Below are 71,100 nucleotides of genomic sequence, written 5' to 3' on the forward strand. Positions count from 1 at the left end.
AAATCCGGGCTAGTTAAAGCTCTAAGGGACTCCAGTCATTGGCCATTCGTTTGCTACCTGGTGAACGCGCTGCTAGTAAAGTGGTCCTGGGCCCAGAGGGAAGAACAGCGTTTCCCTCACTGAGCTGGGCTCGTTCGCTGGCTGCCTCTCTCTACCAAACATATGATGCTGATTGCGGTTCTGGGGGAGGCCGCTCCACGGGGAAAATGGACACTCCTGGGGGAATGGGGACAGCGGAAGAGGCACCCAGGTGCTCCAGGTCAGCTCTCCTTCAGGACCCTCGCCTTGGGCCCGTGCTCAGATTCAAATTGTCCTCTCTACTGGGTGAGTGGGTCTCTCTTAGCATGCCCTGGCCCATTCCCTCCAACTACATAACCAGTGGCCAAGCTGACAGGTTTCTTGTGGTCTCATACGTGTTCCCAGTCCAGCCAGACTGGGAAGGGGGCTTGGGCCATGCCAAGCAGAGTGTCACCATAAACAAGAAGTCAACAGACTTCCCTTGAGGCATGGGGAACAGTCCAGTGGGATCAGTGGACAGAATGTGGCTCCAGGTCACCAGGAGTGCACAAATCTTTTCATGCGTGTGTGCCCATCGGGCACTGCCTGGTGAAATCCAGCTGGAACCCTTCCCTAACCTGTGCTCTCTGGGGTTACTCACCCAGCAGAACGGCTGACCCACGAAACCCTCTGCAAGAGGGAGCTGGGGCTAGGGGTGTTCAGTGTGGAGCTGAGAAGGCTTCCTGGAGGAGGTGATGTTACAGTGGGGACCCGGAAGAAGCGGTGCAGGGATGTGGACACATGGATGGATAAAAGGAGCAGAGGAGCTTTCATACTTGGCCAGAGGTGTGAGTACAGGCAGGGTCGGGATGGGCAGGAGGTCTTGGTCAGCTGGTATCAAGTAAGTCGGTTGGCATGAACTAAATAACCTAAGGTGGAAAGAGGGAAAGGAATAAAAATCACTCATCGCTGGGTGCCCACTTTATGCCAGGCTCTGTGCTGGGCATTGCGGTCTCAAGTGGGGAGAGCAAGGTTAATCAATTACCCAAGATGATATAAAAGAGCTCCCATGACAAAAGCTCTTTGATTTGAGGTCTCTTCAAGCCAGCCACGAGGAGAATGCCTAGGGGCCTTACAAGAACCCGAAGCCCAGAGGTGAGGGCCAGGCGGACAGAGGCAGCTGGGAGACATCCACTCACACACTGGAGCAGGGCAGGGGTCAACCACTGGGAGGGAACAGAGAGCAGAGGAGAAGCCCTGAGATTGGACCTTGAGGAATTTTTGCCTCCAATGGCCAGTCACTTGCCTCACTTTAGCCCTGGCCCTGAGGGATGAGTCTCCAAAAGAAACAGAGAAGAGGCAGCTGGAGGGAGGGGACCAGTACTGAGTGTCCTCCCTGCCTTGTGAAGTCCCCTTACCAGGCACCTTCCCTATGGTATTTTATTTCATCTCCACTTTACAGATGATGAAACTGAGTCTTGGAGAGCTCAAAGAGCTCAGTTGAAGGTCACATAGCAAATGACAGAGTCATTTCACCAGAAATGAAGTGAGAGATGTGGGCAGGTCCAGCAGACAGTTTCTGAGTTATGTGCTATGTCCTGGGTGCCCTGAGAGGAAGTGACATGAGACGGGCCTCGTGCCATCCTTTAGAAGAGATGTTAGGACCACCCCACAGATGATTATCATAGCAGGATGTGACTGAGTGAGGCTGTGTCCTAGGGGACTCAGAGGAGGGAGCAGTCATACCCGGATAAAGGGATGAGGGAAGGCTTCAGGGAAGAGGTGGACTTGACAGGACCAGGAGGATAAGTAGGTTTAGAAACACATAGATGGCACAAGGGTGCTCTGGGTTGAGGGGAGAGCATAGCCAGGGCATGGAATAGGGGAAGGGAGAGCAAATATTCTGTTTTTTCAGGAGCATAGGGTGAGAGCGGAGGAGTGATATGGGACCAGGTTTCAGAGGTGGATTGCAGGTAACCATCAGGGAGGCTGGATTTGATATGCGGTTGGCCTTCAGTTAAGGCTGTGAACAGTGTGGAGCAGAGAGCACAGGAATCAGGTTTGAACCTCGGGGGGACAAATGGACAAACCCGAGGAGCTGAAATCTCACTGCCCGAATCCTCACCGGGATCCAGGGGCATCCCAGTCCCTAGTTTGAAAACCCTTTGCTGGATTCTTCTCCCTCTTCCTACAACCACACTAGGGATCTAACTGTTGGACCCAGGACACTGGTTAAGTGGTTCTTTCAGCGAGTGCCACTCTGGAGATAGTGAAAGACACAGGGTCAGCACGGGCAGCAGGGGGGCATGCTCCCAGCACGGCCGGAAAGGGGGCCGTGGGTGAGGACTCGGTCTACCTGCTTTGCTTGTACAGACCTCATGCTGGAATCTGAGTAATCACTATCTGAGACCCCACAAATGTGAGGCTGTAAGTTAAAAAAAAAGTCACCATGTTAGAAGAACCTTAATGAACTGACCACTTAAAAAGTAGTCCCGGGGCTTCCCTGGTGGCGCAGTGGTTGAGAGTCCGCCTGCCGATGCCGGGGACACAGGTTCGTGCCCCGGTCCGGGAAGATCCCACATGCCGCGGAGCGGCTGGGCCCGTGAGCCATGGCCGCTGAGCCTGTGCGTCTGGAGCCTGTGCTCCGCAGCGGGAGAGGCCACAACAGTGCGAGGCCCGCGTACAGTAAAAAAATAAAAATAAGAAAATAAAAAGTAGTCCCTACATGAACAGCTCTCCTTGCTCAATGCCAGCATCAATCCCCGCCCATCACGTAACATCCACGTCCATCAGGTTCTCTTTGGTAGTTGGGTGGGGTCAGCAGTTGACCATACGATGCCAATGGACTGCACGGTGAAATTGCAATCCTGTAGAAGTTGTGGATTTTAATGACACCAATCAAAGGGGGCAATGGAGGACTCTTCTAATCCCACACAAAGTCATAGACAAACAAGAACCTGGCAGAGGTAGGCCAGTTAATAACACAAGGAGAGAAAATTGGCCACAATGAGTTCATGATAGGAAACTTAGTCATTATGCCATGACAGTGAAATATGAAATGATAAAATGTCATGTTTTATCATGTTTTAGCATATAATGTTCAAAAATATTACCAACCCCAACCCAATCAATACTTGCTTTGTTCTTTGTTCATTGAAAATTTGAGCATGTGGTTGTACTTACAATCTTACTTTGATAGTGTTCGTTTTTATTTCTAGTTTCATTTCTTAAAATAAAATCCCAGCTGAAAACTTTTCTCCACTCACCATTTCCTATGAAATTTTCTACCCTGTCTTTGTTTTTTTTTTTGGCGATACGCGGGCCTCTCACTGCTGTGGCCTCTCCCGTTGCGGAGCACAGGCTCCGGACGCTTAGGCTCAGCGGCCATGGCTCACGGGCCCAGCCGCTCCGCGGCACGTGGGATCTTCCCGGACCGGGGCACAAACCCGTGTCCCCTGCATCGGCAGGCGGACTCCCAACCACGGCGCCACCAGGGAAACCCTCTACCCTGTGTTAAGTGGATTCACTTGGCCCCTTTCTGCTCCAATTGTTGTGGAAATATGGAGACCTTATGTGGTCAGTGTTTAATATTTGTAAAGTTTATGAATGAACGAACGAATGAATGAACGAGTGAGTGAATGCCATGCACTTAGCTTTTCAAGCCTCCTGCTTCTGCATTGCCCGCCTCGCCTTAGGTCATTCCTTCATTCACTCAGCGTTTAATTAGCTCCTGTGGATTGCCAGGCACTAGGCATACAACTGTCTACAAAATAGACAAAAATCTCTGCCTTCATGGAGCTTATGTTCTAGTGGACTCACTGGCAAATCTCCCCTTCCCCCACCTCTTACTCCCTTCCCAATAGTGCTGCTACTGTCCCTGGGACCATATTTGCTCAGAGACCCATGTATGGATCGACTCGGTAAGTTAGACGAGGTGATGCTATAGTAACAAGCAGCAGTGTTTTCGTTCTTGGTTGTGCCGCACATCCTGGGGCCAGGCACGTTGTCACAGAACTCAGTCACTTTTCAGTCCAGGATAACAGAGGCTCCTCGTGGACACGTGTCTCCATGATCACCCTGGCAGGGAACAAGACATGGCCAATTGCACACTGGCTTTTACATCTTCTACCTGGAAGTGACCCACTTCACTTCCACTCAGTTCACTGGCGGAAGCAAGACACACAGCCACACCTTCAGAAGGGCAGGGAAGTTCAGCCTGCTGTGTGCCCAGAGGAGGAGAACCAGAAAGATCTGCCCAACTGCGTGAAGATCACACTCTGGCTTCTCCAAGAGAGGGGCGGCGTGGTCTCTAGGAGGACGTTAACGGGAAACTGGGGGAAGAGGACAGGTTATCTTGGGTTGGATCCCTTTGAGCATCTTAGCTCCCGGTCCTGGCTGCCAGCTCTGAGCAGCAGATATGAATACCTTGTGGCCAGCAGAGCTTGCTTTTGCCACTCTCAAGCCCCAGTTTAGCAAAGCAGTAGGTTGGTTTTCACAGGGTCTTAGCTTGTGCTGCTGTAACAAAAATACCATAGACTGAGTGGCTTAAACAATTTACTTCTCATGGTTCTGGAGGCTGCTTGTCCGAGATCAGGATGCCAGCAAGGTCAAGTTCTTGGGGAAGGACTTCTTCCTGCTTTACAGACAGCTGGGCACTTTCTTGCTGTGTGCTAACAGGGTGGAGAAAGAGAGCTCTGGTTTATTCCTCTTCTTGTATCATCCCATCATGGGGGATCCACCCTCATGACCTCATCTAAATCTGATTATGGAAGGCCCCACCTCCAAACACCATCACACTGGGGATTAGGGCCTCAGGATATGAACTTAAAGGGGGCACATTCAGTCCATAGTATAGAGGAAGCTCTGCTACAGGAGCTCCAATTCTGTTTTGTTACTTCCCCTCTGGGCCTCAGTTGCCTAATCCTTAAAATGGGGATAATTATCTTTATTTTGTCCCGACTTAGAGAACTCCAATTAACTCATGGATGTGAACGTGCTTTGATTATAAATCGCTTCATACGAGGCAGGAATGCTCTTTCTTATTACTTTTAAGGCTTGGTGGTGGATTTGAGAGGGTAAGCTGGTCAGGGATCAGAGCTCCCTCACTACTTTTAATTCTGTCATTTCAATTCTTTGAACCTTGAAGCGTTTTCGAAGATATCCCCTTTCTAAGAGATTCCTCCGGCCTTGACCAACTTTGTCCCTCATCCCGTCTTCCCCAGCACAGGACAAAGCTGCCCACTTTAACAGTCAGCCCCGTTTCATTCACACAGCTTTAGCTTGGCCCCTGAGCCCCTAGCTGAGTCAGACACACTGTCCAGACTCGAGAAGCCCTTTTACTCCAGGCCAGGCACTGTGCTTGGCACGTCACACACATGGCTTCGTTTTGTCATAATGACGCTAGGATGTAGGCCTCTAATGTGTCCATTTTACAAATCAGAAAACTGAGGCTCCGAGAGGTGAAGTCACTTGTCCATGTTACTTAGAGATGCAAGTTAGAGGCTGGCTTCAAACCTAACTCTGCTGGGACTCCAGAGGCTGAGCTCTTGACCCTCAGGCTGGGGGACTCCTGCTTCCTTGCCTCTGGCTGGTTTCATCTGTGTTGCTGACGATCCCACTTTGTACCTTGGATGGGCTTTTCTCTGGTTTCTGTGGATTTGGCTAAGGCAGCACGGTAAATGCAGAGACACCAGAACAAGACTGCTGCGGTTCAAGTCCCAGACCTACCACTTACTAGCTTTGTGACTTTGGGCAAGTTTCTTAACCTCTCTTAGGTTCACCCAGATCATCTGTTAAAAAAAAAAAAAAAATACGTTTAGGAGGAATCAGTGTGATAATCGACATAAATTACTCAGCACAGTGCCTGACTCGGTGACAGCTTGTTACAAGTGTCAGGAGCCTCTAAATTCTCTCTCCTTAAATCTGGGTGGCAGTGGGGAGCTCTGTATCCCAGACCCATCTTCGTCAGCTGTCTCCCTGCTCCCTGTTAACTGTCAGCTGGCTCTTTACCACCAACAAAAAAAGAGACACTGCAGACCCCTTCCGAGGTTCTCCTGCAGTAAGTTGCCCCTTGAGTTCCATTTGGAGGCCTCTGTGTGCAGCCACTGTGGTCCATTTGCCTCTTGGTTCAGAGAGTTCCGGTGGGAGTCACCTCAATTGTGCTGACTCTGCAGGAGAAGAGCCATGGGGCGGATCCATCGTCTGTGCTCAAAGCACGGGGAAGGATGTGCTCCATCCCCACTCCCATCCCCGCCCTCCACTCCTGGAAGGAACATCAGAAGAGCAGGAGCCAGTGGGATGTGGAACCTGGGAGTTTTTCCCCAATCAATACAGAGGGAACACAGACCCTACGTAAGAGCAAGCAAGTTCCCAGCGGCACTGACTGGGCCTTGGCACATGGACCTGGCTAGTAGGCAGCAGGGGGACTCCGTTAACAACCCAGGTTTTGGAACCAGACTGCTTGGGTTCAAATCCTGACTGTACTATGACTTGCTGTGTGACCTTGAGATTTACTTAACCTCTCTGAGCTTTGGTTTCCTCTGCTGTAAAGTGAAGATGATCTGCTTCATAAGGTCTTTATGGGGATTAAATGAGATAATCCTCCCAGGCACTCCAGAAACACTGGAGTGCTGCCTCTGGGCATGGACTCAACAGTCAGACATGTGGCCTCCTTCAAATGAGGAACCAATGACCGGCTTCAGTCGCCTTAGAACAGCCGCGAGTACTTGATTCCTTCCGGAATGGACTCTGGACTGTCAATTTGGGAAAGGGGGACAGGATTAAATCTCTAGCCCCACTTCTTCATGCTGTTAGATGAAGACCCCAAGACCCAGGTGGAGTTGAGAGGTGACTTCTTATTTCATTCTGCAAAAAAATATTGAGGGGGTGATAAAGCCTTATGGTTAAGACATCAATCTCTGAAGCTAGAGTCCAAATCCCAGCTCTACCACTTAGGAGTATATCACCTTGGGCAAGGGATATAACCACTCTGGCCTCAGTTTCCTCATCTGAAAAATGGGGATGATAATCATGCCTACTTCACAGGGTTGTCCCGAGGGTTACTTGAGCGAATAATGAAAAGCATTTAGAATAACACCTGGTAGGTGTTCATTGTTCAATATATGTTAGTTGTTATTCTTTTTAAAGAACTGTTTCAGCCACTGCTCTGTGTGCTGGGAAATATAACAAGGAACCAGATGGCTTTGGTCCCTACCCCCAGGGCATCCACCCTCAGGGTGTTGGACAAAGACAGACACTAAGCCAGCAACCAGCAGTCTTTCCGTCCCACCGGCTGTGCTGTGTGCCAGGCCTGAGAGGTGGGCACAGGCTGTATGTGTGACAGCAGGGTCCAGTCTGGGGCCCATGTGGAGTGGGTGACAGAGCTGGCACTCAGGGCAGGGGGCCTTGACCTCCTGTCCAGTGGCCTCAGCCTACATAGCGTCTCTGTGCCGTCTGAGGGGACAGCGTGTGTGTGGGTGCAGGCTTGCAGCTCGGCATAAACCGACCTGGGACCTCAGAGGGAGGCTAAGGCAATGAGGCAATTCTTCAGCCCATGCCTAGGCTGGGCGCCCTGGGAAAGGGGGTCCCTGGGGTGGCTGGATGGCAGATCCCAAAGGGGGGTTATGGGTGGCCATGGCCACCATGGGGAAATGCCAAAAAACACAGGTGCCCAGACGCAGTCTAAGTTGGTGGGAAAGTAAGACTAGGAGGAAATTCCAAAGAGAAAAGGAGATACACTGGGACAAGCACTGTATGTGTAATATCTCACTGGTAATCCTCACAATAACCCTGGGGAATAAGCTACCATTTTACATGCCCATTATACAGAGGGTGAAACTGAGTTTCAAAGACGTTACCAGTGAGAAAGTGGTCGATCCAGAGGAGGAAAGGCAGGTTCCGGGAGCAGGAATTAGCTTCCCTGTCATTTCACCACTTAGAGGTGTTTGGGCAGGGCACACCACAAGGATGCCTAGGTACAGGTCCCTACGGCAAGGGAGCAGCTCCAGAAGGGAGAGGTTTACAGGGTGGGTTCTAAAATAGCCTTCCCTCCACGCCATCATCCCACGAGCTCCTCAGCAGACAGGGAACGACGGCCTGGAGATACATGGATGAGGCCGAAGCCACACGGAGAATCCATTTAGTGCCTTTCAAGGGGGCTGCAAGGATGCTGGCCGGTGAGCCAGGGGCGCTCATCTTGCAGATGTGCCCCTGGAAGGATGGGTATAAACTGAATTTATGGAAATGGAGTCTAGTTTTCCCAGCGGTGTGGAAGCTCATTTCTGAGTGACCCCCGCCTCAGCGGGTAGAGACTCCAATGCTGGAAGCTTGCTGGGCCCCCAGAGCACAGGCATCCGCCCACCTGCCGACCAGCACCACGCATGTGTATTTAAAGCATCCTCTCCCGAATGTCATACAAAAAGGCTCTTATCAGTGACTCTGCTGGCAGCCCTCATGGACCTGGAGTTTTTGAATCCCCATGTGCCTCTTTCTCTCTCCTTCAGCAGGTCCAGACGCAGCCTCTTAGCTGGAAGCCTCAGAAGGCGTGGGCGGCTTCCGCCTCAGCCACGCGCCGGACTGACTGTCCTGGACGCCGGACTGGCTGCGCTCCAGGTCCCCCGGGCATCACAGGCAGGCTGGGCGCTGAAAGGCCTGCTCCCGTTCTGTCCTGATTGTCCCCCCAGATCCCCACCCGAAAGGAGACTGCAGCTGTCTCTGGGATGGAATCCTCCAGGCTTTGGGTTGAAACAGGGGGATTTCCTCTACTATTCGATTCTTTAAATGAACCCATTGCCAGGGCCTCTTCCCATTCCTGCCGCATCCATCCTGGCCATTCATTCACCCACTCATTCATGTATTCCACAAACGGAGCGCATGCCGTCATTCACTGAGTTCATTGCTGAGCGCCCACTAGTTGCCAGACACTGGGGAGAGAGAGTTCTTGCTTTGAGTTCTAGGAGCTGACAGCCTCCCAGCTGGGGTGGGTGGAATCCCTTCCTCGGGGCAGAGTCCTTGTCTGCCTGTTCACCTGTGTGGCTCAGTGTCTGACATGCGTACATTTGTTGAAAGGACACACAACACGCGGGTGATGAGATGGCTAAGGTGACAGGTGCTGATTGTGCTGCAGGGTGGGTGTGGAGCAGTCCTATTCGGCATAGGACCCCCGAGAAGTCTTCATGGAGGTGGTGGCATTTGAGCTGCGCCTTAAAGAATGAGTCAGATCTCCTCTGGAGGAGGGGATGGCGTTCCCGCCAGCACCAGCAGCATCAGAAGAGATGTGGAAGCAGGAAAAATCAGGCCTGATTGGAGGAATTCAAGTGATCTTACCTGGTTGGAGCATGGGGTGAATGAGGGGAGGGAGGGGGTGTCACAAGCGTGGGTTTGTTTACCCACATTGGCTGGATAGGAGCCCAAAGTGGGGAGGTTTAGAGGAAGGACACCAGAATTTGAGAGCTCTGGAATTCTAGACGCTTAGAACAATCAGCTGGGATCCAGAGAGCCCATTGACTCGGCCCCCGCTTGATGGGAGCGTCAGTGTTGGTCTGCGGGTGGGGTGGTCCTTGGAGGACAGGCTCCCAGTGAGGGCATGAAAGCATGGACTTCCTAGAAGTGTCAGCGACAGGGAAGAGAATGAGAACCCCCCAGCCCGAGGTGAGTGGGAGGGGGGCAAGGCCGGAACTGCTTGGCCGGCTCACCGTCCGCATCTTGACCAGGCCTGGCTGAGCCCACTCGGCTGGGGGTCTCCAGCTCTGTGGATACAATCTGGGGGTGATCTGACCAGGGTGAGGGCGAGAGGCCTCCAGAATGGCTTCCCAGGCCTCGCTTGTCCCTGCCATGCTGCCTCTGGGACAAAAATGACCTGGGAATGAAAGGAGATGGGGAACTTCAGCTCCAAGGGCAGAATCCGAGGACTTACTGAGACGGACACTTGGGCAGAGACCCAAGCACCTTCCCAGCTGGGTGGTCTGCACAGGGGTCAGCACAACCCCGGAAGTGGCCCTCACAGGGACGGCCAGTGGAGGAGGGCAGAGAGGAGAAGAGCCCAGCCCCATCGGGACTCGTCCGCTTCCCGCCCAGTTTCCTAGGAGGCAAGTGCCATCACGGTCCCATTTTACAGATGTGGAAGCTAAGGCACAAAGAAGTTAATAACTTGCTCAGGGTTACGCAGTATGTACGTGGCAGAGCACAGCCGAGTAATTGGCCCAAGGCCACCAGGAAGTGGCTGTCCAGAGAATCTATCCTCAGGCAGTACTCTAGACCCTGGGACCTAGCTGCTACCCCACAAGCAAGTTTCTCCCTTTCTAAATCCCTTTCTGAAAAGCAAATATCCCCTGGCAAGGGAGGCGTGAGGTCCTTGACCCCAGGACCTCAGTGCAGGAGTTCTATGCTGCTGCCAGGAAGACCGAAGCCAGGCAGGGCCCGGCACCCTTTTCCTTGCTTTATCTCTGCACATCCTTCCCTCATTGCATCTAAATCAGGTCACACTGCGCCTGCTGCAGGCACCTGTCACCCAGCCTCTGTGCTCAGCCTGGAACACTGCACCCCAGGCTGTTCCAGGACAAACTGGGGCCTGAGCCACAGGCTTCCCCAGAGGCATCTCTGGAGCCTGGAGGATGGACGGGGGCTGGCAGGGTTCATGGTGCAATTGGGATCACAGCCCCACCTTGAGGGGCATCAGAGCAGGGGAAGCCCAGGGTCCCTGAGGCTCACAGCCCTAGTTCACCAGGGTTCTGGTCCTCCCTCCCCCTCCCCCTCCCCCTCCATCCCTCCCTCCCTTCTTTCCCTTTCTCCTGTGCTCAGCACGGACCAGGAAGCAGCTGGGGAAGGGAAAGTACAGGCTTTGGAGGAAGGCTGCTTCCTATCCCAGCCAGCCTGACCACTCACCAGTTATGTGATCCTGGCTTCCAGATGTCCCCCTCAGTTTCCCTACCTGTAACATGAGGGAGTGTGAGCATTAGCAATGACTGCAAAACACTAGACACTGGTAGGTGCCTCCACTTCGAATCCCTCCTCTGAACTGAGCCCTGGCAGGGAGCTGGGGCACAGGCAAAGGAGGAGGGGCACCCCCTGTCCTTACGTCACTCACAGCCCTGCGGAGGACACAAGCCATCACAGATGGGCAGTTACGGAGCTTTGTGATGTGTGATGTGGCAGACAAGAGGCTGTGGAGGTCCCGAGGAGGGCGTGTCTGATGGGCTGGGGTATCAGGGAAGGCTTCATGGAGGAGGTGACAGTGGAACTGGGTCTTAAGTGGTGAATAGGACTTTGAAAGGCAGAGAAGAAGTCCACAATCATTACAGGAAAAGGCTCCAGTGTGGGAAAGGCATAGTGAGGTCAATGTGTTTGGAGCAAAGTGAACATGTAGGACATGGCAGGAAGTGACACGGAACGGTGATAGGGAACGGATGGGGAAGAACCTTGAATGCCATGCCAGGAGTTTAACCTGCCCTGTTGGACAAAAACACTGGGAGCCATTAAGCTCAGGGGAAAGGGACGCTGCTGTGTGTGTCTGTGCACGCATGTGCCTACACACGGGGTGACAGAGGGGACGGGAAGGGAGACAGCCTGGAGGTCGGAGGACCAGGTGCGAGCTGGTAGAGGTGGCCCAGGAGAGAGCAAAGCAGCAGCCCCAACGGGGATGGAGAGCAGAGGCGGATTTCGGGAGAGCGTATGGGCAGAAATGTCAAGGCTTGGGGAGAAGCTTAATACGGGAAGCAACGTAGCCTCATGGTTAAGGACATGGGCTCTGTGGTCCTCCTGCTTGAGTTAACTCCCAGCCCCATCACCTACTGGCTGGGTGGCCTTGGATAAGTTACTTCACCTCTCTGAGCTTTGGTGTTTTCATCTGTAGTACGTGGATAGTAAGAGTACCTACATCTGAGGGGTGCTACCCAATTTTATACGTAAAGCACTTGGAATGATGTTTCATCTATTTGACAAGTATTTATTGAGCATCTACTATACCCCAGTATTATTCTATGGGTGGCAGATATAGCCGAGAAACAAACTAAAAATTCTTGCCTTCACAGGGGATTATACTCTATCTAGAGAGTTGGGGAGACACATCAAACAAGATACATAAGCAGAATATACAGTCTATCAGATGGTGGTAACTGGTAAGGAAAAAACAGGAAAAGAGAGCTAGGAAGCGTTGAGAGGTTGCAATTTTAAGAGCGACCTAAGTGCCTGAGTGACTCAGGTTTTGGAGATGGAGCAATCATAAATGGCATCTCAAGTTCAAGGAATGAGTGGAAATTGGAGGCTGAGCTGGAGGGTAGCAGAGGTTACTGAGATGCGGGGGTTTGGGGACAGCAGCTCAGTGAGTTGGGGGCACCCTTCCCACGGATGCTAAAGTCACCCCAGCTGATGGCAGGGCTTGGGGAGCAGGGAAGCCAGGAGTCAGGTGCCAAGTGTTTGCTAAAAGGAGGGTGTGGTTGGGACCTCGAAGATGGCAAGCAGCAAAGCGGGGGTGGGGTGTAGCTAAAAGACATCAGCCTCCCAACCTGAGGGGTGCAAGGAATAGCAGCCCCTCCTGGAAGAAGGGGAAGAAGGTCCTCAGGCAAGGACACAGAGAGCCTCTCAGGGAGCCTGCTGGCTGCCGAGCGGTGGTTGCAGAAGGCATAGTGGGAGGTTAGCAGAGCAGGAAGTGGGCCAGGGGCTGGCTCAGGGGCGCAGAACCACAGAGCATACCCTATGGATGGATGGTCTGTTCGAAGACGGGTGAGCCCTCCGTGCTGGCGGGGAGGGTGTATCTGGGCTGCTGACTGATAAATACTGGGATGAAAACCTAAATGATGGATTTAACTCCGACATCTTCCCTGGGGAGCTGTCCTCAGCTAGAAAAATGGGAAACCCAGAAATGGCCAGCTTTGCACTGTGATTATATGTATTGATCCATTCATTCATTCAGCAATATTTATTCACCACCTGCTAATAATGCAAGCGCTCCTCAAGGCACTTGGGATATATCTTGAGAAAAACAGGTCCCAAATCCTTGCCCTTGTGGAGGGGAGACAGGTGATAAGCAATAAACATAATAAATGCTTTATATAGAGTATGTTAGTAATATGTGCTCTGGGAAAAATAAAAGAGCAGGATGAGGGATTGGAAGTGAAGCTGGGGGAACAGGTTGCAAGTTGAAATGCGGTATTAAGGATAGGCCGCCCTGAGAAGGTGTCATTTGAGCAAAGACTTGAAGGAGTGAGGGTGAGAGCCACGTGGATAGTGAGGGGAAAACGTTCCAGGAAGTGGGAGCAGCCCGTGCAAAAGCTCTATGGCATGAGAGCCAGGGCAGAGTCACCAATGGGGAGATGAGAAAGGAAAGGGCGTGGGGCCCAGATCAGGGGGTCTTGAGGGGCGAGGGGAGCTGGCAAGGGTTTGAACTCTAGAACCACATGACTGGATCCATGTCTTCAAAGGATCACCCTGGCTACTCCATTGGGGATAAACTGTAGGGGGACAAGAGGGTGGCAGCAGTGGAGGTGACAGGAAGGGGTCAGGTTTTGAATCTGTTGACTTTTGCAGCTTCATGTGATATCTGTCACCTCCATTAGTTTTTATGTCACTTCTGCCTTGTTTGCCTGTCTCCCAGCGCCTAGGTGACCGCTAAAAGTTAGTGTCCCTGGGAGGCTGCCGGCATTCATTCATTCATTCATTCATTCATTTCACGTTACAAATATTTATTGAGCTCCTACTATGTGCCAGGCACTGTGCCGGGTACTTTGTACACATTATTCAATTTAATCTTCACAGTGCTGATGAGATGGGAGCTATTGGCCCCTCCACTCACCTGGTTTTATAAAGGAGGGGACGAATACCCAGGGATTACAGTGGCTCGCTCACTTCTTAGAAATCCTCTTTCCTGCCCGCCCCCTCACTCTCCCCTTGGCTGCTCTAAGGTCTAGTGGCCCCTTCCATCCCTTCTCCCAGCGCATTCACTCCCCTTTCTCTTGTCTCTCACTTCACCAGCCCAGATTCTGCATCCCAAAAGTCAAGGACCTGGGAAAAGACAGGTGGTCTGGCCGATCAGGAAGGAGGTGAGGCAGGTAAACGCCTAGTGAAATATTGACCCTGACACACTAAGATCAGCCCCTGTCACCACCTCAGCCCCGCTCACACCACACCGTTCCTGAGGCCGAGCCTGGCTTCTCACACTGTCTTGGGCTTCCACTGTCTGGTGGCTTCCTCCCTGTTAGGTCTCTCGTAGGAGTTTCTGTGGCCTGACGCCCACTGGAGGCCCAGCTTGGGATGGTTGGAGGGAGGGTGCTCAGCATTCCTTGCTCTGGTCCCCATCATCTCTTGCAGGGACGCCCCTGGGCTCCTCCAGGAGAAAGTCCCACACACGCACCCTGGGTACCAGTATGTCCTTGGGGCGGCCCAAACTCATGCACGAAACCAAATGTGTCTGAGGCCTCGATGTCATCACCTGCAAAACAATACATTTTATAAGGTTGTGAGAATTAAATGAGATAATATGTGTGCCTGGCACAGTTTCAGTTTTCAACAAATTCCACCTGCTGTTACCATTATCTTCCCCCACTCCCCAGCTCCTCTGCCTCTGGATTGTAAGTTCCTTAAGGATGGAGTTGTATCTTATCTTTGTGTGCCTAGTGGCCAATTCAGGGCCTGGAACGCAGTAGGTGCTTATCGGTGCTGGATGAATCGATGGAGACTGCATGAAGTAGGCCCTGCAGAATTTCAAGTTTACTCCCAAGAGGGCTGACATTGTTAAAGGGTCAGTGCGGAGTGAGTCTGCCTGTGTTATCAACATCGCTCACCCAAGCCCTACTCTCTGGGTGAGAGTCACCCCAGGAAGCTGGGGTGGGCACAGGGCCAGTGTAGGATGAGTGGGCCGGCTGAGACGCCCTGGGCAAAACTCTCCCTCGAGTTGAACTGAAGCTTAAGTTCAAGTCCACCACACGTCTGGGTGCTGGTTCCCAGTCAGCATTCTGGACAGGAGGGAACCAGGAGAAGGAGGGCGGGAGTGTGGATGGCAGGGAGTGAGGTTCTGTCAGGAAATGACCTCCGCCGTCTTGTTCTGGGTTTGGCCAGGCCCCTGAGACCGAGAACTCCTGAAAGAAGGCAGCTGAGGATACAGCCGCTCCCTCCCAGCCCCTTACCTTCCTCCTACTGTCAGTCAGCCCACTGCAGATACGCCAGGGCTGAGAGCTGTCTGGGCCGGAGCCGCAGAGAGAACATAATTAAAAAGACGCTGCTGGCCTACCTGAGGATCCTTGCTTGGGGACACAAGGAGGACATAGAAGCAAAGAGTTCCCTTCTCAGGGCAAAGGCAGAGTAAACAGCACTCACTGAACAGCCTTTTGCAAATAAATGGCAACAGGCTACCAGCCTGGCACGTACATCACCGAGAGAAAGATCCAGAAAGAATCTCAAATTCGTATTTCACACCCTCTGTTTGACTTTGCTTCCCACTCCCACCCTACCTCATGAAGGCAGGTGATTGCCTGGGAGGGTCTCAGGAACCTCATAGAGAATCGATACCCTGCCCTGAGAAGCGCTCCGAAGTCTTTGGTGTTGGAATAATGACAGTCATACATTCTTTTATGTGTTCAATCAGCACTGAGGATGCCATGAGCAGCAAAAATAGACCTGGCCTCCAGGGGCGTGCACTCCAAACGGGATGACGGGCGTGAATCAAATAATCTCACGGGAACAAGATGCATCCTTACAAACTAATGGAAGTGCTCAGAGGGAGAGAAGCTCGGCTCTGTAACAGGCAGAGAAAGGATGCTGGGCATGCGTGGACTGGCTTCCCGGCAAAGGGGGGCCCTGAGTTGACACTGAAGGACAATAGGAAGTTACTAGTTTACAGTGGGTGATGGGGTGAGCCTTCCAGGTAGAGTGCGGCAAGTGCAAAGGTGGAGAGAGCACAGGACACATCTGAGGGAAGGCATGGAAGCTGGGAGACACACAGTGTGGTTGGGAACATGATGACAGATCAGCTAGAGAGGCAGGCAGGGCCAGATCACACAGGGCTCTAGGCCAAAACTTTAAAAGAGTTTGGTCTCTATTCTAGGAGAAATAGGAAACCATTGGTGGGTGAGAGAGGGAGGCGGGGGTGATGGAAATCTGTCCAACTTGTGTGTTGGTCTGTTCATTCTGGCCACTGGGTAGAGAATGGATTCCGGGGTTCGGGGGGGAGGAGTATATTCAAGAGGCCAGGTAGGAGCTGCGGCCCAGGTGGAGATGGTGATGGCTGGGGCAGGGATGCTGGTGGCAGAGGAGCAAAGGCGTGGATGGATGCCAGGGTCTTCCCAGAGATAAATCATGATCTTTGGCAATAGCTTAGGTGTGGGGGTGGGAAAAAGAGGTGCCGAGAGCGGCCCCCAGGCTTTTGGTCTGCACACCTGGAGGGACGGTGGCTTTTTTCACTTTAGTGTCTTTGGAGGGGTGGGGGTGGGTGTTTCTCACTTCCCTTACACCCCAAGTGTTGACTGTAGTGGGTAGCTTCACTGAAGTCAGCGAACGAGGGGCTTGGTGAGCTATTCCAATTGTCTCATTCTGCAGAGGAAGCATCTGAGGCTCAGAGATCACAGGACTGACAAAGGGACGGGATCAGAGCCCCTGGACTCCCATCCGGAGCTAGGAGAGCACTGCCATGGAGGAGCTCAGGTTGGACACGAGGCTGCCTGGGCTCTAACCCTGCCTGCGCTCCCACCCACTGAGTGAATCCGGGCAGGTCACGTGTCTTTAGGCCTCAGTCTCTCTACTGTGAAATGGAATGACCACGCCTTCTCTTCTGAGGGGTGGTCAAGAGTCACTGTGGGTCCCTGAGTAGGAAGTAGTTGGGGGAAGTGACGAGAACAATGCTTTGACTTCCTGTGGGGGCTGAAGTGGGAGAACTGAGTTGGGGAGGGATGGGGGGGGTCTCTCCCCACTTCCTGCCTCCCTGTCTCTTGCAGGCCCTGAAGGCTGAGTAGCCATCAAGATGCCTGGTCTGCTGAACCAGATCACAGGGGCAGCCCTGCCCCTCACCGCATCCGACGTCACCTCCTTTGTCAGTGGTTACGCCCTGGGTCTCACCGCCTCCCTCACCTATGGCAACCTGGAAGCCCAGCCCTTCCAGGGTAAGGATCCCTGTTGGCGCTTCCCCAGGACCACCTGCTCCTCCAAGCAGAATCCCCATCCTGACATGTATTAGCTGATTGACACCGGACAAGTCACGTCACCTCTCTGAGTCTCAAGTTTCCGCATCTGTGAAACAGGAATACCACTTCTGCCCTGCAGGTCTTAAAGCTGGTAGCAAGTCAGCTCAGGATTCGAACGCAGGTTGGGGCTTGGCCCCAGCCCTATTTATGTTCACGAGACATGCCCACCTGTGTCAGATAGTCAGTCCTCCACTTTCCCCAGTGAGCCTCACAGTAGGAGAGGCGTCCAGACTCAGTGGAAGCCAGGAGCTCCCGGTCATAGGTGTGGCTCTCGTCCCCGTGACCTTGGGGAAGCCACTGTCCTTCTCGACATCAGGGTGCTCCTGCACCTGTTTGGACGCCAGGGTTTGCAGGAGGAACAGATGAGGTAATACATGAGGAAGGACAGCGTGGAATGGAAAACAGTCTGCAAATGAGTCATCAGTGCAAGGCAGTCAGGAGTGTGGACCGGCGTTCCCCTGCAAGAGATGTTTGTAAATTACACTCCTCTCCTTGCACTTAAGGAAGGGAGTTATGGGAAGGCTGGCCAGGAGGGTTCTGCGTAAAGGCTTGTTATGGTTAGCATTCCTTCTCATCCAGAGTGATGGGGGCCTCCTAACCCCCAAACTTCATGTCTTGGGGCACCACCCTCCAGCCTGACCTGAGCTTCTGAAAGTCTTTCAATTCCCAAAAGAAACCTGCAAGGGAAAGTCTCCTCCCTGCGGAAATCTCCTGGGCAGAGCAAATGACACTTTTCCTCCGTTTAAGGAAACCTATAGAGGGTGGCCTAAAGTGAGACCCGCGAGGAACCCAGGGACTAAATTACCGAACAGCTCTGGGACAGTCCTTTGGCTTTCCATGTGCAGAAAGGACAGTCCCCCCATTTTATAGATGCGGAAACTGAGGGATGGGAAGCTGGGATTTGTGGAGAGTTCACCATGGGCCCAGCACTGTGCTGCCCTCATGTTAGTGGGCAGATAAAATGAGATACGACCTTGATCCTCTGAGTGTGGTACCCCAGCCATCGGCATCACCCAGAGATGGTTAGAAATGCAGAATCTCAGGCCCTGTCCCAGGACCACTAAGTCAGAATCTGCATTTTAACCAGACCCCCAGGTGATTCACGTGCTCTTGAAGTTCGAGAAGCACTGAGATATAAAGATGTAGGGCGCGCACTATGGGGGATATGGTTTAATAAGTGGTGGCTGGCTTTTCCATTTTCATAACGACCCTGAGTTTGGCTCTATTATCCCCATTTTACAGATGGGGCTGTGAGGCGTAGAGATGCTAAATGTTTTTATCCAAGGTCACCAGACTGGGGAAGGGGGCAGGGCCCAGATTAGAACCCTAGCCCTATTCCTCCAAAGCCCCAGCTCCTAGGTGCCACGCACGGGACCACCACACAGAGGTGTCTTATTTGTCCCACACATCAGGTCACATAAAAATCCAGATCTCCACTCTCTCTTGAAAAATCAGAAGCCCCGGGCTTCCCTGGTGGCGCAGTGATTGAGAGTCTGCCTGCCGATGCAGGGGACACGGGTTCGTGCCCCAGTGTGGGAGGATCCCACATGCCGCGGAGGGGCTGGACCCGTGAGCCATGGCCGCTGAGCCTGCGCGTCTGGCGTCTGTGCTCCGCAACGGGAGGGGCCACAACAGTGAGAGGCCCGCGTACCACAAAAAAACAAAACAAAACAAAACAAAACAAAAAAATATCAGAAGCCCTGGTCACACCGGCCTCACAGGCCAGCAGAGTCAGAGTTGGCTGGGACAGGGGAGCAGCCGTCCCTTTCCAGCTGCCCTGCAGCTGACACAGAGCCTGCTGCTGTGCCTCTCCTGCCCAGCCCCCAGAACCAGGGGGCCCCAGCCCGAGTTCTCTCTGGAGTCCTCCAAGTGGCAGGGAGTACCATCCACTCGGATGGCAGGCCAAAGGCTCCAGTTCCTCCTCCGGGGTGGGGCATGCAGAGCGGGTCTGGGGCACCCCGCGATGCTGGGCCCTGCTCTGGCAGGTCTCTTTGTATACCCACTGGATGAGTACACCACGGTGATCGGCTTTGAGGCAGTCATTGCCGACCGAGTCGTGACAGTACAGATCAAGGACAAAGCCAAGATGGAGGGTGGCCGCTTAGATGCTACTGGCCTCCGAGCTGCAACTGTCACAGGTAAGAAGGCCAGAAAGGCTGTGGCAGGGCCTGGGCATGGCTGGAGTCTCAGACAGACTGAAAGGGCAGCAATGGGATAGGGTAAAGAGCGCACTACACTAAGAGTCAGGAATCCTGTGTGACCTCAGGCCAATAATGAACCTCTCTGAACCTCACCTTACTATTTGGAAAATAGAGGTAATTGTTTCTGTTCTCACCTGGAAAGAGCGGTAAGGCTCAAAGGAGGCAACAGAAGGATTGTTGAGATAGCTCTAAAAAACAGAAGAGCATGTCATTTAAGCTCAGAGGTTGTAGAATGAGTCACACCAGGATTTGACTGCCTATCCTGTTGCTTGCAAGCTCAGATAAGAAATTAAGCCTCATTTGTAAACTGTAACTAATAATCCCATGCATCCAAATCTCAACAAAGAGCATGCAGAACACTCATCACAGTCCCTGGTGCAGAGTAGGTACTCACAGCATGGCTACTGATGCCTGCTATTGAGGATACTGCGTCTCAGAGAGGGTGAGTGACTGGCCCAAGGTCACACAGCATGTTAGTGGCAGAGCCAAGGCTTGAGTCCAGACCAAGGATCATATGATATGAGATTCTTACCATTGGATTTATGATGGAGGTGAAGTTTGTTCACCTGATCATTGAGATGTTCAAGAATCTTTTAATGAACACTCACGATGTGAGATGCAAAGTTTCCCCCAAGATTTTAGGACTTCTCCCAGCCTGGAAGAATAGCTAGGACATGCCTGGTAGGGACCACGATAGGAAGTTGACAGTGGCTATGCCAAAAGCGGTCCAGATAATGTCAGAGGAGGGAAGGAGCGGTCCAGGTGGGACCAGGGAGGTTTTCGTGGAGGGGTTGGATGGATGGGTAGGATGGGCTAAGGAGGAATGAGGGCTGGGTCTTTCAGATGAAAGGAGAGAGCATGGATGCTGGGGGAGGGGGCAATGCTCCAACGTGATTCTCGGGGGGACATAGAGTCTGCGGATAGAGATGTGACCCTCTGTTGGGGATTTGTGGGTCCCAGTCTCCCAATCCCTGCAGGATACAGTGGAAAGTACACAGGTCTGGCATCAGACCCATGTAGGTTCCGATCCTGGTTCAATAAATTAGTTATTTGTTGAGTAATTTGAGCAAGTTGCGCCCACACGCTGAGCCTCAGTTTTCCCATCAGCAGAACAGGCTGCTCTACCCTAACACACAGCAAGCTTAGAGGGGATGGGAGAGAATGTGTGCACGGTACCTGACGCCAGGCCCGGCACTGAGGAAACATTCTGCATCATCCCTCCTCCTGCACACCAGGAAAGGTGGCTCTGGATGAGGATTTGGAGCGGATCCTCTTTGTGGTCAACCTGGGGACAATCGCCCCGATGGAGAACGTCACCATCTTTGTCAGCACCTCCTCGGAGCTCCTGACGCTGCCCAGCGGGGCTGTGAGAGTCCTGCTACCTGCTGTCTGCGCCCCAACCGTGCCTCAGTTCTGCACCGAGAGCACTGGCCCCTCCAACCAACAGACCCATGGGTGAGGAGCCCCTGCCCAAACAGGGCCAGAGTCCCGGGTGCAGCAGGGAGATGGGCCGGCGGGAAGGATAGGAGGTGAGGCTGAGCTCTGTAGCTGCCCCCGTCTCACATTTCGAGCACTTAAGAATCTCCCTGAAATGCTCTGTGTTGGTGCGGGTCAGAAGTGTTAGGATTTGGACAGCTTGGTATCAGAATTTCCAGGCTTTTTTCTTTAATGCACTCAAGAGGTATTTTCAGAGCACCTAGGTGCTAGACACTGGGGAGGGGGTGTTAGGGACCCAGAGGACATGAAACCCACATGGTCCCTTGCCTTTTTGGAACTTGGTGGGAGAGATCATTATCCAACAGATAACACAACAAATGTGAACTGTTTATGAACTTGCATGCATAATTAATTATGTGAAAAGTGCAGTAAAGGAGAGGTGCATTGGCTAAGAGTATAAAAGAGGGACCCAACCGGGGAGTGGGGGGTCTGGGGCCCTGGTCAGGCTTCTCTGAGGAGTGGTATTTCAGCTGAGGGCTGAGCCAGGAGGGGGGTGGATATAGGCACAGAGAGAAGCTCCTATAGGTGAGAACAGCAGAGGCAAAGGCCCTGAGGCAGCAAGGACAGGGCCACAGAGGGGGACTGAAGGACGGGTGACATGAGATGAGGCTGCAGAGATACAGGACACCCGGTGGCCCTGGCAGACTTTGGATTTCTCCCCGAAGCAACAAGAAGTCATTTTTTCTTTTTTTTTTAGTAATATAATGTAGCTTCTTGATTTTTTTTTTTACATCTTTATTGAAGTATAATTGCTTTACAATGGTGTGCTTTGCAGGGCCGGGAGGGTACACTCCGGGACAGTTTCTCTGTACTCCCCCGGTGGGGGAGGAGAGAAAAGGGGGTGGGTCACAGCCTGAGGCACCTGCAGCTGAGATCGGGGCTCCTCCCATTTTCCCACCTATAAGTCCAGGGGGACTAGTGGTTCCTCTGCAGGGAGAGAGGATGCCAGTTTGAAAGTAGCCTGATGCATACAGGAGATGTCTTTTGAAGTCCTGTATCTTATCATTCAATTCGCGTCATTAAAAAAAAAATCTGTTCCACAATATATTAGCACCACTGTGGTAGAAAAACAACACTTGAATTAATTACCAGTTAAACTGCTTAACTCCCCCTCCCCAGCTTTGAGCCTGAATCTTTGAGCCAAGTTGAAATCTGGGAAGATGTACCGTATGTATCTAGGAGTTTCATACATACCCTGGTTGGGCTATGGGGACAGCTGGGAGCACGTGCCCACTGGGACACAGAGGACAGTGACAGCAAACCCCTGGACACCACCAGTTAAAGTGCTGACCTCAAGGTGTCCTGACGGGGAGGGGTTATTTTAGCCTCCCACGTGGGGCCAGCCCAGAGGGCACTCCTCAACCACACCACAAATAGTAATTAAACACCTACCATGGGGCAGGTACTGTTTTGGGTGCTGGGAATACAGCAGTAAACTAGACAGACAAGGTCCCTGCCCTCGTGGGGCTAGCATTCTAAGGGGGGAGACAGACAATAAAGTAATAAGCCCACAAACATGTCATTTGTTGGGTGATGAGCTCTATGGAGATAGATGCTACAGAGGCTAGAGGGGGACAGGATGGGGTGGGCGCTAGTTTCGCTAGAATAGACAGGGCTTAGGCAACACTTGAGGCCTGATCTGAATGAAGGGGGCTGGCCGTGGAAGTATAGTGGAAGAAGAACATTCGGGACAGGGGGCAGAGCGGGCAGTAAGTGCAAAGGCCCTGAGGCAGCAACAGACTGGGTATGTTGGAAGAGCAGCTGCAAGGCTAGTAAGACTCTAGCAAAGTGGGAGAGTCAGCCTGTGTAGGGCCTCGAAATCTAGAGTGAGGACACTTGTTGGTACAACAGAGAAGCTGGTGGCACCAGCCAGTCTCAGGCTAGGGAACACCAGCTCGTGTGTCATCTATATAAACGCTGCCAGAGGCGCCAAGCCAGGTGCTTGGGAGAGGCAGGACCTAGCAGACCTGGGGACATTCAAGACCTCGGTGGATCAGGGAACAAGAGGCCAAGCAGTCCCCGGTGCCCCTGAGGTGGCCCTGATAAGCTAATTCCTGCCTGTTCCAGCAGGCAGAGTTAACAGAGATGCTCTTGGGAGACGCCTGCATCCAATTCTGATGAACCTCAAAGTTGCTTAGATAGAGGGACATGGGAAAAAATAAGAAAAATAGATAATACCAAGTGTTGGTGAGGATGAGAGAAGGAAAGTCTCGTTCATTGCTTGTGGAAGTGGAAACTGGCCCAGCCACTCTGGAAAGCAATCTGGGGCAATACTCGGTGTGTGCCCTTTGACCCAGGGATCCCAGAGAAATCCTTTTATACATCCAAACATAACACACGGATGAAGATGTTCATGGTGCTGGAGTCTGTGAACACAGGGAGGTGAAGGCAGGAAGGAATATGTACAATATAGCAGATGGCCCCAAGCCACAGCACATCAGCAGGAAAGACTTTGCTTTGCAGACGGCCACCTGGACAGAGCTTACAGACACAGTGTTGGGTGAAAGAAAGGGGAGCAATTGGATGAGATTCCTAATACAATGCTTTCTTTTCAACCAAAAGTCACGGTGTGTTTTACAAAAATATGTGCACATTCAGAACGTGTATCAAAGACCTCAGAAGGCAGGACCGTAGAGGGGAGGGAAATAGAGCAGAATCAGAGACAGGGTGAGGGATGACAAAGATAGAGACGTGAGCGTTCAGCAGTGACACTTTGCTAAGCGCTTGCTCAAGACAGCTGTGTCATTATTATCCCCATTCAATGATGAGAAAACCAAGACTCAGAGAAGTGGCTTTATGCAAGGGTTCCCAGCTTGCAGAGACAGAGCAGGTATTCCAGAAGTGATGTGACGTATGTAAAATGTTTCACGGCCGAGCCACAGAGACCCGGGTGAGGATGCACACTCTGCCGCATGCCAGTGGTGGCAACTTAGGCTAGTGACCTCATGTAGCTGAGCCTCGGTTTCCCCACGTGGGGGTGGGGGGGGATGAGGGCTCTGAGGCCTTCCTCTGGGGGCGTGGCGAGAACAGTGTTAGCTCCCATGCCTGGTGCCTGGCCCATCCATCGTAGGTAGTGGTACCTTAGGTCTGAATCCAGGCTCTCCCTGCAGGCAGGCTGAGTGAGACTGTCAGCATCTGGGGTGGAAGGAAGCCCCTCAGTCCCTTTTTGGGTGGGGCTGCAGGGGTGCCAGGGCTGCCTGGGACTTGCCATTTTCTCCATGTCTTCTCTTGCTGGCCCCCTGCCTCAGCCCTGACTGGCAGCCTCCTCCGCCTCTCGGCCCCCTTCCCAGAAAAGACAAGCATTGCTTCGGCCCCCGGGCCCTGGACTCCTGGAACAAATTGAGCTTGGCGACTCTCCTGGACACCGATGTGTCCAACCCCACGGAATATGACTTCAACTTCCAGTTGGAGATCCGTGGGCCCTGCCTGCTCGCAGGTGAGAGGGAGCTGCCTAGACCCGGATGGGGCTGGAAAGAAGATTCGAGGCCACGGCGGGGTGGGGAAAGGAAGGGGAGGGAGGGAAAGCTGGCCAGCCCAGATGGAAGACAGCCTGAAGCTCATGCCCCTCGCCCCCGTTTCCTGCTCCCCAGCATGCGGCCTAAGATGAGTCTTTCCCAAGGACAGGTTTCAAGGCTGTCCCCACCCTCACCTCAATGGCTTCCCCGGGGAAATGTCCACGAGGGCATGGCCGTCCGAAGTCCGCGGTCCTCGGTCTTCTTCTGGAGCCATAGCCACAAAGCTGCTTCCTGCTCTTCCCCTTGCATGGCAGAATCAGCTGGGGAACTTTCCAAATCCCACCCCCTAGACCCCACCCCAGAGCTTCTGATGACATTGGTCTGGGGTGAGTCCTGGGCATTGGAACATTTAAAAGTTCCCAGGCAGGGCTTCCCTGGTGGCGCAGTGGTTGAGAGTTCGCCTGCCGATGTAGGGGACATGGGTTCGTGCCCCGGTCCGGGAAGATCCCACATGCCGCGGAGCGGCTGGGCCCGTGAGCCATGGCCGCTGAGCCTGCGCGTCCAGAGCCTGTGCTCCGCAACGGGAGAGGCCACAGCAGTGAGAGGCCCGCATACCGCAAAAAAAAAAAAAAAAAAAAACAGTTCCCAGGCGATTCCCCCCCGCAGAGCTTCTGATGACATTGGTCTGGGGTGAGTCCTGGACATTGGAACATTTAAAAGTTCCCAGGTGATTCTAACAAGCAGCCAGGGGCGGGTACCATTGTTCTGATGGGTCCCCTCCCCCACCCAGTCAAGGTTTTAAAGAGACACTAGGATGTGGTTTCTTGTCAACAAGGGTTCTCCCAGAGCAACAGGACATCCCAACACAAGAGGCATTTATGCAGTGCCCACCGATGGAGCATGGAGCTCTTTCTGTCTTTCTGTGCCCTGTGAGGAAGCCATTCCTTTGACCGCCACTGGATCCTGAGGTCAGGGCAGGAAAGGCCATTAGACCCCATCTAGCTAAGCCCCCCTTTTGCAGACGGGGAAATTGAGGAGGCCTGTCCACGGTTTTACACAGCAGATCAGGAGCCCCTGAGGGGGCTGGAGTGCCAGTCATCTCTGGCCTGAGTCTCAGGGTCCCCCACCAAGCTCCTCTCCCTCCGGGGACTCCTGAGCCTATCCCACTTTTCTGTGCCACTCAGGGGTGGAGAGTCCCACCCACGAGATCCGAGCTGACGCCTCCCCGTCCGCACGCTCCGCCGAGAGTATCATTATCACCCTGGCCAACAGGCACACCTTCGACCGACCCGTGGAGATCCTCATCCACCCCAGCGGTACTGTGCACCAGGCGGGGCCCCCAGGATGCCTGTGGGAGGGAGGAGGTGCTGATCCCATGGGGCACAGACACATGGCCCTGCACCCAGTACCAGTGAGAGGGTAGGGGCGCGTGACAGAGGAGGAGACCAGCTACTTGCCTCCTGGAAAACTTAGTGCTAACTGGCAGAATTGAGTGTCTCCTGCCCCATTCTAGCTCCTGAGACCCCAGGGTCTCATCCACCCAGTGGTGCACTTTGCCCCCAGGCCAGCTGAGCAGAGATCTTTGAAGCCCTAAGCTCCATGAGACCCTGGCAGCTCAGAACTCTCAGGGAGCAACTCTTTTGTCTCTTTAAGAATTCATCGAATGTTTAGATGCAAAAAGATCAGAGCCCAGAATCACTCCCATTTTACAGATGGGTAAACTGAGGCCCAGGGAGGGGCAGTGAATCACCCACAGCCACTAGGCTCTCCTGCCTCCCAGCTAAGGAGTCTTCTCAGGGTCCCACACTGCCTCAAGCAGCCAGGAATCCCATCCCCCTCTTCCAACTGGGAATCCTCCGCACTGTGAAGATCTGCCACTCCACCAAGGCCCCCAGCATCACCCTCACCCTCGGGCAAGTGCCAAGAGTTGATCTCATCTCTGCAGAGCCCTACATGCCACATGTCCTGATGGAGAAAGGGGACATGACCCTGGGAGAGTTTGACCAGCACTTGAAGGGAAGAACAGATTTCATTAAAGGGATGAAGAAGGACAGCAGTGCAGAGCGAAAGGTGAGGGTGACTGAAGCAACATCAGTGGTGGCAGAACTGGGGTGGCACTGGGGACTTGGTCTTTGCTGGACCAATGAGGAGCCTGAACCTGAGGTTGGGGGTGGGTGTGACTTGCCCGAGGTCACACAGCAAGCTGGTGGCAGAGGGAAAGTGGACGTCCAGATGCAGCAGTCACCCTGGCACTGCCCTCCTGCTTCCTGTCAGGTCACCTGCTCCTAGTGCCACCAAGGTGCCTAAGCCAGGCAAAATTCTAGGCTGGTGGCAGAAACAACCTTGGTCTCCTCCAGGCTAATCCACCCCCAAGAGGCACCAAGGACCCTACAGCTGGGTGCCCTCCCGGCTCCACCTCTACTCCTGGGCCTCCCTTTTCCCACCTGCTGAATGGGTCTCTTGCTCCTCCTGCCTCTGGTATCCCTGCTTGCTATTAGGTAAAGAATAAAGGCAGAGCAGGGAAAGCCTGAGAAAGATCCTTTCCCTCTGCCCACCCCTCCCCCACAAAGTGAAAGGACAAGGGCTCCATCAGCAAGGGGTTGGGGGTGGGGAAGGGGGGGAGGAGGATGCTGAACCACAGCCACAAGCCACCACCGCAGTCTCCCTCCTGCTCGTGACCCTGCACATCGAGCCGGGTCCTGAGTGCCAAGGTAGGCTTAAGAATCGCGGGATACTTCTTTCTATTGTCTCCCCTTTTGAGATGAGAAAACTGAGGTTTAGCACCCGAAATAACTGGTGAGCTGGGAAGAGGGAGTTGGCTTTGGTGACAAAGAGGCTAAGGACTTTGCCTTGCTCATGTGGGGCAATTGTGCTGGATGTAAGGGCCCCCCGTTCCTGCTGGCCTGATTGGCAGAGGAACAGACAAGAACGCGGAGATAACTTACAGCTGATGACACCATTCCCTTTGGTAGAGATCCCACTGGAAGCCCCTGCTTGGTGGGGGGTAGGGGAGTTGGCGAAGGGAAGGTGTAGGTGGCTCAATGCCCATCCCCACGTTAGAGACCCCACTGGAAACACCTGTCCTCCCAGAGGTGCCCCCTCACCCAGATGAGTCAGTTGGGAGAAGAGGCTGGAGACAGGCTCCCGTAGTGGTGGTGGGAATGCCGGGGGTGCCCGCTCAGCTCTGAGAACTGCAGCACGTGGGCAAGGGGTGTTGGCAGTGAGCCTCCCAGGCGTGCCTGCCAAGCCTTAAATCAATTAGCTCTGGGACCACTGAGGCAAATGAGAATTAATTTGCCACCTTGGGTTGGTTATGCAAATACCCTGTATCCTCATGAGCTCCAGGGATGACAGCCCTCAACCCACAGCTGCTAAGAAGTGATGAGTTTATTGTAACTGGATAATGGGAGCTCAAGACATCAGAGGATCCTGAGCCCGGACCCCCACCCCATGCCTCGGAGAGGCAAAAATCGGGCTCCTGTCACTACCAGATGTGGCTGTTGCTGCCTTGGGCTCTGTCATCAAAAGGGCCAGGCTGGGCAGTGGCTTTTGGCAAAGGAGCTCCCGGTAGGAGGGAGGAGGGCATCCAGAGGCATCAATCAGGAAGAGTGAGTGGGACAAGCTGTCAAAAACTGCGACTTAGCAAAGAGGGGGCAAATGACACAGGGAGAGACATTATGTATGAGAGATGGAGATGCAGAGAGAAGCAGAGACAAATAGAGACAGAAAGACAAAAAAACTGATGCACATAGGTCAGTAGCAGACAAAAAGACCCACACAGATTCATCCTCTCATTTATTCATTCAACAAACACTAAGTGCCCAATAGGTTCTAGGCACTAGGACGAAAGCACTGAAAATGACACATCCTTTCCTGATGGCGCACAGGGAAAACACAGGGAAACAGCACAAGAAGCACAGGGAAACAGACAAGAAGGAAACGCATGAGAAAGATCTGTTTAGGTGAGGGCCGGGGACTGTGAAACACAAGGCAGGACGATATGCTAATGAGTGAAGAGTACCGGGTGCTGTTCAGCCAGGTGTGTAGAGAAAGCCTGTTTGAATGTGAGACCCGGTGGATTGTGAAGCATTGGAAGAGCACGCAAAGAGCTGGAAGCAGAATAATGGCGATGCGTCTGGAAAACAGAAAGATGCCCAGAATGGCTGAAATGTAGGGCAAACGTGAGGTGGACAGGTAGGCAGGGGTCAGTCCTTAGGGGGGCTTCATGAGCCCTGGTACAAGGTGTGAGGGGAAACTATTGCTTAAGCAAGAGAGTAACAAGAAAGATCACACTGCCTTCTCTCTATAGAAGGGACCACGGGGAAATAAAAGTAGAGGAATCAGGCCAGGAGGAAGCTATTGCAAAGATCCAGGCAAGAGATGGTACTGTCCTGCGCTTGGGTGATTGCAGCGGAGACAGAGAGAAGAGGACAAGTTCAGAATGTATCTTAGCTGCAGAACAGGCAGCCCTCTGCTGAAGGAGTGGATGCGTGGGGTGAGGAAAAGAGACAAATCGAGGGCAACTCTTAGGTCTTTGGTTTGAACACCTGAGCAGGTGATGATGTCATCTACTGAATCGAGAAAGGGACCCAAATAGACAGAAATTGAGAAATAGACAAAGAGAGATATGTACACACAGAGACAGTCAGATACAGAGACAGAGAAAGTAGAGGTGGAGAGAGAGGGCGGCAGAGTGAGGAGAGAGGAAGTGAGATTCGGTGCAAAGTGACCGGAGAGTCGAGGACAGTTCAGTAGTGGTGTGACAAGGCCAACTAAGAGGACACATGAAAAGATACAGAACTCTGGTGCTGTCCTTCCTTTAATGTTTACTGAGCCCAGCTCTGCACCAAGCTCTATGTTAAGTCCTGGCGATGCAAGAGACTCGAGCACGACCTGCCTTCAAGTAGCCCCCGAGCTAGAGGGGAGGCAGAGAGAGGAGCAAAAACTCACAGTGTGAGACATGCCTGGGTCCCCATGACAAATACCAACGGCGGCAGCAAGAGCGTAGATGGTTGCTGTGCAGACAATCTCTCTGCTGGGAAGCCGTCTCACAGGCATTGCATTTAGTCCATACAACTCAGTGAGGTATGTGCTCTTGTCCTCATTTCATGGATGAGGAAACTAAGTCCACCAGGAAGATGGGGGCAGGTTTTCCAAAGAGGTAAAATTTGAAGCGTGAGTAGGAAGTTATCAGTGGGAGAGAATCCAAGTTCACAGCCAAAACGAGCCAGAGAGTGGCTTATCCCCTGGGTGTGAGAGGGCAAGAAACCACTATTCAACTGAGGACCTGCATGTGTGCCAGGACCTTCCCATTTGCGTGCCAGCTCAGTTCATCCTCAGAACCACCCTGAGAAATGGACATTGTTTGCCCTGTTTTACAAAGAAGAGTCAGACCCAGAGGAGGGTCTTGCCCAATATCACACAGCTGGACGGTGACAGAGCTGGGATGCAAACCTAGGCCTTTCTGTTGTTGCAACCTGTGAATGTCTAGCAGAAGAGCCAGGTAGGGTCAACCTGGAAGTCTTTCACACAGAGGACGAGTGGGATCCTGACAAGACTTGGAGAGTAATGGGGGACCAGCACGACCCCCAGGAGTAGCTCTGGACCCCGTGAACGCCCAAGTGAGAGAGTTTCCCTTTCTCCTCCAGACAGAAATCATCCGGAAACGCCTCCACAAGGACATTCCCCACCATTCCGTCATCATGCTCAACTTCTGTCCTGACCTCCAGTCAGTCCAGCCGAACCTAAGAAAGACCCATGGCGAGTTTATCTTCCTCATCGACAGGAGTGGCAGCATGAATGGGACCAACATGCACCGAGTCAAGGTACCTCTAAGAGGATCCCTACCCCCAGGATCTAGGGTCCCAGGGTGCCCAGCTTCTCAGCACTTTCTGCCCCAAGCATCCCTCCTTCCACACCTGAACCCGTTCCTTAAATGACTATCCCTGGCTAAGAGAAATGACAAACAACTTTTTGGTATGTCAGTTTAAACAGAAACCCCACCCAAACTCAACTCGCTCCCAAAATAAACCCCTGAAGTGATCTGAGCAGAGGTTAACTGCTGTCCATTTACAAGGGATGAAGTGATCAGTAGTTTCCCTCGGCATTCTACACGCCTTTGTTGTGTCCCTGTTCTGGCTAAAACACCTCACTAGGTACTAGGTGGAGAGGGATACCCACGTGACATTGGAGATTCATTGGACATGGCCCCTGCCATCAAGGGATGTGTAGAATCCAGTAGAAATGACGTGGTTCATCCTTTTTTTTGTTTTTTTTTTCAAATGCCTCATATGTGCAAAGCCCTGTGCTTGGCCACCTGGAAAGACGGTAGTTTGGAAACATAGTTCCTGCCCCAAGGAGCTCACAGTCAAGTGGGGGGCATAGCCCTGTTAGCCAAGCCTGCCTGCGAGCATGGTCTTGATGCTTTGGAGGGTTCTGAAGGAGTTCAGGGGAAAGAGTGATAAAACCCTCCCCCCACATCCAGAAGCATTCCATCTCCATGAGGAGATTATTCACCACAATTACGGCATTACCCAACACTTCCTTGTATTTTTAGTTGTGCAGATGTCTGTCTCCTCCTCTGGAACTATGCACTCATTAAGGAAAAGGACCAGCTCTTTCTCATCTGTCTCTCCCCATGGGGTCTAGCTCTGTGTTTATGTGTAAAAAGGCCCTTGGTTGCTGTTTATTGAACTCAGTAAAGGATCGTAGTTCAAGAGAGCAAGGGATGAGAGAACAAGGAGAGGGCTCTGCTGTCACCTGAAATTTTGTCCTTCTCCCGACCTTGTCTCTCTTATTTCCAGAGCAACAGAATGAGCCAGGAGGAATGGGCTTAAGAGGGATCAGTGGCGACAGCTATCTCCTAAGCCTTGCTATGACTGGGTCTGGTCTTGAAGTATGACAGAGCAGTCATAGATGAGATCCAAGTTCTTGTTTGAGCCTCTTGACATTGGGATGCAGGACTGCTTGGTACCTTTCCCCCACCCCCGCCCACCATCAAAGGCAGGCATTGAAGTAAGGAGCTGTCCACTGTGCTGGAGTGCTGAAGCATGCTCCAGGACTGTGTGGCCATGTGTATTCCATTCCACAGCTGTACCAATTTGCACGACATCTCTTCAGTTACTCCAACGTATCATAGGATCACAGACCTAAAACATCTCTCAGAGAGCATTTAATCCATTTTCCCTGCCATTTTCCAGGTAAGGAAACTCAGTCCCCAGGACGCTAAATGTTCTTCCCAACATCACAGAGCTGGTGCGGGAACCTGAACCTTCTGTATTCAGTGCTCATTTTCCTTCCATTGCCAATAGGGAATTATACAGACTTTTCCACTGAGACAACCTCTCTTCTCTGATTGTCATTCCTGCTACATGGCTCTGAGAAAAACAATGCCTGGGTTCCAGAGTCAATTCTACCACTGACTTGCTATGTGGCTTTGGACAAGTTGATTCTCAACTCTGGCTTCATTTATTCTTTCTGTAAAATAAGAAAGAAGGATTCATTCAAGGAGGGCAAACATACGTCACACATCCCTCTGTTCCCCTCCTCCAAGCCCAGACAGACATCAGTAATTGACCATGACACTTTTTTTTCAGTGCTGAGCCTGGATTCAGTCTCTACCTCCTTCCCATCTTGGTGTTCCAGGCAGTTACCACCAGTGAAATGAAGCTGGTTTATGAGTAGAAATCCAGTTCCTGAACTAGAGACCTATTGTCAGGATTCTCTGACAATAACTTGGTTCACGTCTCGGTCCCTTTCCCCTTGGAGTCGCTCTTGCTTTCTCTTCCAGTTCAGCTCAGTGAGCTCGAGGTCATCCTTTCACAAATGGCTTTGCATTGGCACGATCCATTCTGCTAAACGCGTCCCTTTTAGAAAAAGTCGCAGAAATTACTCAGGCCACACATCCCTTTCCCCACTGACAATGAGGCCATTGAGGGGTTGCTTGAGTCATCACGTGGCTCATTGGGTTGAAGGTGGAGGAAAAACTAGGCTTAGGGAGGTAGGAGAGAATAGAAATCCAAACAGCCATGCCAAAGGGGAAAGTTCGGCCAATTTAATTTCCTGCAGCTGTTCTCACACTTCAGGTGCCAGTAGCTGCCAGAAACATGGCTTTAAAGTTCTAATAGGTGCGAGCAGAGACAATCTGTATGGACCAGCAGGGTCTCCTCCTAGCAGCAACACACGTCAGGAGCTAATGAAAAATAAACAGGTATTGACTTCTTTTGCAGAAAAACAAAACATATTGACACAAGCAAGAAAAGGAGATGGACAGAACATTAATGTCAATATTTACAGAGGGGAATGGAAGAGGGGCTGCAGGGCTGCAGAGCCTGGAAGGCCACACGGTGTAAAAGTTGCCAGGATCTACTTGCTGCTGTTTCCTGCAAGATTTTGGAGTGTAACACTTTGTTTCTCTGAAGCTATGCTGAGATCCCTGGGGTGCTATCGATAAACTCTATAGGGATGAGGGAAAGCCACTCATCCCTGAGTTCTGTGCCAAGGCAGGGCCAACATAAATAAAGATCTCGGAGCTGTGCTTCGAAAGCCTCAGTCCTATTCTCAGGTTTTACGATCCAGTGCAATTCCTTAACCCTCTGAGCCTCAGTTTCCTTATCTGTAAAACAGAGGCATTGATACTAATATGTATCTCATGGGGTTGGCAATAATAACCATTCAGTTGGTACTGAATGTTTACTGTGCGCCACACTGAGGTTCAAAGGAGTGATATAACTAGCCCAAGGTCAAGTTAGTAAAAGCAAAGGTGAGATTGAAGCCCAGATACGTTTAACTTCAAAGTGTATCTCCTTAACCACTATGCTATCATACATGTTACAGAGGTTAAATGAGATAATGAATACAAAGTACTTAGCATGTAGTAATTGCTTGACATTTATCGTTGCATTGTATCATCATTATCATCAATATCATCATTCTCCCTCTTGTCATATCCTCCACCTTCTCTCTTTGTCATTATTTTTTAGAATATACCTTGATCAAAGTCTCCTGGTGTTGCATAGTTAGATAGGTTAAGACTCTTTAATGCTCACGACCTTGAAACAGAGGGCTGCTTCATCACCCGTGGGACCTGGACCAGGCCACGTGCCTCCCTTAGACATCAATTTTGTTTTGGTGGAAGGGGGTGGGCGCTCCCTGCTGTCCTTACCGCTCAGGGTCAGTAGGAGGTGAAACGAAACTGGAAAACTGTAATAGAATGGCTTTGAGAAATCAGACCTGCTACACAGATGAGGACTTTTATGATGATGCCTTTGGCTCAGCCTCTGGTCAACACCAGCGAATTTCTTTATCTGGGGGAGAAAGTGGTGTTGGGTGCAGACAGAGGGTGAAAGGTGCACTTGGAGGCTGCTTCCGTGCTGCTATGAGAACAACGCTGCGTGGTGGCCAAGGTAAGAACTCCTTCCCGAATCCTAAAAATTCCTTTCTCGCCTGTCAGGATGCCATGCTGGTGGCTCTTAAGAGCCTCATGCCGGCCTGCCTCTTCAATGTCATTGGGTTTGGATCCACGTTTAAGACCCTCTTCCCTTCCAGTCAGACCTACAATGAGGTAAGGAGGGGGCATGGCTGGGACCAGAAGGGGTCAGGTGGTGAGAAACAGAGGCAAGGAAGGAAGAGGAAAGAGGAGGTACCCCCGAGGCCTGCCCTCATTGAACCTGTTCACACATGTAGAACCTAGATGATGCCAGGAGCCGAGAACCAAAGGGAGGCTATGTCCATGTAGGCAGTCTTCTGGCCTCCCCCCTCCTTAAAATAAAGATCATGTGGGGCAAAGTATGGATGTACGCTGGGAGGGGGTAGAGGGAAGGGATAGGGAGAGGATATATCTCAGGCCTCCCACTCACTGAAGCCTCCATCTCATTAGAATGATAGACTCATGCAAGGTTGAGCTAAAGGAATGAATAACAAGGGATGGAGGAGTGAATAGGTGAGTGAGTGGACTAAAAATGACGCTCGCATGGCTCAAGGTAACAGTTTGTAACTAGAGGACCCTTGGCCCCAATAGGATGTTCAAAATGGGAGCATCCTAGGGAGTTCCCTGGTGGCCTAGTGGTTAGGATTCCGGGCTTTCACTGTTGTGGCCCAGGTTCAATCCCTGATCGGGGAACTGAGATCCTACAAGCCATGAAGCACAGCGAAAATAAAGGTGGGAGGGTGGCGGACATCTTACCCAGGTCTAGGAACAGGAAGGAAGGAAGGAAGGGAGGGAAGGATGGAAGGGAGGGAGAGAGAGACGGCGGGTGGGAAGGGAGGAAAGAAGGGCATAGGAGCCACTTTTCAATTAAAAATAACTTACTTGTCAGTTTTTTAAATACAGAAATAATATATAGTGATTGTCCCACAATTTTTAAATCGAGATAATCAAAATGAAAAATTTGAAAATCTCCCATGATCAGTCAGAAGAAAAGAAAAACCACTGTTAAGAGCTTAGGGTAAATCCCTTCTTGCTCTAAGCATTTACATACATTTTCAATAAAGGTAGGATCAGACCTCCCATACTTTCTGTAACCTATTTTTCTAACAAGACAGCCTATCATGAGCATGTGTCCATGCTAGTAAGTATTCAACTGCAACATAATTTTCAGTAGCTGCCACTATTTCACTACACGGATAGGCTGCGACTTATTTAACTAAACCGCTACAGGTGGGCATTTAAGTTGTCTCCATTTTTTTCTATTGAGTTATCTTTGCAGCAAATACTTTGCATACATCCTTAATGATTCGCTTGGAATAAATGCCTAGTCTTGCTGGTTCCAAAGGTACATACACAGTTTTTTAAGACTTTTGTTATATTCCGTTACTCCAAGTGTGGATGTTGGAGGAGCATCTTCCTGAGTCAGGAGCAGGAAAACATCTGATATCCAGTGAGAATCTGTCCTTGCTACAGGGACGTCCATCCAGTGGCAGGAATCCTTGGCCAGTTGGGTCTCACAGTGTCGGTCCAGGAGGGAGGAAATCTGAAACCCAGATTGGGGAAATGGTTTCCTCTGAGTATCATAGGGATTTAGTGCCACAGTCAGGCCAGGACTCAAGTCTTAAGATTTCTAGCCTTGTGGTCTTTCCACCATACCTCCTGCCTCACTCACCAGAAAAGGAAACCTCATTTGTGCTGGGCAGTTAGGGCTTGACGCGCTACCTTTTCCAGGGGTGTTTATATTTTGAAAGAGGAACAAAGAAAGGACAACAGTAGGTTAATACATCATGAATAGTGGCATTTGGGGCATTGGTAGGTGGTGTTATTGGGCAGACTCACACCGAAAAGTGGCCACCTATTCTTCCTGCGCGTGGGGCAGAGATGAAACTGGGAACATGAGTCAGCTCCAGTGAGGCTGAACTAAGATCCTGGGAAACAAAGGATTCATCCTCCAAGGGGCTTAGAGTCTCCACACCGTATAATGACCCTGGGGACGATCTCCCTGCCCATGACCCTTCTCTGCAGGAGAGTTTGGCCAAGGCCTGTGACAACATCCAGAGAATGCAAGCTGACATGGGTGGCACCAACATTCTCTCCCCGCTCAAGTGGGTCATCCGGCAGCCAGTGCCCCGAGGCCACCCCAGGCTGCTCTTCGTCATCACAGATGGTGCCGTGAGCAACACCGGGAAGGTGCTGGAGCTGCTGCGAAACCATGCCTTCTCTACCAGGTGGGCACAGGGCTGAAGGTTTAGGGCTCGGTTACTCTGGGCTGCCCTGGGCTGGGGATGTCAGAACTGGGGCAACGTGGAAAGTACCAGGAGGAGAAGAGGGGACCCACAATTCCTACAGAGCTTTGCTTCCAGGATGGTGTGGCCAACCTCAAAGTTTGCCTTTTCCCCACAGTGGTTCAGGAGGGATAAGATGCCCACACCTCTGCATCCAGGTCTCAAAGAGCAGTCTAGGCAGAGGAAGTCCTACCTGCTTCGACTCTGCGCTGGGGCGGGAGGGGATGGGCTGTCCATGTGTGAATGTGAGTGCCCACTGATGGCCCTCTTTCTTCTCCCTCACCCTCTACCTGAAGCTGGGGCCAGCTCTGAGATAGCTCTGCTGGATCATGATCTGCCCCTGTCCCCATCAGGGGACAAAAATGGCAGAGAGGATGGGAAGTAGCAGCCTCTCTTGTCCCCCTCCTCCAGGTGCTATAGCTTTGGAATTGGACCCAACGTCTGCCACAGACTGGTGAAAGGGCTGGCAACTGTGTCCAAGGGCAGTGCTGAGTTCCTGGTGGAGGGGGAGCGGCTGCAGCCCAAGGTAGGCAGAAGGGCCTCCATCTCTTCTGGTGCTGGGACCTCAGAGGCCCACACTGGTCACACAGCAACTCAGTGGTGGAGCTGGGATTTCATCCCAAGTCTGAGCACTCCACTGCACCCCAGTGAAAATCAGAGTTGGAGGCCACAGAGTGGACATTTCCTGGAGCTAGTACAGGACACTAGATCCCCTGGTCTCCAGCCACTGGCTCATATGCTCCATCCACTGGCTGGGCAGGATTGGGGTTCCCAAAGGAGTCACTGCCTCTATGGATAGGAGTTGCGCTTGGGGTCATTTCTAGCCATGTTCCTGATGATGACAAATGATGGCTCAGAAGAATCTAAAGGCCCCAGAAATCAAGGCAATTATAGTCTTCTCTCCATGTCTTGCATAATTGGCACAAATAATCCAGCACTTAGAAAATCCCTGTGTCAGTCCAGATCTTCCAAGAACAAGAAACAGAGCTGAAGTTAAGAGTGCAAGAGGTTTCTTGAGGGATAAAATCTGTAGAAGGGAAAAGAGGAGGAAACAGGAGGGAAAACTTTTTAGTCCACGTGCAGATGCAACACTTGTGAAAGGGAAGGAGGGAAGCAGGACTGGTCAGGGAGAGCCTCAGACTGCAGTGCAGGTCTGACAGGGTCTCATCCAACCCACCAGGGGTCTCTGGAGCAAGAATTGCCCATTAGGTTGTCTCTGTTGGGTGGAAAGACCAGGCACTGATATCCCTGCCATGCTCGTTTGTTGCCTGGGGGCTTCCAGGGAGAGGTGTGAACTTGGTTTGAAAGCTGAGGCATTGCACATGGAGACTGTCATCTAACTGCATTCCTTGCAGCAAAAGAACACAGTCTTGTCACATCTTACCCTTCGCCCTCCCCATATCCTCAAGTCCATTCTCTAGCAGGTCCGTGTCTCCTGGAGGGGTGGGATAGGTAGGGTGGGAGGGAGGGAGACGCAAGAGGGAAGAGATATGGAAACATATGTATAACTGATTCACTTTGTTATAAAGCAGAAACTAACACACCATTGTAAAGCCATTATACTCCGATAAAGATGTTAAAAAAAAAAAAAAAGAATAAAGCAGAGGGAGGTTTGACTTCAGATAAAGAGAAGACAGTGTGACATCAGAAGCCAAGATTGGAGTGATGCAGCTGCAAGCTAGGGAATGCCACTGGCTACCAGAAGCTGGAAGAGGCAAGGAAGGGATTCTCTCCTAGAGCCTCCAGGGGAAAGCAGCACTGCCAAATGCTTGGGTTTAGCCCCAGAAGACTCATTTCAGACTACTGGCCTCGAGAGCTTGTAAAAAAAATACATTGCTGTTGTTTTAAGCCAAAAAAAAAAAAAAGAACACAGTCTTTCTCAAGGGAAATTTGAGAGTGCTCCTCTATGGCTGCCACAATCCTCAAATCATTTTTCCCCAGCTTTGCAGTCCATTGAGGAAATCATGCTAGGGGATGTTAAACCACTGTCCAAGCGCTAAACCAGCTGACATTCATTGAATGCCTATCACGTGGCAGATACTTCAAATGCAGTATCTTCCCAACTACACTGAAAGTTGAGAATTACTAACTCCCTTTAACAGAAGGGGACACGGTGGCCCAGGGAGGTAAATTGAGTTGCTCAATGTCACTATTCAGTCCATGTTTTGAGACAAACTTTCTGTGTGTCCCAGGTTCATCACAGCCCTACTCTGAGTCTTGGGTTTTTCTCATGTATAAAATGCTAAGCTTAGAGAAGGTGAAAGCAAAGATCTGCTCCAACTCTGATGTTCTAGGAGTCTAAGAAACGCAGAGGCATGTTTGCTGCTGGGCAAGCCGCCCAAAGTCTACTGTCACTTCTTCCCTGCTACCTCTTCCCATGCTCACACCCACATAGTCTTCAGGCTCCTCATTTGTGCACACCCCCGTTCACACATCCCCCCAACCTGTGTTCTGACCCTGTGCAACAGATGGTCAAATCCCTGAAGAAGGCCATGGCCCCAGTCCTGAGTGATGTGACTGTGGAGTGGGTCTTCCCTGAGACTACCGAGGTCCTGATCTCACCTGTCAGCACCAGCTCCCTCTTCCCTGGAGAACGGCTGGTGGGGTATGGCATTGTATGTGATGCCTCCTTATACATCTCCAATCCCAGAACAGTAAGTACTTTAGAAATTCCAGGGGTCAGTGGGGGTCCAGAACCCTTCCCACAAAGCCATCCTTGGCTGGAAAGACGATTTATTTGTGGCAGCTAGGAGCCAATTGGATCTGGGTTTACTCTTGTGGGGTATAGTTGTCAGGCCGTGGACATTCAGTCATGGTGACACTGCTTGGGTAAATGCTACCATCTCAATATGTGGTCCTCAAGATCCCCTGCAAGAGGAGAACTTGGGGAACGTGTTTAAAATGCAGAACCCTAGCTCCAACCCAGGTCCCCTGAATAAAAATCTCTGAAGATAAGGCCCAGGAACCTGCATTTTGCATAGTCTACTCCAAGTGATTTTGGTGAGTAGTTCAATTCAGAACAATGGCACTCAGATTTCTTTCCCTGAACACTCTAGACAGATCATATCTCCTTAGATGAATTTGTGTTTTATTCATTTACATGGATAATTCTCTTGTATGTGGTGGCAGAAGTGGAATAACAGTGAGGAACTTCTCAAAGGGAGGTGGAATCCATGCTAAAATATAGAAGATTGCCTGAGATGCTATTTTCTCATCTAGCTTCCCTCGTTAGTAAGTCTCTCCACTCCCCTTTAAAGGATTTGTCATCTTGTTTAGTTTTTAAGCAGGAGTCACACAAACCCAATGCCTAGGGGGATTGGGCAGGTATAAAATGAACGAAATGGGCTTGTTGTAAAAATCAAAGGGACAAATGTCATGAGAGATAGCAGACATTCCCCATAAGAGGAAATAAGGGGTGGTGAGGAATACAGCAAACTGGAGAGCACACACTCTGTCTAAATGCTCAGCCCCTACTCGGCCCTGACAAACAGTTACCATGCAAGAATGTGGACCCTATGTTAAATGTGTTTCCAATCTTTCAAGAGGAGTTAGAAGTTTATTTGAAATTTCCAGATTTTAAAATGTTATGGAATCTCTTAAGAACCATGGTCAGTAATGGTAAAAGTGTTTTGGAGAGTAGAGTGTTCAACTGCAGGGAGAACGTGCTAAACAAAATGCTGGTCAAGACTCTGCACAATCCAGGCCTTTCTTGGAGGTCTGAGAGGTAGCAGATCAGCCACAGACCTTACTACTAGCAGGGACTGTCAAATCTATTCTCCTTTCCTTACCCGTGAGACTGGCAATGCTTTCTCCTACTACTAGAAGAGTTGTTGGGTAAGGGTATAATTGTCACTTACCCTCCCGGAAGGTGATCTAGAAATAACTAATAAAATTAGAAATATATACCTTTTCAACCCAGAAAAACCTCCTAAGAATCAAACACATAGAAATAAAAGTGATGTAATAGATTCATGGTCAAGGATTTATTGTAGCATTTTTTACGGTGGCAAAAAATAAATGGCCACAAAGCGAATGCTTAATAAAAAGGGGTGGTAGAATATCGTACAGCCAAATGTTTAAAAGAATAGTTGACGTGAAAGATTCCCAAAATGTTTTAAGTGCAAAGTTCAAGCTACTGATAAATGTAAGTAATATGGTCCAGCTTTTGTAACACAAGATGACCCCAATAAGCCCTTATATTTTTATATATGTTTATATCATGGAGAATGAAACAAAAGGAACAGATGGTTCATGCTGTTATTTTTGGTTATCTATTTGGAGACAGCAGTAGCATTTAGAATTACGCTTTTTTTTAACATTTAATAAAGAATATAATGAAAAATATAAACAGCATAAGTGATATGAAAAACCACCTCCATTCACCATCCCTTAAATTTAGGCAGGAGTCTGCCTAAATTCCCCAAGCAAGCAAAAAATTTTCTTATTATTTCAGTTCTTCAAAGGTAGAACCTCCACCATCTCCTCTCACACCCCTTGCTGCCCTTTGGATGTCCTTCCTGACATCCAGCCTCACTCTAAGCCCTCTTTTCTCTCCCTCCCTCCAGGACAAGAGAAGACGATACAGCATGCTACACTCTCAGGAGTCCGGCAGCTCTGTCTTCTACCACTCACAGGATGAGGGACCTAGCCCAGACACTGGAGACTGTGCCAAGAGCTTGGGGACACCCTTCTACCTGAGGCAGGCCAAAGATGCCCAGCCATCCAGCGGAGACTCCGCCACCAGTCCCGGTCAGTCAGTTGTTCTTTGAGCTTTACTCCCTTCTCCAGGGAGGCCATGATTGCTACATTTTTACTGAACACTTATTACGTGTTAAGCACTTTTTACAATCTCATTGAACGGTTAGCAGCTGTAGAGGTGGGTACTATAATACCAACTTTACAGATGAGGGAACTGAAACTTGGAGAATTTTAGCAATGTGACTAAGCTCATGGAACTTGAAAGAGGTAGAGTACAGATAAAGAGTTTAGACCTGTCTTCCTCCAAAACCTCTTTATGGTTTTAGTTTCCATTCAGAGGGTAATTACTGATGACCTACTAAGGCTAGGTGCTGAGCGCAGTGTGGGAAGCAAAGATGACTCAAACGTGGCACTTGTCCCTCAGAAGTTCTCCATCTAGTGAGAGAGATACAACTGGCCTTAACTCTCTTAGGAAGCAGAATGACATGGACCACAAGAAAGTTTAACAGACTGTAAGGATCCCAGGGAAAGGAACATCTGGTAGAGGATATTAACAAAGACATAACGAGGGCACTGGTTCTTAGAAGTGGGAAGGGAGAGGAGATTCCAGGCAGCAGAAACTGCCTGAGCAAAGATGTGGAGGTGTCACACCTAGAAAACGTATACACAACTGGTATATTTGGAGCACATAATACCTTGAAAAATGAGCAGAAAGGAGAGTAGCTGGGTGGATAGATTAGAGCTAGGTTAGGCAAGGCTTTGAATGCCAGGTGAGGTGAGGCATTTGCACATATTTCAGTAGGTAAGCAGTGGAAAACTCAAGAAGTTTCCAAGCAAGAAAGGGGTATGCAAGCTCCTCTCTCTTTCCCCACTGTCCTCCACCCTGATGGCTTCCCTGTCACCACTCCTGCCCAGGTCTAGACTTCTCCCAGCGACGGCGGGCATACAGCACCAACCAGATCACCACCCACAAGCCCTCTCCAAGGGCCCTTACGGCCAGCGACCCCACAACAGCTGCCAGGAGATACCCACTGAGGAAAGCCAAGCTGCAGGACCTCACCAAGCAGACCAGCCTGGATGCTCCGCGGTGGCAGATTGATTTGCAGGTACCCAAGCAGGGCATATTGGAGTTGGGGGTGGCCATAGATGGGGAAGAGCTGTGTCTCCTGCTTCAGCCATAAGGATGGAGCTTGACCACAATTTACAGTGAAGTGAGTCACTTCTTCCTCCTTTTTCTGGATCTTCACTTGCCTGACCTCCAATGACAACTTCCTAATAATGGTACCCATTGGTCAATGACATCACCCATTCTCTGCTCATAGAACTTCCCAGTTGGCAAGGAGCACCCCCATCTACACTCTCATTTGATTTTACAGCACCCCTTGGAAAGGAGGGAATGTGGGGGCCGGCCACCCCCACTCCGTACAGATGTGGAAATTGAGGGTCAGAGAGGTAAAGTGACTTACCCAGGGTCACACAGCCAGTCAGGGGATTGCAGCGAAGGACCTTCTTCCTGAAAAGCCCTTCTTTTCCCCTCACTGTCACCTTCTGCACCTTCTGAAAATCCCAAGGCTGTACATTCACCCAGGGCAGAGATCATCTCAGAGTTAGAAGCACAGCAGGACCAGTCATCCAGTGTCCGGCCAGACCAGGGTTTCTCAGCTCCCACACTATCGACACGGGAATTCTTTTCTGTGGAGGCTGTCCTGTGCACTGTGGAATGTTGGGCAGCCTCCCTGGCCTCTACCCACTGGATTCCAGGTACAATACCATCCCCGGTCAGGACAGCCAAAAATGTCTGCAGACCCTGCCAAACGTCCCCGGGGAGGGGGGCAACATCACCAGGTTGAGAATCACTGTCTAAACCAAATTGGTATTTGCTATTATCTGTACGCCTTATCCCATTTTCTTAAGAATGGGCTTTAGGTAGCTTTGTCATTGTGAGTCTGTGGTTCCGTAAAAGTAGCCTTTCGCTCTCCCATTCCCACCCATAACCCCCATCTCTCCCCACCTCCAAATACACATAAGCCCCCTATGCTCCCCAACAGCGGGGATGCTGCCACCTTGCCCTGAAGGCTCTCCTCTGTGCTTAGCCAGGAGCCACTCGATGCAGTTGGAAGATACTGATCTTGGAGTCAGGCAGACTCTGCCCCTCAAGCATGTTGCTTAGCCTCTCTGAGCCCCCAATTTCTTCATCTATGACATGACGAGAATAGCTTGTCAGATGATTGAGCTAACAGTCATCAACAGATGTTTACTGGGAGCCAACTGCAGGTGGAGGACTCTTGCAGCACTGGCTGATAAAATATGAAGTGTCTAGTGCAGCACCTGGCGCACAGTAGGTGTCCTTTAAATGCAACTCTACTTGGTGAGAGCTCTGGGCAGCTGGGCAGCTCTCCTCCTCACTTCTGGCCCATCTTTGTTCATCTCTCCCCATTCCCTGCTTGGCTTCTTCCACAATCTATCTCCAATACACTTGTGTGAATGTATATGCACACACACACACACACACACACACACACACACACACATATACACTCCCTGCAGCCTATGGCTGGGTGAAGGGGGCTGAATCTTAGACTAACTTGTTGCTATGGAAACTGTAGCAGCTTCTGTTTCTCAGTGTGCTGGTGATGGTGGGGCAGGGGTAGGGGGAATCCCAGTCTCTGCTGTGGTAAAGAAGTTAGGGATGCCCTGGGACCCAGCAGCCTTGGCTGGGTACCAGTTCCCACTGAGGCCGTCCTAAGATGGAGCAGTCCCTTTCATCTCCCACACCCTTGTACCATCCCCAGGACCTCAGGCCCAGAGGAAACAGGAAGGATGAATCTAGCCCCTGCCCCAAGGAGACCCCATCTAATGGGGACGCACAGGCCTCATTCCAGTAAATATTTGATAGAGATGAAAAAGACCCCATGGTTAACTGTTAGCCTAAAAACTAAGAGGCATTTTTTCTCTCTGTTACACCTAAAAGTGCCTTTGTCCCCCCATCCCCTCCTCCTTCCAGGCAGATATATGTGTTCCCAGAGGCGCAAAATTCATTTTTAACTAATTTAATATTCTTTAATTACAAAAGTAATACGTACCCAGAGTTTTCAATCAAAAAAACTCTCGAACAGTTCAGTTGAATATAAAGTAAAAATAAAAGTCCCCCTCCCCTGTGCCCTGACTCACTTGGTTTTGGGTGCTCCCTTCCAGAAATACTACACACACTAAAAAACACACATATGCGACACACATATATGTTTTGAACAATCACATATACAAACTGCTCTCCAATTTACTTTTTAAATGTCTTTTTAATTCACTTTTTATATGCAGTAACATTATTCTTTTCAGTGAACAGCTCTATGAGTTCTGACAAATGCATGTAGTCATGTAACTCTCCCCACAATCAAACTATAGAACAGTTGCAATTTACTTTTTTGAAATGAACTCTATCTTGAACATCTTGCCATATTGGTTTGGAAAAAATCTGCCTCTTTCATTTCACCGTTGTATGGTGTTCCACTGTGTGGATGTACCATAATGTATTTACCAACCCCTAGCGATGGACATTTAGACAGTTTCCAGATTTTCACTTTTACAAACAGTACCGTAATAAATATACAATACGGGCACACGGATATTTGCATCCTTGTGTATTACCACAGAATTAAATTCCTAAAAGTGGAATCGCTGGGTCAAAGGAGATTGTGCATCTTGTTGAGAGATAGCACACAGCTAAATCATTCTTTTACAAGTGTGCTTCAGTGCAGAGTCCCACCAACAGTCCATGAGAAACTGTCTCCTTGTGGACAACTATGGTTGTCATCAAACATTTAAATATTTGCTAATCCAGAAGATTAAAAAAATCATAACTTATTTCAATTTAGAGCAATGCTCATGAGACTGAGCATTTTTTCATGGGCTTATAGAATCCTCTTCCTATGAACTGCCTGCAGATGCCCTTAACCCATTACTCTATTGAGTTTATCTCCCTTCTCCTCCACCCCAGTGATTTAAAGAGCATTTTCTTGAAAACGATCTTTGTCATGCGTGTTGCAAATATATTTCCCAGTTTACTCCTTGCCTTTTGAAGTGTTTTGGACTAGCATTAAACAGATTAAATCCACAAAACAGAACAGAAAGTCCAGAAATAAAACCAAATATACATGACAGCTTTGTCAGGATAGAGGTAGAGAACTGATAAGCCGTAGGGACTCAGTGAATGAACTGTATTCAGTAAATGGTGATGACGTTTGTACTCTTCATAAAATCAAAGAAAAGGCTGTTTTCTATTTCCTTACATCAAAATAAATTTTTTTTGTGAATCAAAGATTTAAACAAACAAAAATAGAATCACAAAAATTCTAGAATTTTTTTTAGTAGGAAAGACTTTTTAAGCATGACAAATGAGAAGACATAAGGGAAAAGGCTGGTAATTATAACTACAAACACACACAGAGTTTTAAACTTTATGGCCAAACCCAAAAAAGGTGGGTTTAGAATATTATCCATGGTATGTGATTTTCCATGGTTTTCCTGGTTTGGACTTTATCCATGGTTTGGGATTATTTGTGTTGATGTTTCTTATGCATAATGGAGAGCAGGTCATGTGTCCTTGGGTACTACAGGGGCAGTCCCCCAGGAGGAGCTGGGGCAGCCAGGGAAAGAGCTGTGGCTGGGAGTGGAGGGAAGGGGGCCAGCCACCAGGAGCTCAGTCTCCTCCCCTTCCTCTTGCATTCTTAGCCCTTGCTGAACAGTGGCCCGGACCTGAGCCAGGGCCCCAGACTCTGGGGTCCAGTGGCCCGCAGGCCCTCTCTGCTGCCCCAAGGCTGCCGGCCCTTCCTGCCCTCTGGCCAGGAGACCCAGGCTTGGAGCGCCATGAACGAGCTGGATCTTGGGTCTGGTCTGAAGCCTGCCTCAGACAGCTGCAGCCCTGGGGACCTGGGTAAGTGCCCACAGGGTCCAAGACCTGACTGGGGACAGGGAGGAATCCTAGGCTGTAGCCCAGCCTGGGAGGGGGGCATCTGCTGTGGCCCATCCCTCCCAGACGACCTCACCAATCCCTCTCTCCCAATCAACCTGGCCCTTGGGCTGCCTGTGAGGCTCCCAGGTGTCCTACCTGTGGAGTGACCCGCCACCCTATCTGGCCCCCTCAGGTACTGGCTTCCTGAGAGGTGGGTCTGCCCTACTCTTGGGGACAAGCCAGTGCCACCCCTGCTCTCCTAAGGAAACAGTTGTGTGTTCCCTGGGGGCGGGAGGGGGGAGGGGACTGTCCTTGCTTAGCGGTGTCTGCATCCTGGGGAGGGATGATGTCGCCTGGGAATGGAACCCCTGTCCTGCAGCTCAGATCACAGCCCGCTTGTCCCTCCGCCCCCAGAGCTGTCCCATCACCCCTCCGCCTTCGAGACCGAGACGTCCTCGGACTGGGAGACCCTAGCCGAGTCCGAGGAGCAGGCCAGTCCCCGCAGGCCCGCCAGCCCAGGACCCGTGCTGGGCAAGGCCGTGGTCAAGGGCCTGCGCGACAGCCAGCCTTTGCAGTGGGAGGTGAGCTTTGAGCTGGGGCCTCCCGGCCCCAAGAGGGGCGACGCGCGCGAGCCCGACCTGTGGGGCGAGACCTTCCACCACCTGGCGGCCCGCGCCATCATCCGCGACTTCGAACAGCTGGCGGAGCGCGAGCGAGAGATCGAGCAAGGTGAGGGCCGCGGGCCCGCCCCCTCCTCGCAGCCCCGCCCCATGCCCCGCCCCTGCCTCTCCCCCAGGGACTGCCCTCCTCCCCCTGGCTCCACCCCCTTCCTTCTCCCCACTGCCCTGCCACCGCCCAGTGCTCCGCCTCCCCTCCCCATCTCTGCCCCCAGGTGCCTCCCTTGACCCCCACAGTCCCCCTCCACACACACACACACACACACACACACACACACACACACACACACACACACACACACACACACACACACACACACACACACACACACACAGCGGCCCAGGGCTCCACCCCCTGCTTGATCTGCCCCCTCCCAGCCCCATGCTCCTCCACACCTCCCACACCCACCCGGTAACCAGTCCTCTCCTCCCTCCTTTTCCTCTGCTACACGCCCCTCACTCCTCCTCACTTCCCAGGGCATCTCCCTGCAGCGCCCCTGTAGGGCTCCCGAGACAGAACCGTGGGGATCGCCCTATTCCACCTGCCTTGCTCCTCTGGGACCACACCTATCTTCCCACAGAACCCCTAGATCTAATCGGTCCACCCAGTAACCAATCAAGGCCGTTTATTGAGTATGGATCAGCTGGGGGCCAGGCTCAGGGCTGAGCAGTGCAGTGACCACCACCATCCCCGTCCTTACTTATGAGTGCTTGACACAGATTAGCAGGGAAGCCAGCCGACATTAATCAAATAAACACAATTAATTGAGTGCATTTGTCCTAATGCCATTAAGAAGAAACACAGGGATCCAAGAAATTGTATAACACGGATGGTGGGGAGACTAATTTAGTCCAGGAATTGGGGCAAACTTTCAAGACAGTGATTTGTGGGATCTTGAGGGAACACACCTGGAGAACAGATAAATAGAGACATAAATAGAGAATATTTCTATTATTTGTTATAGTTTATGCTTTATTTATATAACAATACTACATGGTTTATATTTTATATTATTTGTATTTTTATAAATTTTTTTTTCTTCCAATGAGCACTTTACCTTACAGTTTACAGGACATTTGTCCATCCTTCACGTCAAGGAGACTGCTCACCTGCTCAGTAGGAAGAGTCTGGGCTTTGGGGACCATCCTGAGTCCTGATCTCAGGTCCATTCCTAACTTGCTGTGTGACCCTATGCTCACCACTCTCCCTCTCTGGTCTGTCTCTGCAAGGTTGTCCCAATGGTCCCCACACAGCCAGGGGACCTGTGAAATCCTGCAGCAAGATTCTCATCAGAGAGCTGCAAAATGAAAATAGAAGATACTGACAACACAGAGATTTGGTTTTTTTTTTAATAACACTAAAGTTATTTAAGGAAAGTAACTGTCATTTTTTATTAGATGTCTTACTTCTTTTGCATTAAAATATCCTTATTTTATGAAGTGATGGTGGAGGTTTTAATAATCTTGAGGGTTTCTTTTAAATGACCTTAATGGCAAGTTGGTAACTCCTTAATTTTAAGGGCTTATTTAATTCCAAAGATGGGACCATGGATCTAGCCCTCCTTTTAGCTTCCAGAGCTTCCATGTCAGGGAGGACTTTCCCACTCCACACAGTGACACCCCCCTTCTCCCTCTGCAGGGTCCAGCCGCCGCTACCAAGTGAACGCCGTGCACACCAGCAAGGCCTGCAACGTCATCAGCAAGTACACAGCCTTCGTGCCTGTGGACAGAAGCAAGAGCCGTTACCTGCCCACCGTCGTGGGATACCCCAACTCTGGTAAGGCAGGTGCGCAGCCAGGGCTCTTCTGAGGGCCAAGCAATTCCCAAGTGGGCCAGAGGAGGGGGACTGGGATACAAAGCAGGCTAGACTGGTGGGGAGGGGTTCAGGGAAGGGCCTTGAAGCTAAAAGGCGCCCCAGCAGATGGTTTGGCCGCCAGGGAGTAGGGGGCACATGAATCCCCATCCCACTGCTCTGCACAGAGCTGTGAAACCATCCCACTCCCCTTTTCCCACTAAATGAATATGATTTGATTGTATTTTTCCAGTTGGTATGTGCTCACTGTAGAAAATTCTAAAATATAGAAAGATGTGGATGGACCTCAAGATTATCATATGAAGTGAAATAAGCCAGAGAAAGACAAATATCATAGGATATCACTTACATGTAGAATCTAAAAAAAAAAAAAGATACAAATGAACTTATTTACAAAACAGAAATAGACCCACAGACATAGAAAACAAACTTATGGTTACCAAAGGGGAAAGGGGGAGAGAGATAAATTAGGAGTTTGGGATCAACATATACACACATATATAAAACAGGTAACCAAGAAGGACCTACTGTATAGCACAGGGAACTCTACTCAATATCTTATAATAACCTATAAGGGAAAAGAATCTGAAAAAGAATATATATGTGGGTGTGTGTGTATATATATATATATATAAATCTGAATCACTTTGCTGTATACCTGAAACTAACACACTATTGTAACTCAACTATACTTCAATTAAAAAATAAATTAAAATTTTAAATTGAATATAGAAAGACATAAAATAAACAAAAGTGACTGGGACTGTCAATCATCCAGAAATGAGTACTAATTAATCCCTTGGTGTGATCATCCTGCCAGACTTCTTTCTACAGGTGTCTACATGTAGAGAAATCAAAAGACAGATCATTTTGCATAAATTGGATCATACCAATATGTGCTATATCTTACAAACTCTGGGTGTGGGAAATATCTTTCCATCTTTTCATTTTAATAGCAGCAGGTACCCCACTGCAGGGAGCGATCATCATCATAGCAGCCAATTAGACAGTGTTCCATAGCCCTTTATATACATTAAATCATTTAATCCTCAAAACAGCTCTGCAAAGAAGATACTGTTTCCCCCATTTTACAGGTGGGGAAGCAGAGGCAGAGGGGGTAAGTAACTTGCCCACGGTCACACAGCAGTGAAGGGCAGAGTCAGGCTTTGACTCCCAGTAGCCTGGTTTCAGAGTCTATGCTCCCTCCTACTCCTCTCCACTGCCTCTTTTTTTTTTAATGTTTAATTAATTTATTGATTGATTATTTTTGGCTGCATCAGGTCTCAGTTGCAGCACATGGGCTCTTTGTTGTGGCGTGCAGGCTTCTCTCTAGTTGTGGTGCACAGGCTCCAGAGCGCCTGGGCTCTGTAGTTTGCGGCAGGCAGGCTCTCTAGCCGAGGCATGTGGGCTCAGTAGTTGTGCCCCGCGGCATGTGGGATCTTAGTTCCCCAACCAGGGATCGAACCCACATCCCCTGCATTGGAAGGAGGATTCTTTACCACTGGACCACCAGGGAAGTCCCTCCACTGCCTCTTAAGGTTTATCAGAATGTAGCCCCCTATTATTAGACCTTTTGTTTATTCCCCTTTTTTTTTTTTTTTTTTTTTTCTCGGTACGCGAGCCTCTCACTGCTGTGGCCTCTCCCATTGCGGAGCACAGGCTCAGGACGCGCAGGCTCAGCAGCCATGGCTCACGGGCCCAGCCGCTCCGCAGCATGTGGGATCTTCCGGGACCGGGGCACGAACCCGTGTCCCCTGCATCGGCAGGCGGACTCTCAACCACTGCACCACCAGGGAAGCCCTGTTTATTCCCTTTTTGATTATTGTAAATTGTGCTGCAAAGAATATCCCTGTGCACCTGTCTGGTAATCTCCTCAGGGCTGACATTCAGAACTAAGATTGCATATCAAAGAGTTGGCCCATTTTAAATTATTGTGATGTATGTTACCAAACTGACCCTGCCCCCAAAGGTTATCATGAGGAAGGTTTTCTATCCTCACCACCACTGAAAATTGTTTATCTTTCTAAACCTACTAAACTGAGAGGGGAGAAAAGTACCTTCGGGGAATTTCTTTAGCTTCTTTGTTGAAAATTTTTCGTATGTTTATGGACTATAAGCACTTTTTCTTTCCTGAATTATCAATACATTTTCTGTTCTTTACAGCGGCTTTTTCTTTTTTTCTTTTTAAAGCAGACCTCCTGAAAGAATTGTGTTTGGAAACAAAATATGCCTTTTCTGATTCCTCTGCCCTCCCCCCACCCTGCTTTTTAAAAATTCGGTACCAAAATATTCAACGACCCACTCCCTCCCTCCCTCTCTGCCTCAGTTCCTCTGATTTCAGGCTCTGGCCAGCAGCCCAGGCTGTCACTCCACCGGGTCTTCTCACCCACTGGGCACTGTCACCCTGAATGACGTCACCCCCCTCCCACTCGTCTCTGACCATCTTTTTTTAGCTTCTGTAGCCACAGTCTGGGAGTTTTAAGGACCAGGCACATATCTTAACCTAAGTCCCACAGCCCCCTAAGATTTGGATCAGCACTTCCCAAAGTGTGTTCCAGGAAACTAGAACCCTGGTTCCGTGTCTTGTTAATGACCATTCAGCACAAAAATAGGAAATACCAGATTAGGAAAAAGCATTTCTGAATGACTGGATTAAATAAACCTTAAAAGCTTTCTTTACTGCAGGACTTCTCAGAGCCTTTAGGGTGTTAGTATACATCAAGAGGCTCAGAGAATGGACTACAGTATGAAGCTTCTTCAAGACTTATTTTCCAATGGAACTCTTCATTTTTTAAGGAACAACTTCAAAACTAGTGTTCTCTGAGAATGGAGTTTCCCAAAACACACTGTTGGGTGCTGTAGCTTCATCTTCATACCCTGATGGTGATGCTCTGGGACTCAGGGCCCTGCCCTGTGGGAGAGGAAACTGGGACCTCAGTTTCTGAGACAGCAAACTGAGAGAGAAGGGAAATGGGGTGTTTCTGAGAGAACGAGCCTTTTAACTAACTAGAAAACATTGGTGCTTTCTGAACATTATCTCAGCAATAGAATTTACCTGGCAAGGTAAGTATTATTCTCCCCATTTTCCAGGTAAAGAAACTGAGGCTCAGAGTGGTCAGTACCTCATCCAGCTAGTCAGAGACGGGGCTGGGGTTTAAACCCAGGTCATTCTGGCTCGGAGCTCATGGTCTTACCTTCTGCAATGCCTCCCTGCCTTTAGATAATTGACAGAGTGAAGCCAGAACCTTGACCTTGCTCTCCCAGCCCATCTTCCTTGGGGAAGAGGCAAAAGACTGGCACAGTTGTACCCATCTGACCCCTTCTCCTTGTCCTCATGAAGGTGCTGTGTTGCGGATGGTCCGCTCTCGGGTGCTGACCCGACAGTCGAGGGGCACTTCTGCTGGTTTCCGGCGGTCCCAGACGATGCCTGGGGAAGACTCGGCTGCCAGAGATGGCAAATTTCAGAACCTAAGTAAGAGCCGCCTCTGGTGTACTCTGAAGCCTGGGCCCCTGAGCCACCGCACCCTCATGTCCGAGGCCCCGAAGGACTCTCTCTGAGTCTTCACTCTGGGCCTTATGGGGCGAGAGCAAGGCCAGGTTTCCTGGATTCTCTGAGGCCTGAGATGGGCAGCGGGGCTCAGCATGGCCCAGGCATACGTCGTTTACACAGCTTTGCTGAGAGAGCCACCGGGAGCCAGAGAGCAGTCTGGCCTCCCTGCCCACGTGCCCACACCATTCCCCACCTCTCCCTTTTCAAGGTCCACCAACCCCAGTGGCTGTTTCCCGCCTCCAACCTCTGAGCCCTCCCAGGCACTGAATGCCAGGAAACCTAATAAAGGAAAAAGCAAAAAGGCGGTTCCATCCCACCTTCTGCTTCTTCCAGGATTCCCAGAAGCATCCTTTCCACCTTCACCTGATTTCATTATGCCTGCAGCTTGGGTCCTTGAAGATCCATGGTTCGACCATTTGGTGACCTTGCACTAATTCACAGGATTGCCTTAATCCTCTGTGTCTCGGATGTCTGCGTGTCTTTTTGTCCCACTAAAGACAGCCTAACTGCTGCACTAGTCCTAACCCCTTCCTACGTGCCCTCACATGTACGATGAGCATCTCCTGCCTTCTTCTGAGCATGGGAAGGACATCAGAGGTCCCACCTGGCCACTCGCCCCGACCCCCAGATCATAACGATGTTTTACGTGACGGATTAGAAAGTGCTCACAGACTTTGATGGGTTAAAAAAGGAACAGTTTGTAAGGAGGTGAACATCCAGAGGAGGATCTCTTCAGAATTAAGGAGTTCTGCAGCTCCTTGGTCCCTCAGAGCCTCCAAAACCAAGGGGAACCTGCTCTACCGCTGAGCCAAGCTGGGTTACCAGTCTAGAGGAAACTTCTGGTCTACCCTTTCCTTTCTCTGTAGCTCAGCTACTGGTGGCCCATGGCTTCCATCAAAGTCACAAATCCCTTCTTTTGAATTGTCCTCTGGTTCACGCACAGTGTGTAGGACGTCTAAACTCTTAGTCTATCCCAAGCCCTTTCCCTCCCCAAGGATGCCAATGGCTAACACTCACTGAGGGTTTTCTATGTGCTGGGCACTGCTTTAATTATCCATGACTCCTCACACCCATCTGAGAGTGTTTCTTTTATTTTCCACATTAAGAGATGAGGAAACCGAGGCTCAGAGAGATTAATTGACTTACACAAGGTCACACCACAGATGCACGAGAGAACCGAGATTTGAACAAGCCGTGTCTGGCTCCAGAGTCCGTGAGGTTAATTAACCACCATGCTCTCTGCCTGCTGGTTGCCTCATTCATTCAGTCACTGGTTCACTCTTGTGCTGCCCCCCGAGCACCCAGTGATAATCAGAGCTTCTCACAAAGCTACTAATGGTCTCATAAGGGAGACAGAGGCTTTGCAGAATGAATCTGTGCATTTTTCCATAATTTGGATCATTCCTATATAGTATATATGCCCGTCACTCTCCAGCCATTGAAATATTATAATAGTCGTAAGAATAATCATCCTGATTATATATTTTGAACAAACGATGTGCAAGTATTATCCCCATTTTAAAGATGGGGAAACTGAGGCTCAGAGCCCTCTGACATTTCAATGCCATGTTCTGATCCCTCCTGGAGAGCTGGCATGAACCCACCTTTCCGCCCACCTCCAAACACCATGCTCAGGCCTCTGACCTGCTCCTGCTTCCCTGCTGGGTCTGTAGCTCGAGGCTTTATTGAGCACTTACCATGGACCAGGCACTAAGCACTATCTGTGTATTATCTCATTTAATCTTTACAACAACACAGATCAATACTATTATCCCCGATTTGCAATTGAAACTTATAAAGCAAGTAACTTTCCCTGGGGTTACACAGCTAATCATTGGGAGAGTTGGGGTTTGAACCCAGGCATGTCCGACCCTTACAGTGGAGCGCAGGTGGTATCTTTGGGAGATGAAGGCCCATCCAGACAGGGATGGGAACCTTGACCTTGCTCTCCCAGCCCATCCCCAGGTACTGTGAATTCAGACCAGCACTCTCCTTGGGAGGATGGGAGGTAAGGGGGAGGGCTGGGAGCTCAGGCCTCACTGGCTTCCTCTATTGTAGATGTGGAGGAAAGCCCCACTGCGTCCTTCAGTGAGAACACATCCCCGGGCCGCGAGAAGTACGCTACTCCTGAAGGTGAGTGGGCAGTCTGCCAGCTCTCCCTTTAATTAAAATAGTGATAGATCTTTGGGCCAAGAGAGTGTCTTAACCCAACAAAGTCCTTGTTGGTTCTTTTATTCCTCAAAACAGTTCCATGTACGATAAATAGGAGTTTCCACACTTTAAAGGAAGAAAACTGAGACCCAGAGAGGTGAAGTGACTTGCCCAAGGTCACACAGCAAGTTGGTGACAGAGCTAGGCCAGGAATCAGGCATCCCAATTCCCAGCGGAGGGACCATTATACCACCTCACTCTGCTGAGAATCTTCAAGCAATGTGCCCATTGAGGAAGCTCAATGTCCCTACTCGGGGCTGAAGGGGGTTGATGTGAAGTTGTCACTGTCCCCACAGGTAACCTTCCAGAAGATGCCAGGGGCCACCAGCCAAGGGAACTTGGAGGCCTGCTTCTTTACACACGGACCCACATATTTCTCCCCTCCCCATACCAACTGCATCAGAAACAGCCCTGCAGCCCGATCATTAGCTCAGATCCCTAGGGGTGTAGGCAAGTCCCTGGCCCTCTCTGGGCCTCTGTTTCCCCATCTGGGTAGTGAACAGCTGGACAGGGTCATCTGTCAAGCCCTAACTGTCATTCTGTGGCTCTCCAGGTCCCCTGCGCAGTCTGGCCACCAACACCCTTTCTTCCTTGAAGGCCTCAGAGGCTCTCTTTGGATCCAGGTACATGGGAGTTCCACTGGGGGTTCACTCTACCGCCACCCGTTTTCCCAGGACTGTCCCTAGCTTGGAAGGCCAAAGGCAGGCCCAGGCTGACATTTACACAGAAATGAACAATCTTAAGGATGCCAAGAAGGACCCCTGCCCAGAGATAGCACTGTCTTCAGGTATCACCCTGCTGAAACCACCTCCACCCCAAGTTCACTTCCAACGGGTTCACGGTGTCTTCGCAAATGCAAGTCCCCCTGAGAGGGCTAGCATGAGACTCTCTGACCACTGGGCTGAACAAGAACATGCTATCAAAAGAGGGTCCTAAAAAGAACACTACCTTGCCCCTCGCAGCCCTGACTTTCAGAAGCTGTTGAGTGGGCTCTCGGGGGGATGGGATGACCAGGGACACCACTGGGGCAGCGGTGGTCACTCTTCCCCGGCTCCACCCACACAGGCTGAATCTCAACAAGTCCAGGCTGCTGACGCGAGCGGCCAAGGGCTTCCTGGGCAAGCCGCTGACCAAGGCTCCAGAGTCAGCCCCAGGGAGCCAGAGCTTGGACTACGTCCCGCTGGTGAGTGCCCCAGACCCCAGACCCCAGGCCCACACTCAGCAGAGGGGCTGCCCTGCTCCCCTTCCACCAAGGGAAGAAGACCTAGACCTTCCCACCCACGTAGCAGCCGGGCAGAGGGAGTTTGCCTGAGTCTTCCATCTGGGGTTTAGGAGTGTTGCTAAAAGCCAGCGCCAGCACCGTGAAAATTCTTTGCAATCTGCCACCTTCGCTTTAAAAATTCATGGGAATCTTGCACTCCACTCCACCACCTCTGTGTGTCTGTTTTTCAATACATAAAAATAAGCCTTGAAATGATTCACATGCAAGTAAAATGAACACCCCAGGGACATGCAACGTGTTTAGCAAGTGGCTCTGCAGATGCCCCAGCATGCGGGGCAGGGAGAGAAACCCAGGTCGGGGGTGGGTGTCTCTGAATCGAGGAGAAAGGGAGCCTGGTCCTGCCACTTCTGGGGCTCAGTAAGTTTCGGGAGCGAGAGGTGCTGAAAGGAGGGAAACGGTTAGAGCTTCACTGCCCCGCTGCAGCCCCTGCACACCCAAGTGCCTAGTGTCACTTGGAGTTTCCAAATATCCCGGGCAATAGAGCAGGAGGCATGTATTCACTCAGCAAAGATTTGTTGAGCCAGGCACAGCGCTAGCCCCAGGGAGACAACCTTGAACTAGGTGAACATGGTCCCTGCGCTCACGGCACTGCCACGGAAACCGGGCAATTCTGATGGTTAGGTGCTGTGAGGGAGCAGTTGGGTTTGGTGGGGGAGATGGGGAGGGAGGGAGAAACCTACTCCAGGCTTGAGGTCAGGGAGGAATGACGCATGGCTTCTGGAAGGATGTAATGCTTAAGCCCATAGTTTACATGCTGGAGTTACATGGTTAAGCCGACAGTTTACACACGAGAGAGCGAGCTTGGGGGCTGGAGAGTGGGTGGAGGGGAAGGAGTCAGAGACGAACCAGCGCTTTGGAAATCATAGCTTGGATTTATTCTAGGAGAAAATTGAAACTACTGAGCTGGTGGCCTCCAAAAGGTGACAAGGCCTCTGCCTTACAAAGACCCCTCAGGATGCAGGAAAGATGGAGTGAAGGTGGGGGGACAGGGGAGGGAAGTAGAGGCAGGGACAACATGAAGTGGCAGATGGTGGGCTGCAGAGCTGTTCAGAAAGTGGGACCCGTTGGGACTTGGTAACCGATTGACATGGAGGGAGGAAGAGGGTGGTTAGCTGCCCAGAGTCTGTTGGATGGCAGTGGATGGTCCCAGTGGCCGAGCTGGGTCCACCTGCCCAGGACAAGAAGCAGGTCTGGAGTGAGGATGTTGAGCTGGGCCTGGAAAGTCATCAGCGTGAAGTACCAGTGGGATAAAGCATGGCGGTGCTCGGCTGAGCTGGGTATCCCGCAAATCCCCCGGGTAGGTGGCGCGAGCTGGCGGGGAGAGGTGTGAACCAGCGGGCTGTGTGCACCCAGATTTGGGCATGGCCTGGGGCTCCGTGGGCTAAAAAGTTTGAGGCCGACTGAGGGGCTCCCACACACACAGGTGTCTCTGCAGCTGGCCTCCGGAGCCTTCCTTCTCAACCAAGCCTTCTGCGAGGCCACCCACATCCCCATGGAGAAGCTCAAGTGGACCTCACCCTTCACCTGCCACCGAGTGTCCCTCACCGCCCGCCAGCCCCCGAGTCCCCAGACGTGCACCAGCCCCTCACCTCGGCACCCCTCCTGTGACAGCTTCTCCCCGGAGCCTCTGGCCGAGGGCACGCCGGGCTGGGAGCCCAGGGCTGCGGTAGAGCACACAGGGCAGCTGTGGGCCACAGTGGTGGCGCTGGCGTGGCTGGAGCACAGCTCCGCCTCCTACTTCGTTGAGTGGGAGCTGGTGGCCGCCAAGGCCAGCTCGTGGCTGGAGCAGCAGGAGGTGCCCGAGGGCCGCACGCGGGGCGCGCTCAAGGCTGCTGCCCGCCAGCTGTTCGTGCTCCTGCGGCACTGGGATGAGAGCCTAGGTTTCAATATGCTCTGCTATAACCCGAATTATGTGTAGAGGGGGAGAAGGGGGCTGGGGCAGTGGCGGGGAGGGAGGAGACCACGTGGGCCTGGTAGGGGGACTCTTGAAACTGTAGCCAGTATACTGGTTGCTAGAAAGAGCCCTGGATTGGCAATCAGGAGGCCTGAGTTCAATGCCAACTTTGCTACCACCTAATTGTGCAACTTTAGGCCAGCTCCTCCCTCCCTCCCTTCTGGGCCTCGCTTTCGCCACCTGTAAAATAAGTGGGTGAGGTGAGGGAGCTGGACTAGAACCCCAGAACATTCAAAGGTTCCTTTCTGCCCGGACATCCGGAGAGCCGTGGAATTTACTGCCACTGGGGGGTAGGGGGAGAGAGAATACAGTTTAAGCCTGAGATCTCTCTGGAGGAGGGTCACATGGGCAATGACCCCCTCAAATAAAGGGTGGGTGAGCGGCCCCAAAGCCTGAAAGTAACCAGACCCGCAAGCCTGCCTCCAGGCAGAGGGAGACCCCCTCTGCCAGCTGCGTTGTAGGATAAGCATTTGTCTCCATGGTGACAGACCCTAAATCCCACTTACAAACTGCCCGGAGAACCGTCCTTCCCAGCACTTTAAAAGAGTCACCCGGGGAACTTTTATTTTGGCTTGGAAGCCCTTCATGTATTTTAGTGTTGGTTTGCAGACTATTTGTGACTTCCTATCTAAAAAGAGGACGGCAGGACAAGGGGAGGCACCCTGCAAGCCAAGGTGTTAGCATTAAGCTGCAGCCTGTGCAAAACCAGTCCCCGAAGAATTCTGAGCCACGGTCACAGAAGCCAGTGGAGAAACCAGACGACACCTGAAGTCATTTTACACACTTTCAGGGATTGCGTAATGCAAGCTCTATCCCCTTGTGTTGAGGGGCTAGAGAGCCGCCCTGTGTCGGCTGCGTTTTGGGATAGTGGCCACAGCGCACTGTGAGACGGAGGCGCTTTGTCTGCAACAGAGAACCTTGCTTGGCTGCAGTGCATCTGCAGTGCAGCTTCCACTGGGAGCCGTGATTTATTCGATGAAATGAAAGACTCTTGAAGCTTCAAAGCAGAGACCCCCTGGGGACGTCCCTCTCTCTCAGGCCCACCATGTGTACCATGTGGGGACAGGTGTGTCCCAGCCTCAGATTCCCTCGTGGCTGGGGCCCCATCACCTCTGTCCTGCAGACTCCCTTGGAAGTGGGTCTGGACCTCACCAAGGAAGTCCATCAGCTTGGGACTCCACACTGAATCCATGCCCTTGCCCAGCCCCCTCTCCAGGGCCTTAACCTTTCCTAACCAAGGAGAGGATTCCCTTCTGGCCCCAGGGCCCTGGCGAGAAGCACCCTCCTCCCAGAGGTCCCCCTTCAGGGATATGTGGAGGACCCCATGGATCAAACACCTTCATGAAGACTCATGAAGACTCAAGAAATGCCCAGTCTTGGGCTTCCCTGGTGGCGCAGTGGTTGAGAGTCCGCCTGCCGATGCAGGGGACACGGGTTCGTGCCCCGGTCCGGGAAGATCCCACATGCCGCGGAGCAGCTGGGCCCGTGAGCCATGGCCGCTGAGCCTGCGCGTCCTGAGCCTGTGCTCCGCAACGGGAGAGGCCACAACAGTCAGAGGCCCGTGTACTGCAAAAAAAAAGAAAGAAAGAAAGAAAAGAGAAATGCCCAGTCTTCAGCAGCGGGTGAGAGAGAGGGGTGTTTCAGCAGAACACCCATCACGTATGGAGAAAAGGCAGCCCCACCAGGATGCGGTACCCTACCCCGCACGCCACCCACCCCCAAGGCACAGCCCTGCCCAACCCTCCTGCTGTGCTGCAAAACCTCCCACGAGGGGATTTCACCTCCCCAGCCCTTCCGAGGCTCTCCTCAGAAAGCCGGTGACCCCTCCCACGCGGAGGGGAAGGGGCTGGAGATTTCAGATCAAGTCCCATCTGCTGCTTGACGGACTGTTCTGCTTCAGACCCCCCCACACCCCCGCCCTGGGGAGGAAGCCAGCCGGGCAGCCGCCCACACAGAGGGATGAGGGCTCGAGGCTCTGGCTCCAGACCTTGTCATCTCCCTGCATGCGTCCTCCCCCACAAAATAACACTTGTGCCGCTATGCAGCCAGCAGCCCCAGCTTCAGGGGAAGGAGGAAGGGGCATGGCATCCCCTTCTTGGCCCCCCAGGAATGGAAATATTGTCAGGCTGAGAGCTGAAATGGCTGGCACTGGTTTGGGCAAGTGGCTATCCCTCTCTGGGTGCCCTGGAGCGGGGGTTGGCTGGGGGGTTCCCCCTGCTTTGATATTCCCAGATTCTCTGCCTCTGAGGTGTTTCCCTCTTAGTGACCATGGACTTGCTTGACTGTCTGTGTGACCTTGAACAAGTCCCATGTGCTTTCTGGGCCTCTTTCCCCCTTAAGGTAACCAGGTGGGACTGAGCTGGCCAGCCGCCTGCTTAACCTGCTTCTGGGTCTCCAAGCTCAGTGTGGACACTGACCGGAGCTCAGGTGGTCCAGTACCTGCCCAGTACCTTCCCAGTGTAAAACCAGTGCTGCAAGACCCCTGGAAGGAGGAACTGAGAAGCCCAGCAGAGCGATGGGCACACCACCCCCTTCTCCAGGGACCTGTCTCAGACCCTGCCCCAGTAGCAGTTGCTGGAGCCCTGGATGACTCTGATACACAAGCAAGTTGCTGACTTGTGCACTCCCTGATTCCCCTGCTCCGCACCCAAAGGTGCAGAGGAACAAATGCTCCTTGATTTCAGATAACCCAAGGGCTTTGGGGGACATCTGGGTAAGAGACATTGTTTAAAAACTCCAGTGGTATTGAGAGGACATGGGTCTCAGGAATCTGCCCCAGGATTGCCAAGCAGAGGACCAAAGGGACTTGCTTTAAGGAAGAGAGAAGAACCTTAGGTAATTAGCACATATATTGAAGCTAAAGTGGTTCCAAGGGTTCCTGAGTAGGTGAACCGATGCCCCAGACATCGGGATGGATTTGGATTAATCTGGAGTCTTTGTTAACCTGGCCCTTGCTTTCTAGGTCATGCAGAAGGACCTTGATGCCCTGCCTGGCTGAAGAATCAGGAGGGTACAAATGCTTAATGGCGTTGTCCAAAAGAGCCCAGCCTTTAGTGGAAAGAACGTGGAGCTAAAAGCTGGGGAATTTACATGTTGGTCTAAACTCCGCCACTACTTTGCTGTGTGACTTCTGGCAAGTTGCTTGCTTTCTCTGGGCCCCATTTCATATTTTGTAGAAGGATGAGGTGACACTAGATCAGCATTTTCAGCACTATTTCTTGGTTGATATATGAATTAGCAATTCATGAGAAACTGTCTGGCGGGCAAATATGTTGGGAAAACACTAGGAAAACAGATTTCTTGAAGTCAGGACAACTCAGTCCCATGAATATGTAAATATGCATTGTCAGTCTCCAACGGGTGATTCAGGTCTCTCTCCCCGAGTTATTCAGTAGGGAAAATGCTGGTCTAGATCTCCCTTTGGGTTCTTCAGGCACTGACATTCAAAAATCCTTTATTGAGAGCCTACTGTATGCCAGGCACACTGGGGTGGCATAGTGAACATATTAGGTGGTGTTCCTGTGCTTTTTGGAGCTTGGTGAGAAGCATTTGAAGGATGTCTGCTCCATGAACTGTTTCCTCACTTCCTGGCCACCCAGGTGGGTGTGTCTTCACTGGCCACACCCCCACCCTGTGGTCCTGCCCTCTGTGGGTGTGGCCTCAGGCACCATTGGCACTGAAGACCGCCCTAAGCTTTCTGACACTCATTGGTGTGTGAATAAAACTGACCACTTCAGCCAGGGCGGAGGTAGCTGTGGGCCTCCGTGTCCAGGGAAGCAGGGCGGGGGCGGGGGGAGTCCCTGCCTCAAGGGTCCAACCTGCGGCTACACCCAGAGGCATAGCCCTCGCTCTCAGACCCCTCAGCTGAGGAGACCAACTCCAGATCCCAGGAAAACTGGACCCCACACGTAGGCAGACTTACACTGGACGTGGAAATAAGCAGCATAAGTTTCCAGCCGGCACTGTTGTTTTCTCAACCTGTCCCTTGCCTGTGGACCAAACCAATGGCATCCACTATCCTCCACTGCTAGGGCTGATGAATGGAGTAGCTGGTCCCAAGACTAGCTGCTGGTGGGTTTTCACCTGCTCCTCAGACATTTGAGAAAGCAAGGGTTCCTCTTCTTCCCTTCCAGCTGTTCACGTGGAACAGCTGTCAGAAAAGACCTCTCAAGTTTCCTATTTGGAGGAGTCTCCCGAGATCTGTGTGCAGCCTACCCCAAGGGACTTGTCACCTCCTTCACCTGCCTGGCTGGAACCTGTGTGACACTGCAGCACCTGCCGTAGCAGCGTCCAAAGGCTGCCTCTCATTACTTTCATACTGGAATATAGGTGGTGCCCAGACACAAATGCATTCTGCATCCTTAGTGCCCTGGGAAGGGAAAGAGAAGGGCTCTGCTACCCCCAGGAAATAGGTTGTGTGTTCACTGCCATGGCATTTGGAAGATCTTTATTCCCCACCAATCTAGCAAGGACTAGAGAAAACAACGAAAATGGGCACATTCCTCAGCTGTAGCACGCTCTGCAGCGCCAGTGTAAAAATAAACAGGGCAGGGGCGCGGGCGGCATTTTGCAGCTGGATAATCTGATCCGCAGAGATCCGTCCCAAGGTCAGGAGCTTGGCGGCATCTCCTGGCCAGGCCTCCAGTCCCCACTGTGGAGCTCCCTGACCCACGTGTTCACCCGGCCCCCAGCCTTTCGACAGCACTGCCTCCCAGGTAGCCTGACAAAGTGGGATTTCTCCTGTTCATGCTGCAAATCTCCTTGGCTCAGAGCCAGCGACCTTGAGCTTACAGCCGCTTTCCGAGGCAAAGCGCCTCATCTCACTGTGGCCGAATGTGGGCACACCCGCGGCATAGTTTCACTATTTGCCCAGATGGCTTTGGCTCAAGTGGCATGGCCGGTGCTTGTCCCCCTCAGAGCCTCAAGTGCCTACAACGGGCTACCCCATCCCCTTGCCTGCTCACCTGTAACGTCCCCATGGTGCCTGTGACACTTCTTGTTCTTGGAATACACATCGCCTTTCTGCCTGGTAGCCAGTTATGTAGACATTGTGGAATCCTGGACACCAGCGTCTAATGTTCACCAATAATTAGCAAAGCATACCCTGGGGCTGTATGCGTGTGCCTGTTCTCAAAGGAATGGCTTCTTTGTAAATGGTGGCTACTGTTCTCTTAAAGGCTTTTAGCTCATAAAAACTGTTGAACCTGATGATATGACGAAATGATACTTGTGTCTGCTCTTTTGCTCTCGAAGCCAGTGCTTGGCTCTCAAAATAGTGGTTCAGTGATCCTCTTACCTCACTTAGTATGATTACATCTGCCTTACGTCTGTCTCTCTCAGATGACCAACTGTCCCCCAGTTTGCCTGGAACTTGGTGGGGGAGGGAGTCCCAGGACATGGGACTTTGAGTTTTAAAACTGGGACAATCCCAAGAAAATTGGGACAAGCTGGCCACAGTAGTTCCCCCAGAAGCAGAGCCTGAGATAAGGATTCAGTGCAAATAATGTATTTGCGTGATTCTAGGAAACACCCTAGGCGAGTGAGGAATTGAATAGCTGCAGGAAGGACACGCAGAAAGGGGATGTTACGAACCTGGTTACTATGATGGGTGTGGACCCTCATCCCCCTGGGGAACTCTAGGAACAAGAGTAGATGCATCTCGAAGCTCACAGGGAAGGAATGGAGTGTATGTGCATCAGCTCCATTCAGCCACTGGTTGAGGGTCCCTCCCTCCCAAGGGCATTGCTTGAGGCTGGCCACAGGTGCACCAGCCACGCTGACTTCCGCAGCTAGAGAAAGCCACTGGCAAAGGACAGGTGCCAGCAGGTGTTCAGCCCCTGTGTGCTGAGCTGAATGGAGCTGAGGGGATACAGCCAGACACTGAGAGCACCTGCTGCAATATCTCTGCAGAGCTGTTTGCCCCGTTTCAGATTTTTCTCAGAAGCCATTAGTGGTCCCACGAAATATATTTCTTTGAAAATCGTCACCAGCCACCATTTCGTCTTGGAATCTACACAGACTGACCCCAAAACCAAACACAAGGTTCATCTGGAAATCCTCTAGCAGCCTGCCTTGTTTCCTCAAAATCATTCATCCCTTTGCAGCAGTCAGGGAAAACAGGGATTAAAACAGGAATTCCCAACAGGCCAAAAGCATCACCACAACGTGTTAACAGCCTCTAATAGAAAAAATTCCAGGAGCCAACAAGCTGAGATTAAAGGGTCAACAGAAATACTGTTCGCGGGCAGCCTTCATTGGTGATTTTCAGCCAGGTAATGGCCTTCACTAAGACAGACAAGCCCTTTCTCTGATCCCCACCACAGCTCCAAGCTGCCGGGGGACCCAAGGTCCCTTTAGCACCTCACTGACTTACCTGAGCTGGGCACTACCTCCACCTTTCTAAGAAACTTCCAACTTGCTGCTTTGTCCTCTTCTCGCACTGTGCATCCTGCGAAAGCTGGGGGTGGGGCGGGTGTGCGCGTGCGCATCCTGCTGGGATGGCAGTAAGGGTCTCCTTGTCTCTCACACCATGAAAAACGTGCACAGGAAAGCAGGGACTCAGGTTCTCCCCAGGAGCTCTGTAGAAGGAGAGAAGGAAGTGAGCCCAGTGGGTCTCTGGGCCTCCTGGGTCCTCTGTCCTATGGCTGCCTGTCCACTCCAAGACACTGCTGGCCCCCTGAGCTCCCTTAGACTCAATTCATCTTTATTCTGGTCTGAAAAAGGGAGAAAATACTAAGTTGAGTCCCAGCCTAGCTCTGCCAAGCTCTCTTCTTCTGCCATCCAGCACAGTGGCCCTCGTTGCCATCTGAGTATCACCTCGAGTCTCTCAACCATCAACCCCTCTTGGAAGCATCCGGACCACCCACCCCGATTCCAGCCACCCCAGATGCCAGGTTGGAGGAAGAAAGGGACACACATCCTCTAGGATATAATGAGACATCGGTAATCTGCTAGGAGAGGGTCCTCCCATGCGCTGGGGTGGAGGAGGGGTCCTGGTTACCCAGGGTGGTGGCCACCCCCAGCTCCTGAGCCCTTGATAAGATCTGGGGGGCAAGTTAACTCTCATGGCTCCCTCAGTCACCACAAGCAGAACTAACCTTCCCCTACACTACTCTTAAGCTCCAAATCCTCCAGGTTGCAGATATGGACCCTCCCAGACACGGACTCACGGCCTGTCTCTCCTTCATTCCTGACTTCCGAATCTCTTTTCCCTGGCAGGAAACCCGGGGGCTGCCTGCACAAATGCCTTGGCACTCAGCCGGTTCTGATGCCGTCCAGCAGGGGGCGCTGTGGGCATGCACTGCCTTCCAGATCCAGGGCCTGGGGAGACAACATTTGGGAAAACAGGAGCAGCAGGGATGAAGGGAGGTTTTAGAAGCTATTCCCGTCCCCTGTCAACAGTCTTTTTTCTCTCCTAAAAATGGGTGATTCGTGATGGCTAGGAAGCCCACTGAAAGGCTGTGCCAGTCACGTATTCACCCGTGTGTCCAGATACCAGGCTAGCTCACCTGGGACTGGAAAGGAGAGATAACTACCTAGTCCCTCCCTGCTCTGCCCACGCCTCCTCCCCCCCACCATATAGAACCCCCCCCTTCCTTCCCCCAACTCCGTGCAAACCCACTTCTTTCAGGAAGTCTTTCCAGGCCTTCCAGGAGCAGCTTCTTATGGGATATTTTATTAGTGTACGTATGTGTGTATGTCTCCCCCGTCAGACTGGAAGCTCCCAATCACGACTGGCAGTCTCTCCCCGCAGGGCAGGGGCTGTGTACCCACACCAGACTGGAGGCTCTCCAAGGGCACATATCTTACCTCCTCCAGCAGACCAGGGGTTTTCTCAAATAGGGCTCTGTCTCCTCCAACAGACTGTACACTCTCGACGGCAAGTCTTGTGTGGCTCCTGTACACGTGTTTTAGGACTCTGTACACAGACGGTGATCGGATGAGGACAGCTCTCTTCCCCACTCCCCCAAGGGGGGATCTGAGTTGCCCCCAAGTCCCATGAGCTTTGCACACTGGGTAAGAGAAAGATGGGATTTGATCAGGCCAAAGATCACCACTTTGGGAAAGAAGAACAGAAAGTGGGTGGATGAGACTTGTAAGGGACTGAAGCCACCAGCCCCCCCTTGTCTGCACCACACCTCTGCTCTGCTCCTGCAGCTCTGCTCTTCAATCTGCAGGGTCACCCAGGATCTGGTCCTCCTCGCTGCACATCACAACCAAGGTTCATTCCCTCAAGAAACATGAATTGTGTTGCCTGCTAAACGCTGGCCCTATTCTAGACTGGGGATACAGCAGTGAACAGAACAAAGTCTCGGCCTGTATCAGTTTGCTCGGCTGCCATAACAGAGTACCACAGACCAGGAGCTTAAAGAACAGAAATGTATTGTCTCACAGTTCAGGAGGCTAGAAGTCCGGCGTCAGGATGTCGGCAGCATTGACGCCTTCTGAGGGCTGAGCGAAGGATCTGTTCCAGTCCTCTCTCCCAGCTTCTGGTGGTTCCTTGGCATGGAGCAGCATAATCCCCATCCTCACATGGCATGCTCCCTGTCTCCAAATTTCCCCTTTTAATAAGGACACCAACCATATTGGATCAGGGCCCACCACAATGACCTCATTTTAACTTGATTACCTCTGTAAAGAGCCTGTCTCCAAATATGGTCACATCATGAGGTACTAGGGGTTAGGAATTCAACATACAAAGACGTTTTTGGCAGGGGGAGATTCAATTAAATCCATAATACTGCACTCATGGGGCTGATGCCCTAGTGGAAAGAGAAACAAGAAACACAAATGCAAATAAATATATATTGGGGTAAAAGGTAAAGCTGAAAAATGACGCAGTTATAGGGGAAGGGGATAAAAGAGTAGGGAGGGGCTGCCCTGGTGGCGCAGTGGTTGAGAGTCCGCCTGCCAATGCAGGGGACACGGGTTCGTGCCCCGGTCCGGGAAGATCCCACATGCAGCAGAGCGGCTAGGCCCGTGAGCCATGGCCGCTGAGCCTGTGCGTCCGGAGCCTGTGCTCCGCAATGGGAGAGGCCACAACAGTGAGAGGCCCGCATACCGCAAAAAGAAAAAAAAAAGAGTAGGGAAGATGCTATGTATCCGAGAGCAGTTAGAGAAGACTTCCTGAGAAAGTGACATAGGAGCCGAGACTGGATTCTGAGTGCTCCCCAAGCAAGCCGTTCATGTCTGCCATGTTTTCTCCATGTATGATAGGTGTTTACCAGGAACAAAGTCCTTCAGAGTTCAGTGTGGAGCTCACCTCCTCCAGGAAGCCTTCCCTGACCTGCACCCCCGCCCCAGGGCAGACTGGACCTCTCCCACAGCGCTTTATACTCCAGGTAACAGCTATTATGAGAACTTCTCAGGGGTATTTCAAGGCTGTGTGGTCAGGTGTCTCCCCTCTCAGACTATAAGCAATCTGAGAGCAGAGACTGGGCTTCAATCACCTCTAGGCCCCCTGTGGCGCCTGGACCATTGTAGAGGCTCAGTAAACGCATGCTGAAGTGCAAGGTTAGAGGGTGACCCAGTCACTCTCTCTTCAGTGAAAATAATCAGAAGTTCTAATCTGGGGAGTCCTAAATGTCAGACACAATTCTAAGGCCTTCCCATTGATTCATCTCGTTTGCTCCTCACAACTCGAGGAAGTATCTTTTTGATGTTATAGATGAGGAAACCGAAGTTCAGAGACATGAAGAAATCTGCTTGAGGTCAGCCAGCCAGAAATTGGTGGGGCAGGATCCAAACCCAGGTCGGCCCAACTCTAGGGCCAGGCCTCTTTAATTCAAGACATTCATTCATTCATTCACTCCACCTGTGAATTCACCCCATGTCTACTGTGTGCCGGGTACTGCAAGGCTAGGCTAACCAGGCTAAGTAGGGGAGGGGAGTGTTTGTTACGGAGCGTTACATTCCTCCCGCATTAGACAAAGAACTGCCCTGCCATGCTCAGGTCCTGGGACTGCAGGCTCACTGCCCCTGTGCCCACCAAGTCCACTCCACCCCACACCATCCCCAGAAGGCAAATATAGCCCCCCTCTTCCTGTCCCTCCCCAGAAAGGCAGTCAGGGGCCAGGGGGCTTAAGACACAGGAGGAGAATGGGTGACAAATCCTCCTGCCTTTCTCTCTTCTTCAGACGCTGCTTACTGGGGCCCAGAGACCTTTGCCTTTTCTCCACTCTTTTTGCCCCATTACCCTCTCCTACTCCTGCCCCAAGGAGGAGAAGCAGCAGATGGGCCCTGGCCTGGGACCCAGGTCCCAGCTGCTCCTTCTGTGGGCAGTCCTGACATGTCAGAGCTGGAAAGGATGCCAGGAACCTCCAAATGTCCGCAGCACCCCCACTTTACAGACGGAGACACTGAGGCCCAGGAGGGACAGGGCCTGCACCAAGGTCACTCAGGTCCCCTAAAACCTGCCCTTGTTGGGTCTAAAGATCCCACACTACAGCTACTCTAAGGCGATGTCATTAGAAGGCCCCTGGGAAAATACATGTGTGTAGGTAAGGACTAGAGATAGGTGACTTCGGAGGGGTAATACCTACAAGCTAGATACTTAGGCCGGGGAAGTCGGGTCCTAGGGCAGCAGAGAGCACTGGGTGAGGGGCAGCAAGGGCTGGAAAGAAGGCTGGCACACACAGAAAACAAATCTTGCCGCTCTCCCAATTCTGTAGTAAAATCCACACCCCCGATGCTGAAATAAGATGGGGTCGGGGCCATCCACACCTCCCAGCAATCATTCAGTGAGGGCAGAGGTCATTTCAGGTGCACAGACTGCGTGCCCCTAGGTAAGTCCCTTCCTCTCTCTGGGCCTCAGTTTCCCCATTTGTTAAATGAATGTGGTGGACTGGATAGGTCTCAAGGTTCCCGCCACCTCTGAGGCTGGTGAGTTTAACATCCTGATTCCAGACTCCAGAACATTCCAGGATGAAAGGGTGGTGCCCCTATCCCACTCTCAGCCCCCATGAGGTTGTGTCAGCTTTCCTGGAGACAAGGACTCTTCCCCATGGGGCATAAGACTCCCAGCGTTCAGGCGGCAGCATCTAGCATGACCACATCTGGTCCAGGGATGGAGAAATGAGCTCTGGGCATCTGGTGAACGTGCAGAGCACAGAGCAAGCCCGGAGCCTCAAGCAACCACCAACCAGGCAGATCGACCGGGTTCAGTTCCGGAAAGCTCTGTGGCCACCTCAACATCCCTTGGGGCCAGAAGCTTGATGAAATTATAGCCATCAGCAATCAGAGGTTTGGCCCTGGGTAGAGCTTCTGGGCTGGCCGCTCCTTCTAGCTTCTGCTTGTCACTAGCTATGGGAGTCACTTCACCTCTCAGAGACCCTGTTTGCCCATCTGGAAAATCACCATACCTACCTCAGCCGTGTTCACAGGGAGAAATGCACTTGGCCCAGTGCAGCTCAGAAGAGGGACCCAAAAGGCCCCTGCACAGCTGCTTTAAACCAGTCTTTATGGGGGGAGGGGCACAGTACCCTGGGTTTTATTAAACTGCAACTCCAGTCCAGAGGACAATTTTTAGGTTGACACCAACAAGGCCTGGGAGTTGGCAGACACTGTACACACAGTACCAATAATAAAATTCAATGAATAAATGTCCCCAAGTTAGCCCCCTGTCCCCCCCAGTGAAGACTGCTGCCTGGGATGGGGCTGTGCTAATACAGGGAGGGGGTGGTCCCGGGCAAGAAGGGGGAGGGCCTCCACCTAGCAGAGGGCAGAAGCCAGGCTCGCAGCGCCCCTCTTCCAGCCGTCTCTCCAGAGTCCATCTTGCCTGTTTCTGCCCAGCTGTATTTTCTGTCCCTCTTCATCTGCTTCTCTCTCCCAATCTTGGGCCACCCCTATCTTGTCTCCTCTCTTCAGGGGCGCCTAGCCGGAGTCTCTCTCAGTCTGCTTTGCCCGCTCCGACCAGCATCCTCCTCCGCCCCCGCACGCCCAGCCTCCAAACCCAGCGAAGCCACATCTGTCCTTAACCCAAAATCCTGCCAATTAAACCGCTGCCTCCAGCTTCGGCTGCTGCTGCTGCTGCTGACGTCGGGAGAACCAGCCGAGGCGAGGCCACCGCCTACATGGGTAGGGTGCGGGAAGGCTACGGCCCCCTCCCGGCCGCCCCCCTCCCCCCCGCACCCTCCCACCCCCGTCATCGGTCTGTCTGCCCACAGCCAGGCGAGCTGCGCAAGGTCCGAGTGCAGCCCGTCCGAACCTCAGTCCCATCCAGCCTCGCACTCAGAGTCCCCCACCTACTCCCAGACCCCCCAGCTGGGTCCCCTGCACCTCCACCCCACTCCAAGACTCCAAACTGCGCCGCGGGCACGCCTCACATGCCCTGGCGCCGGGGTCCCCCTGCTGCGCTCTCCGCGTCCCCAGCTCTCCAACTGCGCGCTCCCTGAGCACCCTCTGCGCCTCACCCGCGCACTTCCCGTGCCCCGCGCCCCCACCCCGCGCGGGCACCCGCACTCCCGGCACCCTCCGCGCTCTGGTCCTCTGTGTCCCCGCTCCTGCGGCGCTGACTCCACTGGCACAGAGGCGTCGCCGTGGGAACCGGGAGGGGGCACATTAAGAGCAATTAGTCTGCTCACGGTTGGCAGCGATACCTTAATAAATAATAGTCTGAAAGGCATGTAAATAAATATTAAGGCGCATTACGCGGGCAGGAGGCGCGGCACGGGCCGCGAGCTGGTTCTGAGACCCCGGGAGATTGGCGCGTGCCGGCGGTTGCTGGGGGTTCCTGCGCCGCAGAGGCCTCCACCCTCGGCCAGGGACTGAGCAGGGAGGAGGGGAGGGAGAGGCCCAGCGAAGGAGCCCAGGACAGAGACAGACACTGAGAAAGACATCCAAAGCGACAGGGAAAGAGAAAAAGGGGGGGGGGGGGAGGAGGGAAAGGGAATAAATTGACGGAAAGGGGAGTGAGGACAGAAGTAGGGGAGCTCAAGAGGCAGAATCTAGTGCCCCAAGGATATAGAAGAAAGAGCTCCCTCTCTCCTACTCGAATCGCTTTTTTCCCTTGGATTCTTCTCCTACCTCTAATCGCTCCTTCTCAGCCCTTTGCTGGCTTCAACCCCTTAACCCTGGGGGGCCCGAGCCCTCAGACCCAGGGCCTCTTACCTGTCTTCATTTACTCACGTGTTAACTGTCATTCGTGTGTGGCCTCCCACGTTCACACTCCAGCCAGACCTGTCTCCTCTGAATCACTGACTAACCTACATCTCTTGGGTGTCCAGACCTTAACGTGCCTGGAACCTAACATCAGCCCTCCTTTCCGAAACCTGCTTTGCCCCCCAGTCTTCCCCAGTTGGATAAGTGGTAGCTCCCTCCTTCCGGTTGTTGAGACCAAAAACCTTGGAGCCCTTCCGGCTGCCTCTCTCTCACACCTCATATCCAGCCCATCAGAGAATCCCGTCCTCTCGCCCTTGAAAATGTGTCTGGAATCTTCCCATGCCTCCCAGCTCCCTGGCCACCATATTGGCCCATACTCCCATTATTTCTCACCCGATTGTTGTAACAGCTTCTCCTCATTGGGGTCCCCCATGCCCACAGTCTCTCTATGGACAGAATAGAGATTTAAAAAACAAAACAAAACAAAAAACAAGTCGGATTAAGCCACTCCTCTGCTCAGATGTTTCATTCGGAGGAAAAGTCAACAATCTTAAAATGACCCATGAGGCCCTGCGCCATCTACCCTCCACCTCCTCCCCGACTTCTCTGCCCTCACTCTCTCTGCTCCAGCCATCCTGGCCTCTTCCCTGTGCCTTGAACACCCCAAGCCTGTTCCTGCCTCAGGACCTTTGCACTAGTTGTTCCCTCTTCCTGGAACATTCTTTCCCCGCATATCATCATAGTTTAGCCATCACCTTCAAGTCTTCAAGTCTTTAGCCTTCAAGTCTTTGCTCAAGTGTCTCATTCTCCATGAGGCCAACCATGGCCATTCTACTGAAATT

At 51.6% G+C, this 71,100-nt stretch overlaps 1 protein-coding gene across 1 annotated transcript; it reads left to right on the top strand.

Annotated features, from left to right (window-relative positions):
• Positions 1–16,942: 16,942 nt before the first annotated feature.
• VWA5B1 (von Willebrand factor A domain containing 5B1) lies at positions 16,943–57,124 on the top strand (the record flags this gene model as incomplete). Its single annotated transcript, XM_079923492.1, has 21 exons — positions 16,943–17,081; positions 19,148–19,300; positions 20,563–20,818; positions 24,151–24,296; positions 25,500–25,631; positions 26,261–26,385; positions 29,964–30,140; positions 33,767–33,877; positions 35,768–35,970; positions 36,439–36,553; positions 38,496–38,681; positions 40,593–40,776; positions 41,641–41,831; positions 45,454–45,655; positions 46,088–46,402; positions 47,990–48,127; positions 51,504–51,617; positions 53,772–53,846; positions 54,478–54,547; positions 54,990–55,107; positions 56,630–57,124. The coding sequence occupies 21 exons, from the start codon at positions 16,943–16,945 to the stop codon at positions 57,122–57,124; spliced, it is 3,645 nt and encodes a 1,214-aa protein (XP_079779618.1).
• Between the last annotated feature and the right edge of the window lie 13,976 nt (positions 57,125–71,100).

The sequence above is a fragment of the Stenella coeruleoalba genome, assembly GCF_951394435.1.
Source record: "Stenella coeruleoalba genome assembly, chromosome: 1".
Taxonomy (NCBI): Eukaryota; Metazoa; Chordata; class Mammalia; order Artiodactyla; family Delphinidae; genus Stenella; species Stenella coeruleoalba.